We start from the raw sequence: 72,089 nt of genomic DNA on the forward strand, positions 1-72,089 counted from the left end.
AGAATCACTTTCTGAGTCGATTTACGCATGTCCGTCCATCTGTCCGTCCATGTATTTTTGTGAACAAAGTACAGGTCGCATTTATGATTCGATTTGGATGAAATTTGGCATAGGTCACTTATTTGGCCCAAGGACGAACCCTATTGAAATTGGGAAAATCCGTTCAGATTTAGATACAGCTCCCATATATATTTTCGTCCGATTTAATGAAAATGGTGCACCCTATATAACATTCGATTTGCACGAAATTTGGCACGGCGTAATGAATTAGGTCTAGAAGGATGTGTGCCAAGTTTCGTGAAAATCGGTCAAGATTTAGATATAGCCCCCATATATAGTTTTTTTTTTTGATTTTATGTAAATGATGTACCAAAGTCCCTATATATATTTCGATTTGCACGAAATTTGGCACGGCGTAATGAATTAGGTCTAGAATAATGTGTATAATGTTTTCGGTTCAGATTTAGATATAGCTCCCATATATATTTCCGTCCGATTTTATGTAAATGGCGCACCAAGGTCCGTATATATATTTCGATTTGCACAAAATTTGGCGCAGCGTAATGAATTAGGCCTAGAATGATGTGTGTTAAGTTTCCTGAAAATCGGTTCAGATTTAGATATAACTCCCATATATATTTTCGTCCTATTAAATGAAATTAGCACACCAAAGTCCCTATATATCTTTCGATTTGCACGAAATTTGGTACAGCGTAATGAAATAGGTCTAGAATGATGTGCGTTATGTTTCGTTAAAATCGGTTCACATTTAGATATAGCTCCCATATATATTTTCGTCCGATTTAAAGTAAATGGTGTACCAAAGTCCCTTAATATCTATCAGTTTGCACGAAATTTGGCACAGCGTTATAAATGAGGTCTAGAATGATGTGTGTTAAGTTTCCTGAAATCGGTTCAGATTTAGATATAGCTTCTATGTCTGACCAAATGAACAATTTAGTATCGGTTGCAGAATGACATGTTTATGGATCAAATTTCCTTTTACTGGTCCTTTAAAATTGCGACGTCTTTTGGGATTCATTTGTTGAATATACCCAAAGTGGTGAAGGGTACCATATAGTCGGCCCCGTCCGACTTTACTACTTTCCTTTTTTTTTAATTTTTGTGTGATGCCACAAATCTTAGTTCATACCAAAGCCATGTACTCTTTCGAATGCCGTGCCATTTGATATCGAGAATTGGGGTCCCCTTAAAGTGTTTAATTTTTGATCAGACCTAGCAGATATGTGTCATTCTGATATTTTATTTGTCATAGTGAGGTTATAGTCAGGTCCTCCATTATTTGGGCGTGCTTATTATCTCTTTTGATCTCAGTATTCCATGTGATATTTACAAACTTTTCCGATTTCAAATGTTAAACAAAAACAATTGTATGTTCTAGAATTAATAATACACATGTATTTGTGTGGTTTAACCACTGTCTAATAATTCATTGACTCCACCACCGTCATCAACGCCAATTAGTTAAAGCCCGCACTGCAATGAATGCATAAATCTGAAACGCTATTCTGAGAACAGGGAAGCAGCAGCAATGAGCAAAAAAAGAAAAACAATTGCCATGTAAAACATATGTTTTTCATTTTGTTTAATTGTTGGTTTTTTGCTGTTCTTTTGTCTGTTGTTTTTTTATTTTATTTTTTATTTTCTGCAAGACAATCTATTCAAATGAAAAAGGTAAACACTGTTTAAAAAAAAAAAACAACAACACAAGACCGCCCCAATTGGTTGTCTGTCGACTGGCTGACTACTGCTGCTGTCGCTGCTGTTGTTTTTAATTTGTTTAAATGGCGGATTTTGTAAATTTGTTGTTTGGTTCTTATTGTGGTTTTTATTCTGTTGTTGTTGCTGTTGTTACAAATTTGCTGTTTTCTTCGTGTTTTTCCATGCGACAGTGACTGGGACGGGACGACTGTGTGACTATGGCAGCGGAACAGAAAAATTGTGGGAGACAAAATGTTAAACAAAATGTTAACATGAGAGAAAATCTATGTATGGATGTTGTGTGTCGCTCGGTGTGTGTGTGTTTGTTCCTGTTCGGCGAACAGCGAGTAAAACAAGCATGTAATGCATGACTAGGAGTAAGTACTCGTTCATACATACATATGTATGTTTTGTAGCAGAGACAATAAATACAATAACACCCGCTGAACACCACGGACCGACAAAAACCGACAACGACACGTGTCTTTGTGTCAGCTTCAAATGCTGTTGCTGTTTGCTGTTGTCCCCTCCGAAAATTGCGTTACTTCAACAGATTTTGGGCCCCTACCTAGCGTTCAAGTAGTTCGCGAGAGAACTCCTACAAGACTCTTGACTCTATGACAGTGACGTCTGCGCAGAAAAAAAAATCATGTTTGAGCTACACCTCCGGCCGTCAGTTGCCTTAAATTAACAATTTTTGTTAACTGCATAATATCAGCTGGTGTGTGTGTGTTTTTGTTCACCCGACGACCATCATCATCCAGCCACTCAGTCAGCCAACCAACCATGCGACCGTGTCATGAATGATATGTAAGGATCACCAGATACAAACAAACATAGAAATTGCATGTTTGAATTTAGATTGCAACAAATATAAACACATGTTCTAACAGTTAGTTAGTCATTGAACTACCGGGGAAGTCAATAACATGGCAAGTAAATTATTATTGTTATTGTTGTTGTTGCAGTGATTTTCATGACATTTTAAAAGACATTAAAAAACATTTTTATAATTATACAAAAAAAAACCAGTGAGCGGAGCAGTATAGTCGGACGGGGCCGACCATACGATACCCTACACAACTACCACGGAGCTCAAATTTTCTGCGGATGTTTATTCCGAGCCTGGGCAATATTTCGTGATATTTGCACCCTCTTGCCCGATTAGAGGTCCTAGCTACCCTTCCTCACACTGACATATTTTCCGAATATTACGAGTATTCAGTACAGCTATTGTCCAGATTCCCTTCACCGTGGGTTGTGTTGTGATGTTCGGCTTTCATTTGTGGTATATAGATCGACTCGAAAATAACACAAAAAATTAAGTTTTCGGTCCACTTAATTCCAAAATGTATATCTGATCATCAGCGAAAATTATAGGCGTTGTCCTTGACCATAACTGGAACCTCATGGAACATTTCAAAGCGATCGGCGCTATAGTTCCGCTCTATAGAGTGATAATGGGTTACTAAATAATATATGAATACGGAGATACTTGTAAATATTTAGGTGCAACTCCCACATCCGAGCACATACAACAATATAATTGGTATCAATTTAAAGGTCAACCACTCCTCTTGGATATAATATCAACTTCTCGGGTCTATGTCCTTCAGGAGCAAGTATATACGCCCCAGAATAAAAATTTTGTAATTTTTCACACAAAAGTCAGGGTCCATTTGACCCGCTAAATATTGACCGATCTTTATCAAAACAGACATGCTTATTCTTTGGCCCGACCCCCTTCTCTATGCAAAATTTCACGATGTTCGGGCCATTATTGCGGCCTGTGGAGCGACCAGAAAAACCGACAAAAATTTAGTATTTGGTCCATTTCATCCCCTAAATATTAACCGATCTTTCCCAAAAACAATAGGGGTCTTCATTGGCCAGAACCCATCCTACATGCAAAATTTCGTGAAGATTGGTCCATAACTGTGGCCTGTATCGTGTTTACAAATTATAATGGACAGACGGACGGGGACGGACGGACGGACGGACACACATGTCTAGATCGACTCAGCTAGTCGAGATATGACGATCGGTATACTTAAAGGTGGGTCTAGGACCAATATTTCGCGGCGTTACAAACATTTGGGGCTGCACAAAGCTATAATACCCTGACAACATAGTTGTGTAGGGTATAAAAACCAACATTGAAATAGATGGAGAAGGAAAATTTGTAACACAGGGCAATATACCCTTTGATTTAATAAAAATTGTTTATTACATATTTAAATTCAAAAATTATGTATTTAAATATGTGTACACTAAATAAATATATTGACCCACAAAATAGAGTTTACCTATCACCACTTCTCCAATTGTAGAATCGATTTATGTATGTATAACCATGATCGTAATTATGAGCCGATCTGCAAAAAAAAAAATTATGCAGTTCCAGTACTGCCCAAAAACGATAACGGTCAGGATCAAATAATGGTTAGGTTACCAGAAGAACTAAAAAGGTTTTTTGTCTCTGAAGACCACAATTACGATTCGACCGCTAGGAAATTGATCTCTGGAAAATGGATATGCATCGGTCAACTTTTTGCCGGTTAAACGCATTTAGATTTTTGTATGGAAAATAAGTCCAAGAAATTGCCAGTCGGTATTACCCATAGATATATGCTCTCAGTCCATCACACTGGTGGTTTACAATTATCCAGACTTTTGTATGCTATGAAGTTGTCTTTAGACCCATCTTCGGATGTAATGTTAATGTTAATTTTTGCTACTTTTTGGGGGAAGGGGATACAGAATGAATAGAGTGGACTTTATCTAGATTTTTTTTCTTAAATACAACGATTTTGAATCAAATCGGACATTCCATTCGTTTGATATTTGATTAAAAAAAATCTAAATTAAAACCCTTAGTGGAATTAATAATAAAAGGAGTTAACCAATACTCGAGGATATCGATGAACTTATATCTTTTGAATGACAATCGTCCAAAACCGGCCCTTGTACCAACAGAACATTTCAGCCATTCGTGAACTGATAATGCAACATCGACAGGTGACATACCATGAGATATACGCATTCTTGGGTAAATTTCTCGTGTCGATTGGAGCAAAGAAATTAAAAATAAGATTTACAGGTGAAGAATAATGGATTTATGTGTATGAGCCCGAAATTATACGGAAATCTATAGTGTGGATCTTCGAAGACAAGCACAATAAAAATACATAATTGCTGCTGTGTGTGTGTGCGTTTTTGTTCACCCGACGACCATCATCATTGCATAATTGCATGCTCTGTGAAAATAATGTTCCAAATTACAGACACTCAGGTTGGGAAACTAGGATAAGAACATATTATATGGGGTTATGCCAAAACATGGACCCATATTTGCTACCAAAGCCTTCAAAATACCAAACACGAGTCGGTACCGTTAATTGGGCCTATACTACAACGTAATCCGATATTGATAATTTTTGGTGGGAAGACAACGCATGAGAACCTGAAAAATCAAATAAGAGCCAAGCCTCTCCAATATACCGAATACTGGCAGGACCATTAACCCGGAAATTTAGTTTGGGGAAAAAATCCAATATTTGTATATGACTACAGGACTTTATTTAACATGCTTCGGAATGTCCGATTTGGGCCAAATATGCACCGTTTTGTTGTATAATTTGTTGCCATTTTAAAGGTAACTTCATAATGCCTCTCTCATAGAAGATTGACTCTATTTACCAAATAAATTTAGTAGCCGATTTTCACAATACTCCCTACATACCATTTTTTTTAATCGCTTGGTGCTAAGTTCGCACTGTATGGCGGATGCATTAAAACTTCCCAACCAAGCTCCCGAAGTTTGGGCGAGTCACTGTAGATGTATGTGGCCTAGCGTTGTCCTGGTGGAACACGACACCTTAGCGTTTGGCCATATGGAAGCAACTCATAATAAATAATCCCCTTCCAGTCTCACAAAAAGCATAGCAGCACCTTCCTGGCCGTTCTGGTTGGCTACCGCTTGGTCTTCTCTTTCACACAGAAATGGGTCTATATCATTCCGTTTGGCCAAGGCTTCGCAAGGCTTTTTTTTTTTGTTAAATTGGTTTGACACCTAATCATCGTGCTTCTTTTTGAATCCAGCATTGTGTAAGTGGTTCATAACAGTTTTATGGTCGATTTTTAGCTCCTGGGCGATGTTACGACTGCTACACATGCCGGTCAACTTCGACCATTTCTCCGATTTTATCGATATTTTTCGACGACCGGGCTAATGGATTTATTTTTCCCTAACCTAATATTTAACATTTTTGCTAGAGAGATTTTTGTTCTACTGCACAGGGTCAAAATCTATGATCTAGCGGCGATAAATTGATAACTTCTAACCCATATAAGATACGTTGCTGAAATATATATGGGAATTAGTGGACAGAATATGCACCAGATGAATTCATGTGTTGTTAATGGTCCCAAATAACGGTACCCCCGATTTTCGGCTTTTTAAAGATTTTTGCACACGCATTTCAACCAGTATGTGTGAACTTTGATATTTTTAATACACACTGATTAAAATTATTAACATTGGTCAATTTTATCAAGGCAGCCCCCATTTATGAGTACCACCGAATTCCGGTATCTTAAGGATATTGAACACGTTTTTCGATCAAATTGGCTGTAATTGGGTATTTTGGGATTTAATTGGGCAGCGAATCGTCCTGACAAAAATTATAAATATTGGTCCAATTTTTTGAGTAGCCCCAATATGACGGTACCCCTCAATTTTCTATGTTTTCAGGATTTTGGGCACATTTTATAGACGCGTATCGGCCAGATTAGATGGAACATAGTCACTAATTTAAGTACTCCTCTTCAAGAAGTCACAACCTGGCGTCGTGTGAAGGAAACTTGTGTGTAAAAATTATAATGAACAGACGGACGGGCAGACATATTTAGATCGACTCAATTAATCGAGATATGACAATCGTCATACTGAAAGGTGGGTAGAGGACCAATATTTTGTTGCGTTCTTGGGGCCACACCAAAATATAATACCCTGATACAATATTGTTGTGTAAGTTAAAAATACTTTCGACTCCGTCTTTGTGTGTTTGGTTGAAGGTCCAACTAGGGATACTTTCGACTAATCGAATAATCGACTTTTTGTAGTGAAAAATCTAAAAGTCGAAGTCGACTTTTTATCTATTAGAAAATCGAAAATACTGGGTTTTTTATCAGAAAGCTCAAAATTGCACTTTTTGGAACTTTACATTATCTGTTCACTATAATACATATAAAAAAATTAAATTTTTAGTCTATATTGCAGAAGTCAGAAAAAGTCGAAAATCGATTTTGAACAGTTTTTACAAAATCGAAAAATGGAAAAGTCGGCTTTTCAGTCAAAGGAAAAAATCGAAAAGTCTAAAAATCGACTTTTTGGTCAGAGACAAAAATTGTAGCGCATTGTAGAAATTTGACTATAATCCATATAAAGGCAGATTTTTTTGCAACAAAGGTCAATTATGCTAAATCACGGTCGACAACATTTGGTAGAACATCTACATTTTGCTGTCATTCCCTTACTTTATAGAGTTTTTTGGCAATATTTTTTTTATTATTATTTTTTTTTTTTTTGCAAATTATGAGGAACATGAGTAGAAACTGTATTGATACGTCACTGTGATTTTTGTACACCTCTATAGATTTTGAATAAAATAAGTATGTATCCAAATTTGTCATTTTTCTATTTTTACAGGTTGTCATAACTAAATGCTACAAACTATTTTGCAAATCTCAACCACTAACATTCATAATGGATGATGCGTTGACCAACACCCCCACTAATAAAATAATATTCAAATATTTTGCAAGATTGTTTTTGTTTTCGTAAAATTTATTATGACATTCTAAAATTAATGTCGAACTTTCCGTTTCTTTCATCACCGAAATTACCGGAGATTGTGTTCTGCTGTTTGTTGAACATCATTTCGATGGTTGTTAAACATTCGCTGAGACATTGTCAAACATTCTTAATTTGTCATAAATTCAGAAAATGTCTATGTTGTTGTTGTTTTTTTTTCATTTCTTTTTGTGATTTGTTGTTGTTCGACGTTTTTTTTTTGTTTGTTTACAAAAATAATAAAAAAAAATGTTATTGTCCATAATGAGCTGGAGGGGATTTATGCATGTTCGTTTTTTTGTCGTCGTTTAATCATTAAGGAGGGAAAATTAAAAATAAAACAAAAATTAATCATGTCAAGGTGGATGCATCGTAGTTTTAGACACAACTCAACAAAGGGTTCTCGTCAATGAAATAATTTTCGGAAGTTGTTCGTGTTGTTCAATATTTATTGTGTCCTACTTATACGAAAAATTGACATAAATCTTTTAATTTGGATTAAGGGTCATTTATGTAGCGTAGGATAGATGTACCAGATGGTTTTTGAAAATTCGAACTATAAGTAACCGAAAAGTACTAAAATTTACTAAATTTGTTACAATTTCGTAGCAAGTGGAATGTGAATCAAGCTTGATAAGTAGGGTCGATATTATCGATTGATATTATCAATATCGCTGCGGTTTTGGAAGTGTGTAGTCATGCATACGAATAGTTCTAAACGGTACTAAATTTGGCACAATTTGATTTTAGAGGACCGTATGAAGATGTAATCCTGAAATATGAAATTAGCAATACCGTCGGAGTTTAAGATAGTTTTTCATATTTGTACTTATGAGTACGACGAGTACTAAATTGTACCATATTTGGCACAATTTGGATTTGGGTTAATCGATAGAGCTGGAACACTGAAATTTGGAAATAAGATTATTACTGCTTTGTAGAATTGAGGTATGCTTGTCGTCGTACTTATGTGTACTAAATTAGGTACAATTTGAACTTTCATTGAACCAATAGAGCAAGCATCCTGAAATTTTGGAGTTAGGATCACTGTTGGGGTGTAAGATTTGAATACGTAGGAAGTTTGGAAATTTATACTAATGTGTACTAAATGGTACTAAATATGGAACAATTTGGATTTAGGTGAACCGATAGAGCTAGAATACTGAAATTTGGAATTAAGATTGGGGTATGTGGGAAGTTTTGGAAATTCGTGCTTATGATTTTTTAGGGAGGTAGTTATTACAAGAGAACAAACGGTAAAAAATGGTACCAAATTTAGAATGGAGTTAGATTTCTGTTGCATTCAGAATTGGCGTGTAGTCTTGAGAATTGGAGGAGGTTTGAAAATACGTACTATAAGAGAACAAAGGTATTAAATGTAGCGGGTATATGCTAATGACAAATAAAACCAGTGAGCGGAGCAGTATAGTCGGACGGGGCCGACCATATGATAACCTACACAACTTTCACGAAAATCTGACTTTCTGTGGTTCTATATACTGAGCATGGGCAATATTTCGCCATATTTGCACCCTCGTGACCGACTAGAGGTCAACAAATATTATTAACATTTAATACAGCCCTTCTAATTACTCGTACTTGTCCAGATTCCCTTCAAAAAATTCAGTTTTCGGTTCACTTCATCGCAAAATTATTATTAGATCATCACCGAAAATTATAATCGTTGTCCTTGACCATTACTCGGACCTCACGGATCATTTCAAAGCGATCAGCGCAATATTTCCGCCCTCTACTGTGGTAATGGGTTACTAAACAATATCTGAATTCGTAAGCACCTTTAAATATTTAAGTGTAACTCCCACATCCGAGAGCCTACGATAATATAATTGGTATAAATTTAAAGATCAACCACTCCCCTTGGATACACTATAAACTTCTCGCGCCTATGTCCTTCAGGGGTAAATATATACGATATAGAATACAAATTTTGTCATTTTCACTACCCTGACAACAAAGTTGTGTCGGGTATAAAAAGAATTTTTCAACAAAAGTTGCTTTTATTTTTTATTATGTTTTCGGCAGATGGCTGTACTGATAGATTGCTCGTAAAGTATCGATCAAACAATTTCAGGTTTATGGTCGTTGAAAGGGTGACATTTCCCAGTAAAAAAATATTTTGCCATTTTTTTTTCTTTTTTGCATTTAGTTGTGAATTTCAGGGTGTTAAAAATGAAAGTGAACAAAGAGAAAATTCGGTACATTTTACAGTTTTTCTTTGACAAAGACGAAAATGCAAGCCAAGCTACTAAAATTGTGAATGGTGTTTATAGTTCCGATACTGTAACAGCCAATTATGGGCAATTTTGGTTTCGTAGATTCCGTTCAGGAAATTTTGATGTTAAAGATGCTCCTCGCACAGTTAGGCCGGAAGAAAATAATAAAAAAAAAATTCGGAGAAGTGATCGAAGTTGACAAGCATGTTAGCAGTCGTAACATCGCCCAGAAGCTAAAAATCGACCATACAATTAAACCATTTACACAAAGCTGTGGTCAAAAGGAAGCTCGATGTTCGAGTGCCACACAAATTAACAGAAAAAATAGGATGAATCGAATTTCCATTTGCGAAACCATGGAATGAGATAGACCCATTTTTTAAACGTATGATGACTTTAGACGAGAAGTGGATCACATACGGTAATCCTGTGCGAAAACCATCATGGTCAAAGAGCGGTGAAGCACATGAAACGGTGGCCAAACCAGAACTAAAGGCCATGAAGTTTCTGCTATGCATATAGTGAGACTGGAAGGGGATTATTTATAATGAATTACTTACATATTGCCAAATGCTATATTCGGATCTCTACTGTCAACAACTGGACCGTTTGAAGATAGCAATTGACCAGAAACGGTCATAATTGACCAAAAGGAGAGGTGTTGTGTTCCACCAAGACAACATCAACACACATCTACAATAACTCGCCAGAAACTTCGGGAGCTTGGTTGGGAAGTTTTAATGCATCCGCCATATAGTCCGGAATTGGCTCCAAGCGATTATCATAGTTTTCTTTCATTGCAAAATTTCTTTAATGATAAAAAATTGATATCTATGGATGATTCTGAAGATCGACTACTAGAGTTTTTCTGCAAATAGAGAGCAGGACTTCTATGAGAGAGGCATTATGAAGTTAACTTTAAAATGGCAAAAAAATCATAGAAAAAATGTGTATATTTAGTCCAAATCGCACATTCCGAAGCATGTTAAATAATGTCCTGTAGTTCATATAAAAATAATGGATTTCTTTTTCCCCAATCTAATATTTAGAGTATCATTGGGTAGAAAATTGACCTACCAATACCTAAGTTTTAGGATAGACCCTCAAACAACCCCATTATTGGACATTTTTATAATTATTGGCAGTTGGATTTAAATGAATTGGATTTTAAATGCAATTTTGTGTGGTCTGATTGAGTGTTAAATTTTCCTGACAAAAATAATCGATATCGGTGGTCCACTTTTAGGTATAGCCCACACTGAAAGGTAGCCCAAATTTTCGGCATTTCGAGAATTATTTTTAAGGTCATTGCATTATTAACCAACCGGGGTGTCTGTAATTTGTTATTTAGTTTTCTCCTGACTAAAATTTAAAATCCCCGTCGATTTTAGGTATTTTGCATTTCCACATCATGGTAGAGGGTATAAAAAGTTCGACCCAGCCGAACTCAGTCACATTTTACTTGTTACATATAAACGATTGAACATTCTGATTTCCACGAAACATGTTTATCAATCTGTTGAACATTTGCTTGACAAATAACAAATTTTAATAATAATCCAAAGCGTATTTCAATGTTGGAGGCCCACCAGCAGCAGCAGCAACCGCCGCATCATCATTGCCCATAATTTGACAGGAATTTATGATCTTAACTTTGGGGAATTAACAACGATCATCCGAAAATGGCATGACACACTTGTGATGCAGCAGCAGTAGTAGCCGAATAAGCAGAACGGCCTGGCATAATGTCCCGCGCACACATCGTGGAATCAAGTGTGATTTATTTGCATTTCCGTTTCGATGCAAATTCAAATGAAACGTTGAATTTGCAAGCGCCAAATAAGTGGGTGCATAATCCCTGCTATGCCACGACACCTACCAGTAAGTTGCCTGCCTGACTTCTTGGAGATTTTTTAAAATAACCAATCTCTTCTTTTTTGAAAATTAATATTAAAAAAAAAATAAATAGAGTGCTGGCGTACAAATTAATTACATTTACGTCACATATGCTCAGCGAATTAAGAATTTCTGTTGGAATACGAAATATTTCCGGGAACAAAACTGTAGCGATCAAGTAATATAAGATCCAATTAGTTTATATGATTAACTAATTTCCCACATAAAGTATGAGTGGATTGGTGGATGGTGTTGGAGGCAATCGAAAAAAATGCAAGCTGCCAGCAGCCACTGAGGACAACATTTCAAGCAGCCGTGGCTGGCAAGCATTGAATTCCTTAAAGACCTATAAATCATGGCGATCAACTGACACCATCACCAGCCCATTCAGTGGAAGTGGAACTGATTGGGAGGAGATCCATTGGAGATCAAGGCGTTCGTTCTATGCTTCATGCCATCGAAATTCCCTTTTTTTGTGTGGCAAAATATGGGAGGCATAAAAAATGAATTATGCCCTTGTTAAGGCAAAGGCAGGGTCCATATTTTTTCCCCTCCATACAGAATGGCAGGGTCTGCCCCCCATATCATGACTCTCCCCGTAATTTAATTGAGAGACAAACGTTTTTACGTTGTGGAACATTACAAAAAAAAAAAAAAAAAAAACGACACACACTTGATTTACTCAACGACTGCCACAACGACGAACATGACGATGAAGAAATTATCATTTCTTTTGTTTATTAACAATTTGTGGAAAATTTAAGAGGCGAGGTTAGGTTATTATGACACTTTATGACCGTGTAAAAAGATTTATGACAGTTTAAGATATTTAAAAGAGAACATCTTTCCCTTTTCAAAATATAAAAAACACACATAAAACTTTTTTATGCCACACGCACACATACATTTGTGCATGTGTGTATGCCAGTTGTTTTTTGTGGCATTTTATAAAGGTGCCCGGTTCTAGTTGGGGCTCTTCACTACACATCAATTTCCAATAGTCATCAAGACGAATTTATTATGAAAAGAAATACTATTGATCGGAGTGTTTTGGGGGGTGGGTTAGTTAGTTCCATGCGGCAAAGAAATTATGCATTTTTTAATTGTTAAATAAGAAAAAACCCAATTTGATTTATTTGATGTTTAGACGAATATAGGGTAGGAGGTCGATCAATAAATGTCATTTTAAGGTAAATGCCTTAAATTTTATTTAATTAAATTGTTCTTTTAATTAAAAAAGAAAGTTTTTGTTTTCTTTTGATTTCGACTGCTGCACACCGCCAGTGATCGCTGAATATTTTAGATAAAATTAAGTTTATACCATTTATTTATTGATTTAGTCGATCAAATAAAACAGTAATGAGTTCGGCTGGGTCTAATTTTTTATATTCTACAACATGAAAATCTCTATATTTGATACATAATATAGGAGTGTACCAAAACATGAAGCTCAAGCAAGTTTGTCGTTGAATATAAAACACAAAATTAAAATCTAACGGCATTGCTATAAAAATTATACTTAGTTAGGCTCAAATGGCGTATTTCGTAATATATGATCTGTAACGCAAAATTCACATATGATAAAGTCTGTGGAATCTGCACTGCGCGAAGTGGTAGGCTACATTGAGAGGAACATGGAAAATTTAAATTTTACGCTGGCCGCCTTCTTAGATATAGAAACTTGAATTCGTGTAAATCCAACGAAGACGAAACTGTTCACTAGGAAGCATAAGCTCGGCGTTTTTGCTCCACCAACACTGGATGGAGTGCAACTTCGTCTATCTCCCGAAGCAAAGTACCTCGGCACAATCCTGGACTGTCAACTACGATGGAAAAGGAACATTGAGGAGCGGGCTAAGAGAGGGATGATTGCACTCTATGCATGCAAGAACTCCATTGGGAAAAGCTGGGGGCTAAAACCATCGACTATAAACTGGCTGTATAACACTGTGGTGAGGCCCATCTTGTTATATGGCTTTCTTGTTTGGTGGAACTGTCTGAGCATCAAATCGACATCCAGTAAATTAGACAACGTACAAAGAGCCGCCGCGATTTTAGTTACAGGAGCCAGAAGGAGTACGCCACAAGCAGCTCTGAACGCAATGCTGTACTTCAAGCCTCTGGGCCTCAGCATTAAGTGCCAGGCCGCGCTTGTCGCCCTAAGGCTGCATGAAGAAAAACTCTGGCGGAACTGTACCATTGGGCATGGTAGTATTCTGAATGAACCAGGTATGGCTTTGGACCAAAGCGCTAAATTAAGCGACTATATATCTCAAATCCTGAGTTTTGACGATGCAGATGTCGTCATTCCTAGTAGATACGACTGGAAACGAAGTAACCCTCCTCTGGACAGTCTGGCCCTCTATACAGACGGATCCAAGATGGAAGAAGGTACTGGGGCAGGCGTCTACTGTGAAAGGTTAGGCCTTGAGTTAACCCACAAGCTGGATTGCAACTGTAGTGTTTTCCAAGCTGAAATCTTCGCGATCTGGAAGGCAGCGGAATTGATAAAAAGTCTGGATGCAGAGGCGTTGAACCGGTGACTATTTTTGTGCAACGGGTGCAACGTCTACCAAAAGAACGCACTCACTGTTGAACCTGAGCAAAGCAGAAATTAGAGTGATGACAGGAGTCATTACTGGTCACTGCAACATCAGGGCTTTTACTAGTAAATGGGATGCTGATGCAATCGATTACTACAGACTCTGCGTTGACGAGGAGGAAACGGAGACAATTGAGCATCTCCTGTGTCATTGCCCAGCCCTGGCTTACAGGCGGCATAGACTAATGGGTGCTCATTTTCTACCGAGTCTCAGTTTCTTCTCAACAACCGAACATGCTCTAATCTACGACATGATTAGAAACATTAGGAACATACAACCTTGACATGTAACACATCTTCTGTCTGACTCCTAGAATCATCGACCTTCAATCCTGCACATCCCCAAAACTAACCTAACCCTTCTATGATATCAATTCGATTCGATGTAATTTGCAAGAATACCGAGCGAATTTATTAAACCTTTCACTATGAGAATAAAAAAAAATCAAAATAAAACTATATTTTGGATAAATATAAAATTTTTTTCTCGCAAGGAGGTAGTTAATTCGCTGAGAACCCAAAAAGCTGAATAACAGTCACATGGCTTAATGATATTGCAAAAAAGAAAAAAACAATAAAATAAAAACCAGGACTAACGGCCAGGAAGGTTTTGCTATGCATTTGGTGGGACTGGACCAGAAACGGTCAGAATTTGCCAATAGGAGAGTAGTCGTGTAAAACTGGGCGGAATTCTGAATCTCAAAACAACGAAATGCCTATGAAACTGGATTGCTTAATTAGAGCCACTTCGGTTAGAAATAGGGTAGGATCTTGCAATACAAAAAAAGAGCTACATAAATTCGCCCAGGACTCTTATATGGGGGCTATGCACATAAGCTTATTTAACAACGGAACCAAAACGAGTCTCAGAGCAAGGATCGGGTACAAGTGGAAAAAATATATCAATATTAATTTTTTTGTAATAATAGTAATAAACCTACCTAAAAATTTTTGAGCGACATTTTTATAGTGTGTTTGGAAGTTAAAAAATGTTGTTCTGCGGCAATAAGGTTACGGTTGAAGAAAATGAAGGCCACGCAAGGAGTCGAACTAGGAGGACAAAATGTTCTACAAACTTTATTTTGTTGCACAATGAAAATAGACAAAACCTGTAAAAACATGTAAATTTTCCTGTCAGGAGGTTTGTATTTTTAGAGAACCCGATATACAGCAATACTGGTGGGAAAGTGCAAAGTGCGGACAGGGCCTTTAAACTTTATATGGGGACCAAAGAAATAAAAATCAAGTGAGAATCCGAAATACCAAAAAATGAATGCAGAAGATTTATATGGGGACAATGAAAAAAAACCACACACTCACACAAAATCAATCGAGAGACCTTTTATCCTCGGAACACCAACAAAATTTCAGTTTCAGCCAAAATGGTTGGGAAAATTTCTTACGCAACGAAAATGTTTATATGGGTTTCTGAGCCCAGGTGGTAAAATATTGCTTCTTGACGAGCCCACCTTGGAGGAAATGGACCTAATCAGTGAAGATTATTTTTCGATGGATTACTCTATCCCTAGCTAAAACTGTTGATGTTCTGGTTTAACTTAACGTTATAATCCTTAAGATGGCGGGCATGATTGCCGATCACTGGAACATCCAATCTGAAAACGCCAATACAATTAGAAAGACTGTATTTCTGGTTCTGGTATGAACTAGGATTATATAAATGGCGGACCTAGATTTTTTTTTAATCTTCATTTTCGAGCAAAGACCAAGCGGGAAAATGGGGATGATCCTTATCGATTCGATATATCACAGTTTAGGCCCGAAATAACGTGTTAAAATTTGGAATTGATTAGATTAATAGTATTTGAATTAATGTGACCGCCAATTTTAAAAGAACTGCTTCGGAAAAATGGGTTTAAAGTTTGAGAAGCTCTCTTGCCGTCGCTTGAAGCTGACATAATAAATTGACTATATAAAATTTAATGATGATATATATTTGTTTTTAAACCGAGAATGGGTGTGGGTTCCACTTAAGCGACGTGAAATGCTTTAAAATAGCGAACTATGGCTGCACGATTCTCATAATTTTTATGCCATCCATGTTGTCATCAACTCGAAATACTCACCGTAGACCCAATACAGTACTTATATTCTTGTCCAAGTCGATTAGAGCTAAAATCATGACAGATGTTCGGTATTTTGGTTGAATTGGATGTAAGGGTATATAACATTACCTCGAAAACCTTGATATTTTCGGGGGGTTGGACACAAAAATTGGGAATCTCATTGGGTAGAATTACCAAAACTTATAAACAAATATATCCCTAATATCTATAATAATATTTTTAGCATTTTTAACCGAACTTAATATCAAATCTCCCTACCAAAAATATTAATATCTTTCCTCGTTTTGGTATAGCCCCAAAATAATGTTACCCAACATTTTTTGGTATTTTGTGGATTGCAGTATATTCGGGATCCTATATTTCAGAATCGTTCCAAAACCAATTTATTTATTTTTTTTTTCTTAATTGTTTAAATAAATATTATGTTTGTTTTCCTACCTGTAATTTAACCAATTCCGGATTATCATTGGCTAGCTTAGCCAATTCCTGATAGTTGGCCTTAGCCATGGCAACAATCCACTCTTTGGCCTTGGGATGTGCCAAAGTGACTTCTGGCAGTTCCTTTTCTTCGATGAGTTGCTGAAATCAAATAAAAGAGAAATGAAAAAAATAAAATCAAAATTTGAAAAGAATATAATTTAAATAAATCATTAAAGTAAAAGAAAAATCCCGAATACATTTTTATGTCTACACAAATCATTACTTTGGAACATAAGAATTTTCCCCAAAGCATTTCCCTGTACTTAGTTACAGTTCACACACATCTTTTTAATGGTTTTTTATTTTAATAATTTTAATTTATTAGGCCACCAAAGGTAAGAACATAGAATAAAACATTTATTTCTATCATAAATAACACACACAGCCAGACATATTCATACTGAGCACATTAACATACAAACACACACATTACCGTATAATTAAGTGCATATGTGTATATGAAATATTTGGAAAATCTCAAACTCGCTAATGAGATAGGAAGAAGTTTCAACCCTTGCAACGAAATTAAAAACGAAATAAAAAGATTTTCCGTGTTTTACCCTCTAAGCTTACATGGAAATTTGAAAGAAGTCTTTGCCGAAACATCTTTGTCGGCGAAACACGAAAATTGTGAACAAGTATGAATATTTACATCTTACAGTAATATTGTGTACATTGGTTAAATGAAATATGCCAGGAACCACGAAAATGTCTTTATATAGGGTATATAGGTGGAATGTGTATTATTCGTGCCCAAGTTTTGATTATTAATAGCTCCAGGTTAGGTAACAAATAAAAATGTTCACATTTTGAACCAAAACGAACACTACTCGCTTCCCATCATATGTTAATTTTTATACCCTCCACCATAATATGGAGGGTATATTAATTTTGTCATTCCGTTTGTAACTCATCGAAATATTCATTTCCGACCCTATAAAGTATATATATTCTTGATCGGGGTAAAATTCTAAGACGATCTAGCCATGTCCGTCCGTCCGTCTGTTGTAATCACGCTCTTCTGAAGGAATTGAGATAGGGTGCTGAAATTTTGCATAGGGTTGTCTTTTGTCTGCAGGCAGGTCAAGTTCGAAGATGGGATATATCGGTCCACGTTTAGGCATAGCTTCCATATAAAGGTACCCGCCAAATTTCGGTATTTTGGCGTTCTTGAGCGCGTTTTTCAGCCGAAATCGCTGAAATTTGGTACATTGGGTTCTTATTGGATACTATATGTCTCCACAAAAAATTATAAGTATAGGTCCATATTTTCTGATAGCCCCCATATAACGGTACCTCCTAATTATCTGTATTTTGGGGGTTTTGGTCGTATTTTTCCACCGAATTGGCTGTAATTTATTTTTTTGATTTCTTAATAGGTACCAAATCTCTTTACAAAAAATTATGTAAATAGGCCCATTTTTCGGGTAGCCCCCATATAAGGGTACCCCCCAATTTTCGGTATTTTGGGGTTCTTGAGCGCGTTTTTCAGCCGAATTCGCTGAAATTTGCTACATTCGGTTCTTATTTGGTCCTAAATGTCTCCACAAAAAATTATAAATATAGGTCCACTTTTTCTGGTAGCCCCATATAACGGTACCTCCCAATTTTCAGTATTTTGGGGGTTTTGATCGTATTTTTCCGCCGAATTAGCTGTAATTTAGTATTTTGAGTACCAAATCTCTCCACAAAAAATTATGAATATAGGTCCATTTTTTCGGATAGCCCCCATATAAGGGTACCCCCACTTTTCGGTATTTTGGGGTTCTTGAGCGCGTTTTTCAACCGAATTTGCTGCAATTTGGTATTTTGTAGTCGTATATGTTAACAAATCTCTCTACCAAAAATTATTAATAATAACCCCCTTTTTATACCCTCCACCATAGTATGGAGGGTATATTATTTTTTTATATTAAAATAGTAATCTGATTTGTTCCGCGTTTTGAGTTTGGTTCTAAGACTCTTTTGTAATCATTTCACCTACGGAGGATAGCGAGATAAAAAATTAGAACGTAAGGTTCGATAATGAACTATAGCCGCATTTAGACCTAGCCCCTGTGTGGAGGTTTCAGAAAGTGTGGACCGATAATCCCTATCTTCGAATTTGAATTGTCAATTAAAAATTTCTGAAATTTGTATTATGTATTTGTATTATAGGTCCACTTTTTGGTATGTTCCCAATATTTTCATTTCTAGTACCTGTCAGTATATCTATGGTGGAGGGTATCCAAAGTTCGGCCCGGCCGAACTTAACGCTTTTTCACTTGTTTCTTTTCAAAATGTTGGTGGGAAATATGCCAAAAACAGTGCACCAATTGGACCCGTTCTCAGATAGAAGGTTTTCTTGCATTGAAATGATATGCATAAATGGTACAAAATCGGTTTTATTTTTTGAAAATTCGGTTCAAAATTATATTTATTTTCCAGTCTATGTTTTTATTAGTGTACGTAGATATACGTTTTCTGAGCAAGGGTCGCTTAAAAGTAGAAAACTAAAATCTTACGAGCGACTTATTTGTAGAATATTTGGATATCGAATTCGTTTGGTTGCGATGAAAATAAATATGAAAAACGTTTACTTCGTGAACCATAATTCAAAAACTTGACCTATGGCGATCCAAGGGAATTTTCCAACCCCCAAAATATTGTTACACAGTGTATGGTTCGGTACAACAATAACTAATGCTGATCGATAATCTCACGCTGATTTTCATCTAAATTGTGGCATCTGGGGCTTAGGAAATTTAGTAGTTGTTTTTAGAACCTTCTCAATTCTTACCGAAAACTAGTTTGAAAAACAAATAGCATTGAAATGATTGCCCTATCGAGAGATTATTAATGGCTTCTAATGACCGAAGTAAAATTATCTTGAAGTGGAATTCTGAAAATTGGAATTAAGATTACTGTTGATGCATAGGATGTGAAGGAAGTTTTGGAAACTCGTACTTATGTGTACTAAATGGTACAAAATTTGAAATCAAGTGAAGTGGTAATTTGGAACTATGTTTTTTATTGGATTGTTGAGATAGGTAGGTAGGTGTATATGGAAATTTATATTAATGTATACTAAATTTGGTATAATTTGGATTTGAGTAAACCTACCGAGCTCGAATCATAAAATGTGAAATTGAGTTTGGAAATAAGTACTACAAAGTAAGTAGTATAGAGCTAGATCTCTGTTTCGTCTAAAATTGATGTGAGATATGAAGGTATTTTTTGAAATACGTACAATAGGAAAACAAAGGTACTAAATGGTCGATGTAAATTGATTAGTTACGCCACATTCACTAACGAATTTCTATAAATGTGTAAATTTAATTTCAAGCAAATTGAATAACTGATTTGATCTACATTAAAATACAATTGGATAACCCTGTAATATATATTTTTGCTTGCAGTGCTGAGAACATTATAATTTGTAAACACGATACAGGCCACATTTATGGGCCAATCTCCAAGAAATTTTGCATTTTGGACGGGTTCTGGCCAAAGAAGAACCCTAATGTCTTTGGGGGATGAAATTGACCAAAAACTCTATTTTTTCTTGTTTTTCTGGTCGCTTTAAGATGCCACAATTATAGTCTGGACATTACGAAATTTTACAAGAGAAATGGTATTTGACCAATTAGCAATCATTGTTTTTTCATCAGAATCGGCCAATATTTGTTTGTGAAAAAAAATAATGGCGTAAATGTTTACTCCGGAAAAAAGATTTGGAAAATATGCCAGGCTTAGAAAGTGGAGCTGCTGACCTACAAAGGGTGTAAATACCGCGAAATATTGACAGGCTCAGAAAATTGGGTATCATAGGGTCGGCCCCGTCAGACTATTCTGCTCCACTCACTGGGTTTTGTTTTTTCTGGACGCACGAGGCACTATTATCATTTCAAAAAGTATATACCCTCATTATACCCTACACAACTATGTTGTCAGGGTATTATAGCTTTGTGCAGCCCCAAGAGTTTGTAACGCCGCGAAATATTGGTCCTAGACCCACCTTTAAGTATACCGATCGTCATATCTCGACTAGCTGAGTCGATCTAGACATGTGTGTCCGTCCGTCCGTCTGTCCATTATAATTTGTAAACACGATACAGGCCACAGTTATGGACCAATCTTCACAAAATTTTGCATGTAGGATGTGCTCTGCAAAATGAAGACCCCAATTGTTTTTGGTAAAAATCCTTTAATATCTTGGGGATGAAATGGACCAAATACTTATTTTTTATCGTTTTTTCTGGTCGCTCTAGTGGCCGCAATTATGACCCAAAGGGGATTGGGCCAAAGAATAAGCATGCCTGTTTTGATAAGGATCGGTCAATATTTAGCGGTTCAAATAGACCTTGTTTGTGAAAAATTGCAAAATTTTTATTCTGGGGCGTATATACTTGCTCCTGAAGGACATATACCTGAGAAGTTGATAGTATATCCAAGATGAGTTGTTGACCTTCAAATTGATACCAATTATGTGGCTGTATGTACTCTGATGTGGGAGTTATACGTAATTAGGTAAATGTGACTATGTGCTATTACTCCATTAGAGGACGGAAATGTTGCGCTGATCGCTCTGAAATTGTACATGAAGTTCCGATCATGGTCAAGGACGGCGCCTATAGTTTTTGGTGAAGTTGAGATTTCATTCAATGAACCGAAAACTTTAATATTGTCAGATTTTCTAGACGCTCTAGAGGCAATTATTATATGCAGAACATCACATATTTTACAAGGTGAAGGGGATCTGACCAAATACTTAGAGGGGCTTTTTAGATGGTGATCGGTCAATATTCCAAGGGTCAAATCAACCAAAATAAAATAAAACGGCAACCAAGATAAAGTAAAACGACAGAAAGTTTGCTTTTCGTGGTAGTTGTGTAGGGTATCATATGGTCGGCCCGTCCGACTATACTGATTACTCACTGGTTAGCCTTATGGATGTGGTCTCAGGTTTTGAATTTTTGTCGTTACAATTTCAAATTATTAATTATGTACATTTGTTCACATATTGTCAACCACTGTGTTAAAAAAAAACAAACCACTTCCTTCCTTTCTACCTTCTAATGAAAATGTATTTCCCCCGAAAAAAAAATAGGTGGTAATGGCAGCATCTCTCAAACGTGTGTATATCCGTAGAATCTTCCGCTTTTCCGTGAATTTTGTGTTCGAGTTTTTTTGTATTTTTTATAATTTCATGTTGTTGTAAGCTTATTTTGTTGTTTGCTGTTTTTTATGCCTCCCCAAGACAAAACATGTGTGTCGAGTGTGCTGTTATTTATTATGAAGATAACATTCTTCTTATTAGCGTTTTTTTTCGTTGGTATTTTTGGCAACTAATTATCTGCTCTTTATGGAGTTGTGAATCCGGGTTGTTGTGATTGTTGTTGGCGAACTCATGAAATAAAAGATACAACACAAGTACACGGAAAGCCCTTTTTATGGATTCTCAGGAAAGTGGTAGAAAAAAAACCGGGAATAGCCTCCACTCCCCTCTCTTAATAGCCGGCCACGTGTTTGTTGGTGTATCAGTGCGTATTTGGGTTGTTAGATACACGTGCTCATTATGACTTTATGAGAAGCAATAGCAGAAGGTATACCGCCGCCAGTAGTTTACGGCTGCTTGAACAACACCTTTTCGCGATTGTGTCTTCCTTCCACTGTTGTTGGTGTGGAGCGCTTGTTTTTTATGAACAATTAGTTGGCTAATAAATAATATTAATAAGCGTATATACATGTGATACGAATGTTTGAATGTATGTATGGACGGAAATATGTTCACTCTCAAAAAAGAAAAAAAAAAAATCAGAAACAATAGTTAAGATGGCACACGTGCTATTGTTTGTTGTTTTACTATTATTTTGGGTTTCTTGCAAGTAGTTTTGAAGTACTCAACGTTGTTGGATACTGTGTTCAACCGGAATCTCAGTAATTAGCCCATAAACTTTTGGTAATTGTTAAATGTTAGATTATAACACTCAAAGTTGTAAATTAACAGTATATCATTACTTTTTATGGAGCTGTGTATAGAGCACGTGCTTTCCACTTTTAGCCACTTGACTTTTGGGTTAACATTTATGGGAAGATTATAACCTTAAAAGTTTGTCCAGGGTTGTAATATTAAACATAACGAAAGTTTTTTTTTTTTTGGACTGTGGGAATTTTTATACCCTACACAACTGCAGTCGACTCCGCTTTACAGAAACGGAAAAAAGACGGATGTTTGTTTCAGTTATCCGATGTTTTCACTTAAGGTAACCCTCCCATTCTCGATTTGAATTTTTCAAGATTTTCAATGGGCTGGTAAAACAATACCAATGCTTGTTAAGGTTTGTAACTTCGCACATATATATTTGAAGATTTAAAAGAGAGAAAAATGTATTTACAAAAAATTTGTGTTGTTGTTTTGTTGTTGTTTTTTGTGATTAAAGAAAAGTCCTTAGTTTTGATGGCGGGCATGATAATTCCTCACTGGAACATCGGAATCCGAAAATTCCAACGGTGTCAGAAAGAGTACATGCCTGGCTCTCGTATGAACTAGGATTATTGACTTCGCTCTAAAATTAACAAAATGGCGGACCTTTGCAAAAATATTTTTGGAAAATCGCAGATTTTTGACCAAAACCAAGTTAAAATATAACGAAGATTTTCATCGATTGACTTTATTCTAGTTCATACGATAGCTATACACTCACAGAAAAACGTGTAAAAATTTGAAATCGATTGGGTTATTAGTTTTTGAGTTATCGTGCCCGCCATTCACAAACGAGAAAAACGCGTTTAAAGTTTGGAAAGCCCTTTAGCCGTCTCTTGATGCTGACACAATAAATCGGCTATATCTTCAAGAGTTCTTGAGATTTTCACTTTAAATTTTTTAGGGACATTCTTGAATTAGTGTGGATTCGAATTAAATCAAAAAAATTTCACCCCGAGAATGGGGGGGTCCCCTTAAGCGGGGTTTGGTTTGGTTTTGCCTGTAATATGTATATATATAATATGTATATATATATATATATATGGTGGGCTTTGAAGATGTGTATTCCTCAATCCAATATATTCTGTCATCCTTCCTCCTCACGATTTTCAGTAATACGGATTGATTTGAAAGGAAATTGCAATATTGGACTCCAAAATCTCTTTCAGTTATCCAATATTTTCTGTTATGCGAAGTTTCACTTATGCGGAGTATATTGTGGGAGATTCAGCTAAAATGTATTGGTGCAGGACAATTTCATTTATCCGAAATTTTTTAGCGACATACAGAAAATCGGAGTCGATTGTATGTTGTAAGGGTATTATAATTTTGTGTGGCCCACAAGTTTGCAACGCCGCAAAATATTGGTCCTATTATACCGGTCATATTTATTTTTGTCTGTTTTTCTGGTAGCTCTAGAGGCCATAATTACCACCCGAACATCGCGAATTTTTACTCAGAGAATGGTGCCTGACCATGGAATAAGCATGATTGTTTTTATGAAGATCGGTCAATATTTAGCGTGTCAAATGCCCCCGACTTTTGTGTGAAAAATAACAAAAACTGGCATAACCCCGCGAAGTTGATAGTATATCGAAGAGGAGTGGTTGAACTTTAAATTTATTCCAATTTTATGGCTCTATCTAGTGGTACTTATCTACATATTCGTATGTTGTCTACATATTCTGACGTTGTTTAGTATTAATATTAGCACATTGGAGGGCATAAAGCCATCAGCTCGAAGGCTAGGCAATTTTGCATGAAGTTCCGGTTATGGTCAAGTACCAAGCCCCTAATTATCGATTATGGTAAGATAATATTTTTTTGTCTGGTTATCTAGTCGCTTTGTAAGTTAAATGGGGAAGGCGTTAATGCGGAAGGTGTTCTGACTAACTATTTTGAATGGCTGTAATGGTAATGAACGGATACTATTTTTACTCCTGGAAAACATAAGGAAAATATGCCGGAGAGGAGTTGTTAATCTGTAATCGGTCAAGAAAGTGCAAATATCGTGAAATATTGCCCAGGCTCGACAAAATTTTTTCATTACACTTGTGAGAGTTTGTGTGTGAGTTTTTTGGAGAGGCACAAGAAAACCTAATTTTCGGTTGTAATGTAGGTTTGGTAATATTATCAATCCATGGATCAAATCGGATACTCCATTCACTTCATATGAAATTTAAAAGATTTTAACATTTTGAGAATGGACGATGGTCCTTATTTTCGGACTTAATCGGGGGTTTGGTAAAAATAGTGCCTTGTGGATTGTTTAGACCACATCGCAAATATTGGCACATTGAAAGGGATGTACCTGAAGTCATTGAGCGATGGAGCCTATCTTAGGACTAAAATGAAAAGTTAGGGTTAAATCGACCACTCCATTCCTTTGACATTGAATTTAAATATTTTCAAAATTTTGACTGATTGTGGGAAAAGCGCCAGATGGCGTTTACCGGGAGGCATTACCAGGCGATACAATTCTTTAGGCAAGATATAAGCTTGGTAAACATATTAGGTTGGTCAAGTCTGATATTTCATGTGCACGATATTAAAAAAAAAATCAGTAAAATCTTGACCATTTTGTGTAGGAGGTTCCAGAAGGAGTTAAACGATAATCCCTATCTTCGAACTTTATTTAAGTTTGGTAGACTATTGTTGTTTTGAACTATTGTTGTACTTATTTTCAAAACTAATTCCAAGTTTCATAATTCGGTTCAAATTAATATAAATTTCCATTAGCACCAACCTCAACAATCCAATAGAAATTCCAATTTCAGAATTCCAGCCCAATCGGTACCCCAAATGCAAATTGTGCTAAATTCGAACACATAAGTTCGAATTTCCAAAACTTCCAGCCTACCCAGCATCATGCACTCCAACAGTAATCTTAATTCCAAATTTCCGGATTCCAACCCCATCGGTTTATTTAAACCCAAATGTTATAAAATTTATTACCATTTAGAACAAATTAATATAAATTAATCTAATTACTATCTGGCCATATCGGATCACCTAAAGCCAAATTGTACCAAATTTAGTACCATTCAATATAACCATTAGTAAAAATTTCCAGCAACAATAATCTTAATTCCAACACAATTTCAATATTCCACCTCTATCAATTAACCTAAATCCAAATTGTAACAAATTTAGTACCATTTAGTACTCATAAGTACAATTTTCAAAAACTTTATCTATGCCCCAATCCTACAATCCATCAGTAATCAAATCTCCAAATTGTACCAAATTTAGTGTCATTTAGTACACATTGAGAGAAATTTCCAAAACTTCCAACACATCAAATTTTGCACCATTTACTACATATAAGTACGGATTCCCAAAAACTACCTATTCCAAATTTCAGTGTTGCAGCTCTATAGGTTTATTCAAAACTCAAATTGTACCAAATTTAGTACCATTTAGTACTTTTCGTGCAGTAAGTACAAATTTCCAAAAGTAACTGCATATTCGAATCCTACACTCAGGCAGTAATGTTAATTTCAGGTTTCCAGAATTCAAAATGCAAATTGTACTGTTTAGTACTTTCCGTATCAATGAGTACATACTTCCAAAACCACCTCTTTGTATCAATCCTACTTCTCAACCTCAATTCGCTTTCCAAATTTCAAGTTTTTAGCTGTATACGTTCACATGCTGCGAAATTGTACCATATTTTAGTATTTTTCGGATACTAATAAATTGAATTTCCATAAAAAACCCCGGTACATCAATTTTTCACTCGATCAGTGACCCTCAATACAAATTTAAGAGTTCTAGAGCTCCACCGATTCGCCAATACAATTGGTACCATATTTAGTACTTTTTAGCAATATTCGTGCCACTACGAATTTCCGATCACAGGATAAGCGAGAATATCTAATACTTCTTGAATAGTTAGGCCTAGCTTTTGGAGATCAGATCTTTACATAGAGCCTTTTGTTTTGGAGATTTAATGACAGGATAAAAGGGCCATAAACTGCCTTCAAACTAGTGCTGCCAATGGCCAGATTTAGAGAGTATGAGAGGTATGAGTAACCAATTCGAATTCAAGTCACTGATTTTTAGGCCACTCAAAATAAATATTTACAGTAAGATTATTTTTGCAACAACAAAAAAAATTCCAGGGGCCAACCTTGACCCTTGTATTTATATACACAACATAAATCCCCCCAGCATACACACACAAATACACATTTCAACAAAAAGTTATGGTTATAACTTTGGTTTTCATTATTATTGTTATTTTCATTATGACTATTATTAGCCTTTTTGTGGTGAACCATGTTGTTATTGTTGTTGTACCGACTCCCTTTAATCGCTTCGGGACAAACTTGAAATATGTTTCGACCATAATAGCAACAACACAAACTAACAGACTTCATGCAAAAGGTTTGTGACAACTTGGTGTGCCATTTTGTTGGATTTTCATATCCGGAGTGTGGGTAGGATAGAGGTTGGTGTGGGTCGGTCGAACGTTTGGTTGGTTGTTTGGTATGTTTTTTCCCTTGGACATATCTAATTGGGTCCTTTGTGGTTGTTAAACATAGAATAGTAAAAAAGAACGAAAAACAACATAAAAAGGACCTTTTGTTACCACTACAACTGTTACATAGAATTGTGACACAATTGTGCCCCCCTTTCCGAAAAAAATGATGGTTGCCATTACAAGTGTTTGGGGAATAGTTTGTTTTTGTTTGAATGTTGTGAAACAAGGTTTTTTTTTTGGGAGGGGACTTTTGGTTAATATGAATTATGACTATTGTAACTAGTTATTTCTATGCAAAAAGGTTATTCAAAGGACCGCACATCACTGAGAGAGAATTTTTTCTATCGAAAAATCCTCGTTAAGAGCGTGGTTTTCTGTTTAGGAAAATGTTCTTATCCACGAAAAATCGCCACAAAAAAGTCATCATACAATGAATCTATATAGAAAATAAATATCCTCAATCCAAAATAATTTTTTCCATAAGAAAAAAGTTTATAAAAAACTCATCCTTATGGCTACATCAAAAATGTAGGGCATTGAAATATTGGTTTTAGATCCCAAGTCGATTTACAAATGTCCCTCTGTCCGATTCAAACATAAATAAAGTTAGAAGATAAATAAATGAGGTTGGGAATCGGTCTTCTTCTGGCACCTCCTCGATAAAATAGTCAAAAAATTGCTGAAATATAATTTTACCCTACACAAGTATGTTGTTATGTTATGGACCAATCGTTACGAAGTTTGCATATAGGTTAGGTTCTGAAATAAGAATACTTCTATAGTTTTTGGTAATGATAATTTAAAAGTTAGAGAATGAAATGAAACGACTTGAAGTTTTCTCATAGAAGAGCTTGAGGTCTTCTCATAAAAAAATATAGCCTTTCGGTTGAAACACGTGTCCAAACTCCACAAAATGTCGAAATTTGTGATGTAGGGTTATATGGGGGCTCTTCGTAAAAAAGTGTACCAATATTGATTATTTTTATCAGACCGATTTTCTACCCATGTTTTGTGAGAACACAAAATATCAAATTACAGCTAATTAGGTTGAAGAATGTGCCAAAAAGCTCCAAAATACCGAAACTTTTGCGAGGTACCATTATATGGGGCTACGCCGAAACATGGACCGATATTATTAATTATACCCTACACAACTATGTTGTCAGGGTATTATAGCTTTGTGCAGCCCCAAAAGTTTGTAACGCCGCGAAATATTGGTCCTAGATCCACCTTTAAGTATACCGATCGTCATATCTCGACTAGCTGAGTTGATCTAGACATGTGTGTCCGTCCATTATAATTTGTAAACACGATACAGGCCACAGTTATGGACAAATCTTCACGAAATTTTGCATGTAGGATGGGTTCTGGCCAATGAACACCCCTATTGTTTTTGGAAAAGATCGATTAATATTTACGGGGTTGAAATGGACCAAAAACTTTATTTTTGTCGGTTTTTCTGGTCGCTCCAGAGGCAGCAATTATGGCCCAAACACCGCGAATTTTTGGAAAAGGAAGTTGGGCCAAAGAATAATAATGCCAGTTTTGATAAAGATCGGTCAATATTTAGCGGGTCAAATGGACCCTGACTTTTGTGTGAAAAATTACAAAATTTGTATTCTATAGCGTATATATTTACCCCTGAAGAAAAAAGGCCCGAGAAGTTGATAGCATATACAAGAGGAGTGGTTGACCTTTAAATTAATACCAATTATATATATACTAGCATATACCCGCTACTTCGTCAGCGAATGTGGGAACACAAATTCTGACCACAAAATAAATCAAGCACTATACATAATTTGGTGTCATTTAGTTAAATTTCCAAATTTCAAATATAGCTTCACCCAAATCCAAATTAAGTACCAGTTAGTAAACATAAATATATAAATTGTCATAACTTCCTACATTAACATACGAATTTCCAACACTTCCCACATACCCCAAATATTAATTTCAAATTTCAGGATTCTATCGGTTCACCTAAATCCAATTTGTTTCAAATTTAGTGTCATTTAATACACATAGGTACAAATTTGCATTACTACCTACATCATGCAATCCAATGAAAATCTTATTATTCAATTTCAAGATTTCAGCTCTATCGGTTAACTTTTAATCCAAACTGTGCCAAATCTAGTGCCATTTAGTACACATTAGTAGACATTTCCAAAACTTCCTACATACCCCATTCGAACCCCCCAACAGTGATCCTAACACCATTTGGTACCATTTAGTAAACATTATTACGAATGTCCAAAACTTTCTACATAGCCCAATACTACACCCCGACAGTGATCCTAACTTCCAATCCTAAACCCCCACAATGATCCTAAATCCAAGTTTCAAGATACCAATTCTATCGGTTCGCCCACTATTCAAACTGTACAAAATTAATACAAAGTAATACAAAATTTCAACACTTCCTACATACACCGGTCCTACACCCCCACAGTGATGCTAAATCCATGTTTTAGGATTCAAACTCTATCTGTTCACTCACAATTCAAATTGTACCAAATTTAGTACACAGTAGTACTAATTCCCAAACTTCTTGCAAACCCCAATCCTACCCCCCACACTGATCCAAAAACAAATTTCAGGATTCCAACTCTATCGGTTCACCCACTATTTAAATTGTACCAATTTAGTACACATTAGTACAAATTTTTAAAGTTCCCTACATATCTCAATCTTAAACCTCAACAATGATCCTGACTCCAAATTTCATGATTCTAGCTCAATTGGTTCACCTAAAATTCAAATTGTATTAAATTAATACCATTTAGTACGAATTTCAAAAACTTCCAACTTAAAAACCAACACCCCCACAGTGCTCCAAAATCTAAATTTCAGGATTCCAACTCTATCGGTTCACCCAGAATTTAAATTGTACCAAATTTAGTACACAGTGGTACGAATTTCCAAAACTTCACCCACAACACCCTGATCCTGACTCCAAATTTTATTGTTCCCGCTCTATCGGTTCACACAAATCCAAATTGTACCAATTATAGTACGATTTAGTACTTTTCGTACACATAAGTAACAAATTTCCAAAACTACGTAAATATCACAATCCTATACTCCGACGGTAATGTTACTTTCAATTTTAAGGATTCTACCTCCATTTGTACCTCCAAATCAAATTTGTACCAAATATAGTACCATATAGTACTTTTCGTACACATGAGTACACGGTTTCAAAACCATCTCCATATATCGACCCTACTTCCCAACCCTAATTCGCATTCCAAATTTCAAGTTTTTAGCTCTATCCGTTCTCATGCTACAGAATTGTACCAAATTTAGTACATTTTCGTACCTTTCGGATAGTTGTAGTTCGAATTTCCAAAAACCCTTTGGTACATCTATCCTACACTCCATCAGTGACCCTCAATCCTCAATCAATTCAGAGTTCTAGCTCTACTGGTTCGCCAAATACAAATGATATCATATATAGTACTTTTGGTACGGTTCTAGTACGAATTTCCAAAAACCCAGCCTTATCTGTCACATTTGGACCAAGAGTGACCCTCACCCAAAATTTCAAGATTCTAGCTTCAGCCGTTTCGTCCGGGCGTTGATGAATCGTTAAATCAGTCAGTCAGTCAATCACTTTATTCTTTTATTAGTATAGATTTACAGGTGCATATATATATATATATATATATATTATTTAGTAAACCATTACCACACTAGAGGGCGGAAATATAGCTCTGATCGCTTTGAAATTTTCCATGAGATTTCAGTTATGGTCAATGACAGCGCCTATAATTTTCGGCCATGATTAGATGAAGTGGACCGAAAACTTAATTTGTTGTGTTTTTTCGATTCGATGTATAGGCCAATTGAAAGTCAAACATCACAACACCACCCACTGTGAAGGGAACTGGACAAGTGATTAGAAGGACTGTACAGAATATTAGTAATACTGGAAAAATATGTCAGTGTAAGGAAGAGGTGCTGTTGACCTCTAATCGGCAACAGGGTGTAGATATCACGAAATATTGTCAAGGCTTGGAATAATCATCCACAGAAAGTTACAGTTCCGTGGTAGTTATGTAGGGTATCGTATGGTCGGCCCCGTCCGACTATACTGCTCCGCTCACTGGTTTTTAATATTTATCATTTTTCTTAGGAAGAATTATCAGCCAATTCGCTTGAAAAACGTGTCAAAATCCTTAACACACTGAAAATCATACCGGTATTAGGGGGGCTATACCTAAATATGAACCGATATTGATAATTTTTGGTAGAAAGATTTGAAAATAACAAATTATTCTGTTGAAAATCCGCAAAATACCGCAAATTTGTGGGGCAACGTCTTAAGGGGGCTATCCCAAAACTGTGAACTTATTTCAGAACCCTATCCGAATTCTTTTGAAAAAATGTGTGATTGCAACAGACTGACATACAGAATATATATAGGGTCGCAAGTTATTATTCCGATGTGTTACAAACGGAATGACAAAATTAATATACCCTCCTATATTATGGAGGAGGGTATAAAAACTCCCTCAACATGGTAGGGATTAAAAAAGGTTTTTTTTACAAAACAGAAAATAATATACACGAATGCCATTTCGAAAAATCGTCTATATGGCTTCATTTAATTTCCATTTTCCTCTCATTCTGTTACTTTCAGCAATGGTGGACCCTATAATGTCATAGTAAACAAGGTTGGCTTTTGTTTTTGGTTTGTCATTCTCAACCCCCAACAATTTGGTTACAAATAATGAAATGAAATTACTTGGTTTAGCTAAAAACGTGGCCAAAACAAAATCCAAACAAACCTCGCCACCGACCACCAATCGGCCATGTTTGCCGTTGTGGAAAATTTGTTATTTGTCAGTCGGTTCGGTTCGTCATTTTTACAACAAAAGCATAGCTTTTGTTTGCCATTAACATGGCCATTTTGCCAAAAGGGTTGGTTGGTTCGCTGGTTGTTTCATTCATTCGCTCCTTTGTTTGCTGTGTTGTTACAACATTTATTCATTCATTAAGCCAGTCAGCGAGGTGGTTGTTACTACTGTACACCATTAGCAAGCAAATAAGGTATCTCATACGCGGTGGTAATGGCCGAAAGGCTAAAACTTCAATCAGCTACACAAGCAAAACACCAAAAAATACTGACTGATAAAACATTGTTGTCGTCGTTCAATAGAAAGCGGAAAGTCGAACATTGAAGCTTGTGATTGGTGGCGGTGTTGGTAGTGTGGGCGTGGGAGACATTGAAAATTGAAACGAAAATTGAAGATGTATACAACGTGTATGTAGGTTTGATGAAATATTGATTACTTGTTGTATTAATGTAGAAAAGTCTGTAGCGGATGATTTGAAATTATTTAAAAACAAGGTGCAGATATATTGACATTTTGTGCGGAATTCTTTTTTGGTCAACATACGAGGGCAACAAAGGGTATATCAAAAGCCTACGTAATTTCCATTAGGTTAGACATTTTTATAATAAACGTGCTCAGTACGATTTAACGTACCACAATGTGTTGTGTTGTTTACAGTGGCTTAATAAATAATTTGACAAAAATTCGAAATAATTCGTGAGCATTATTGTGCGACTAATTTTCAGAAATTTCGATGCGAATTACCAAAAATTGCATCGTTGAGCTTTATTATTTTTTATAGCCGAGTGGGTCCAATACAGTACCTGTGCCACAGAACTTTAATGACGTCTTTAAAGTGATAAAGCAAGATCGTGATGTGAAATAGGAAAGTCAATGAGTTTTGGGACAAAGTTTTTTTTTTTTTTTTGAACAGGTAAAAAGTCTGTTGCCGACAGATAAATACCCCCTATTGGCTGTAGTTTGTAGTCTTCGGAGGTTTTCGAAATTACATACATTTTATTACATTTTATAAGGTATATGATTTTAACAAAGGGTTTTCAGATTTAAAAATTAAATTTACAAGTTTATAAAATAATGACCCTTTCTGGAGTACAAGGTGTTGTCCGACCGGTCCCACCTTTGGACTTAATCTAGGCTTTGTAAAGGTAATAGGTGGTGCAAAGTTTGGTTCAAATCGGACATTCTATTCACCAGATATTAGATTTATAAATATTGAAAATTTGGACAATCTGTGGGGGAGGTACCAGAAGGAGGTCCACTCCTCCAATCGGACTCATCTTCGGACTTGATATAGGCATGGTAAAGATAATAGGTTGAGCAAAGTTTGGTTCAAATTGGTATTCCATTCGCCTGATATTGGATATGGAAAATGTTGACCATTTGTAGGGGAGGCACCAGAAGGAGTGGACCAATGGGTCCTATCTTCGAACTTGTTCTAGGCTTGGTAAAGACAATAGGTTGTGCAAAGTTTGGATCTAATCGGATAGTCCGTTTGCATAATAATATAAAATAAATTTTTAATGCAATTTTTATCATTTTGTGGGGGAGGAACCTGAATGAGTGGACCAATATACCCCATTTTCAAACTTGAACTAAGTTTGGATGAAATCGGTTACTCTCTTTGAGAGTTATCGTCTGCACCAGCCGGCCAGACAGACGGATATTTGAAATACTGAAATATATTCCAAATTGTCTAAAACGGATTTGGTCCAAAGAAACATGGTTTCTAAAATCAATATTTTTATGAGGCATATTTTTGCCGTATCAAAGTTGCCATAAGGCTATGAGTATATAAATCGCGTATGAGCCCGAAATAAATAAGCGACGTCCTCGAAGACGAGCCAAATCCAACGAAAGTTATTAGTGGAAGAAGCACTTCGATCGAATGATTCATCGACAAAAGTGGGGACTCCTGTTTATGTCGCACCTTTTAAGTTAGTTCTATATACCATGATAAGTTTTGGAGTATTCCCTCTTAGCTCCCAAGCAAGTACCGCAACCAAAGTTTATTACTAAGCTGCCGTAAAAGAAGGCTTTTCGTAGTCCACCGGTGTCATGAGGATGTTAAAGTTGTCAGTACGGGAATCTAGAAGGTCTAAAACTGACCCGTATACCTGGGAACAGTCAGGTCTATCGTTTTTTGAGAGGTCCACAATATTTCCTCATTTGCGACCCAAGGAAATATCTGTGGTTAATGTGAATGATTTCAACATGATGTCGTATGTGACCCCGAGAATTTTGGGATAGTTAGTATTCGGAAGGTTATGCATCCTTCAATGTAGATGTTGTTGATGAAATATGAAAACAAAAAATATAGAAGAATTTTGACAAGTTATCATAACAAATTTGTTATATTCACCTTCCCATAAGTTATCAAGGTTTTTCATAAAGTTAATATTTTGCTTTCTATTTTTTTTTAATCATTTATAACCTACATATTTTTTATTTCAGTTCATCAATCAATCATTGTTCTCTCCCTCCCTCACTCACTACATATTTCATTATTTCTCATTGTCAAATTGTAAATTAGAAAACAATGATTTTAAAAACGAAATGAGGATGAACAAAAAAAAAGAAAAAACAAAACAACAATAACAGTAGTGGTCAAAACGTAAGGGGGGGTTCCACATGATGGGAAACAAACAAAACAACAACAACAAAAATAAGAAATGAAAAAACAAAATCAAAATCGCAAATCATCGGATTAATTACAAACGATCGTAACGAATTTAATTGATCGAATACCGTTTTCGAGGGGTATTGGCGCCAGCAGCAATACAGGGATATGTCTGCTAGCTGCATGAATTGATCGTCGGATAGACAGAATGAATGGAGTTGGTGTGTCTGTAACTAACAGACAGAAGCATTGAACAATTTTACCTTGCTTGTTGGCAGGAATGTTTGTTTTCCCTCCCGACTAAAACAAAAAGTAGCAAATGAAGTCGGTCAGTCAAGCAGTTATCCATTTTATTATTGTTATGACCACGGCGGAATGATTTTGCAGTTTTCCGTTAACTAAAAATTAAAAAAATAAAAAATAGTTTAAAAAACAAAATAGAGTGGGATTTATGAAATTAGAGAAATTTGTTAGCGAGTTCAGCTGGCGGCGGGGGAGGAGTTAACAAAATCCGATCAAATCGAAGACGGAGTTTTTTGTTGTTTTATGGAAAACGCGTTTTTTGACAACAAAAAGTTGAAGAATAACCTTTTCAAGGAATTAATTTTAATATTACAAATAGATTGTAAATATAGGAATATCGACGTGCACATCTTAGAAGTTGTACTCTACACCACTATATTCTGCCGATTGTCAGCTACAGCATCTTTGGTGGATTGATATGAACTCAGATGAAATTAAATATGAAATCCACATCTTTATATGAGACGATTTCAAACATATAAATTCATTTTGATGGAATTTTTATACCGCCATCCTTATGGCTTATTAGGGAATATACACATATATACACAGGAATATACAATGTGCCTCATCGGAATATTGCTTTTAGACCCCATGTTTCTTTGAGCCATATCCTTTTCAGACAATTTACAAATGTCCGTTTGACTGCCTGGCTGGTGCGCACGATTGCTCTCGATGGGAGTAACCGATTTTATCCCAAATTTGCACATCGTAATATTTCTTCCAAACTTTTTTAGGTTAAAGATGGGGAATAACGGTCTACTCCTTGGGTCACGGTCCTGCTTAAGCGATTTTCGAAATATGCGGTCGAATGATAGCAACCCCTTTTGTCGGGCCAGATGTTTATTCAATATTGAATGTATGCTGTTGAATAAAAGGCTTAATTATGTTTCTATCCCACATGGTTGAATGCTCTGTGGCACAACGGCCGGTTTTGCCGACCGTGGTAATAGGGGAGACTGGGGCACCTTCGGCACTTTTTTTAGAGCTCTATATCTCAGTACTTATTCAACATATATAACAACTTTATGGCTGATTATTGTCATCTGACTCTTAATTATAAAAAATAGTACCAAAAAGATATAAAAAATAGTATTAGTTAAAAAATTTTACAGTTTTGTAAAAAAAGTCAAATTCGTCGAATGTGCCCCCCATAGCTTCGGCATTTGATGGGGCACATTCGGCACCATAGTCATAGCCGGGTAATTGTCATCGCTATCAGTCTGGTTGAAGTTCTGATCCTCTAAAGGCTCTATTTGGTTTTAATACGCCACATAATGTTTGAATTATAGGTCTTTATTTTCTAGCGGCGGACGTTTACATCTCAAGGTCGCACACACTATCAGACATAGGGGTTTTCTATCGCATTTTCGTCAATACAAGCACGTTTGATCTTATATGTGCAATTTCGAGCCATATTAAAGGATTAGTTTTAAAGACAAACTCAAAAACATTTTAAGGAAATAATATTGCACAATCTGTATATGGCCGAATGTGCCCCACTTTAAAATGCCGAATGTACCCCGAATGTACTTTTTATAGTTTTTTTCATTTTTTCGATCAGATTTGTAAAAACATTATATTTTTAAATATTTTTATAATAATACACATCGTTGTTAACCACTCTTTAATAATATTGTCTTAAAAATTTTAAAAGTTTTATACACGAAATACTTACGAAATGGAATTGAAATATTACAGAAACATCTACAAAAATACAAAAACCTATGTATCTAAATATGCTTATTTGCTAGACATTTCAAACTTTGTGTCACGTATTTATTGCGATACCTATGTATCGAAACTAGTGATGTACGGCGAGAGCTTCATATCGAAAACGCGATTGCCGAAGGTGCCCCAGTCTCCCCTACACATTGAATATTCTGAAATATTATCGCCCGAAAATTGCGAGCTTTAAATATTCAAAACCCTTATTCATTTATATAGCTGCTACAGGTACCGAAAACCTCTTTATCGGTAATCTAAAAATGTAGATTTTGTAATGACCTCAACTTGAATATTTAAATAAGCTGTCGCATCGAATTATTTCATATCACTGATTTGATTTTCATATCAAAATGTTTGTCAGAATTGTTAATAACTGTGTTAGCAGCGTGTATGCCATGTTGTACAGCAGCCTGTCAATCGCAAATAATCCAGGTACAAATTAAAAAACGAACAGAAAGAAAAAAAACTTATGACAATTATCAAATGTGTAGTAGTAGCTAAAAATTACAAATTATTATCAACAGCAGCAACAACTATGGTGGCAATATAATTGACAGTAAATAGGTAACAAAGTTAGTAACAACAACAACAATAACAAGATATGCATACACAATTTTATCTGTCTTTGGTATTAATCGCAATCGCTTATTTACAACTATTACCAGAAGTTGTTGTTGTTGTTGTCGTCGTCGTTAATGTTGACATTGTTACCCTGCCAATATTCTGATATTTCTGCCATAGCTTCGGTCGGTCATTCGGTCTGCCGTTATAGCTGTTGTTGTTTGTTTGAGAATTGACAACAGCAAATTAATGTCAGACAAATTGGTTACATGACGCGCGGTTGTGAAGCGGTTAGCTTTGGTCAAATATGCTCGTCGCTCGTCTATCCAGTTAGTCCGTTAACCAGTGAGTTAGTCAGTCAGTTAGTCTGTTGGTGTGGTTTGCTTAGTTTGACATATTGGTCAATAATGTTACATTATATGGTAAATGTGTATATGTGTGTGTGTGTTTGAGAGTGCAGATAATAGGCTAAATGAGATAGTAGAACAACCTTAACAAACAAGTGTCGTATTTGAATATATTAGTCAAAAAAAGGTAACCGATCGATTTTTGCATTTTTTTCAACCTGCCACAATTGTTAGTAGTTGGTAGGTATTGTTAAAGGGATATAATAATAAGGGATTTTGCTGTAGCCCCATATAACATGGGGCTATTCCATATTTTGGGGATGTTGGGCACGTTTTTCAACTGCATTGGATACAATATAGTTTTTAGACTCTTATTGTTTAGAAAATCTCCCTCCAACCTAGTAAAAAAGTGTAAATCGGTGTTGTACCCGCAGTTTATGGGTAAATATGAGTATGTGAAAGGTTGTACTACTAAATTCTGTAGGTATTCGTCGGAAGATCTTCTAAAGACATTGTTACCTTTTAATATATATACAATTAAAACACATTATATCACGCATCCAATAAAACCGTTAAATGTTTGAGCATGCCTCTGCCCATCAATAACAAATGAGAACATGTCACAACACCACTCCCGATGATGTATTCCCGGGTAATTTTCTCCAAATGTCATTTCCATGTTAAATGTTATCAATGGTAAATAAATAAATGATGTCAGCATGACATGTAAAACGTGAGAATCTTCAGATTTCATCAAACGTCACTTCTTATCATCATTTTAAGTGTGTGGACATATCAACAAAGTGTTGGCAGTTGGCGGATGTGTACGCTTGAGTGTCGAATAATACAGAGATACAGAGTCATCTGACATTGCGAATGCTGCTCTTCATTGGACACAAACTATTTTATAATCATTCAAAATCCTTAACGGGCGGTGAGTTTTTTGGTTCTAAAATACAAATTAGAGCGGACAACAAATTAGCAGATAGTTTCCTTTTATAGGTTTTAGGATTTAACAACCAATTGACATATTTAAGGAGTTTGGTCAAAATATTAAACAGTGTGTATTAAAGAGATATATGTGGGAAGAAAGAGACATATAACAGTGGTTTCAGTATCATTTCGTGTATATACCTAACATCTTTAAGGGAACCAAACGTGATTCGATTAATTGCACGTCTGGCTCTGGTATGAGCTCATCCAACAAAAATCAACAAAATGGCGGACCTATGAAATTTGTTTTTTCTCTTTTTTATACCACAAACCATGTTAAACAAGTGAAAAAGCGTTAAGTTCGGCCGGGCCGAACTTTGGATACCCTCCACCATAGATATACTGACTGGTACTAGGAATGAAAATATAGGGAACATACCAAAAAGTGGACCTATACCGACATTTCTAAAAACGGATTATGTTAACTATAATACAAATTTCAGAAATTTTTAATGGATAATTATACCCTCAGCCATTTGGTAATGATGGTGTATACACTTTAACACCGTGAAAATGTGTCTCATCGAAATATAGGTTCTAGACCCCATGAAATTTAGATTTCATTCAAACATTGCCCATCTTATTATTTCTTCCAAACTTAGTTGGGGAAGAAATAAGAAGATGGGAAATATCGGTCCACTTCTTCTGGAAACTTCACACGGGGGATAGGCCTAAATGCGGCTTTAGTTCATTATCGAACGTTATGTTCTAATTTTTTATCTCCTCCGCATGATGAAATGATTACAACAGAGTCTTAGAACCAAACTCAAAACGCGGAATAAATCAGTTAACTATTTTAATATAAAAAAGGGGGTTATATGGGGACTACCCCAAAAAGGGAGCGAATATTAATAATTTTTGGTAAGGAGATTTGTTACCATATACGACTACAAAATACCATATTACAGCGAATTCGGTTGAAAACCGTGCTCAAGAACCGCAAAATACCGAAAATTGGAGGGTACCCTTATATGGGGGCTACCCGAAAAAATTGACCTATATTTACAATTTTTAGTGGAGAGATTTGCTTCGCAATAAGAGCTCAAAGTACCAAATTTCAGTGAATTCGGTTAAAAAACGAGCTCAAGAACCCCCAATAAGAACTCAAAGTACTAAACTACAGCCAATTCGGTGAAAAAATGCGGTCAAAACCCCCCAAGAACTGAAAATTGGGAGGTACCGTTATATGGGGGCTACCAGAAAAAGTGGACCTATATTTATAATTTTTGGTGGAGAAATATGGTATCCTAAAAGAACCCATTTTACCAAATTTCAGCGAATTCGGTTGAAAAACGCGCTCAAGAACCCCAAAATACTGAAATTTTGGGGGTACCCTTAAGATTATTTCGATGCGTTACAAACGGAAAAACAAATCTAATATACCCTCCATACTATGGTGGAGGGTATAAAAATAAGGAAGATCTTGACCGATTTTATTTGTCCTAGTTCATACGATAGTTATGTATGTACAGAGTAACGTATTAACATTTGTAACCAATTGAATTATTGGTTTTAAAGCTATTATAACCTCCATTCGTAAAATTACTGTTTCGAGAAAAACGCGTTTAATGTTTGAAAGGCACACTTCCAGTCACATTATCCTAACTCAATAAATCGACAACATCTTGGAGAGTTTTTACAAATTTCACTTGAAAATTTAACAAGACATTCTTAAGTAGCTATAGGTTCAAACAAAATATAATTTAAAAAAAAGATTTTTTTGAAATCGAGAATGCAAGGTTTTCCAATCATTCTCGATTTAAAAATACAATATCAAATCAAATATTCAAAATCAAAGCTAAAACTCTTCAAAAATACCTCTTTATGGTGGAAGCAACAAAAGAAAACAAAACTTTAAGTATGTATTCTCGAAGCGATTTCTCGATAGATCCTCTGATATAAAATAGGATAATCTATTCGGTGAAGAGCCTAATGTTTAACCCACCACCATATGGTTGATGTTGTCACAGTTGTATATGTAGTTTTTCCTTTTATACCCTCAGCCTTATGGCTAATGAGGGTATATACACTTTGATACGGCAAAAATGTGCCTAATCGAAATATTGATTTTAGACACCATGTTTCTTTGGACCAAATCCGTTTCAGACAATGTGGAGTCGATTTACATATGTCTGTCTGCCTGGCCGACTGGTGCGCACGACAAATCTCGAATGGAGTAACCGATTTCATCCAAACATTGCACATCGTAATATTTCTTGCAAACTTATATGAAGTTCCATGATAGGGAATATCCGTCCGCTTGACCTCAAAAAATTTCCAGAAAATTAGTTATATATTTGTATCAGGCGAACGGACTATTCGATTTCAACCAAACTCTGCACAACCAATTATCTTTATCAAGTCCGAAGATGGGACCTTTGATACCTCCCCCACAAAGTGTCAACATTTCCAATATTTATAAATGTAATATTAGGCGAATAAAATTTCCGATTTGATCCAAACTGTGCACATCATTAGATTTCTTTCAAACACAAATTGTGTCCAAAATGCTGAAAAATGCTGAACGACTGAAGCCAATGGACAATGCGGTTTTAGGCTTGGCTAATCCACCATTGATCAGATTTTCACTCTGCTCCAGATCCAGGAAAAAACCCACGAAAAACACTTCGACACATTCCACCTATTCGTCGACTATAACCGACAGTTCGACAGTCCTATCCGTTCAGAGGTGTTTAAAGCCATGTCTGCGTTTGCCATTACTGCAAAATTAATACGGATATGCAGGATAACTTTAACTGGTACAATGTCAACAGTTATAGTAGGAAAGGACCTCTCGGAGCCCTTCAATACCGAACGAGGATTCAGGCAAGGTGAGTATGCCAAAGGGGGACTGGCAGTAAATGGTGAAAAGACCAAGTTGATGCTATCAACGCGCAAGACGTTCAGTAGACTCGGGCCAACTGTGGAACTTGAAAACTAGGTTCGAGGTAGTGAACGAATTTATATACCGTCATAAACAAAACTAATAACATCAGCTTTGAAATCCGGAGGAGAATAGTGTTGCCCAACAGATGCTAATATGGTTTAAGTAAGCAACTCAAAAGCATGGCCACCTCTCGCCAGACCAAACTCACACTCTACAAGACGCTGATATTACCCGTGCTGTTGTATGGATCTGAATCATGGATACTTGCGCAAGCAAATGAGGCAGCACTTGGAGTGTTTGAGAGAAAAATTCTCCGGAAGATCTATGGGCCGATCTGCGTCGATGAACCATGAGCTATACCATCTATTCTCGCACATCGACATCGTCAGACGGATTGAGCTGCAGCGACTACTTTGGCTAGGTCATCTTGTGAGAATGGATGAAAATGTCCCAGCTCAAAAGGAATATACAAGCGAGCCAAGTGATGGTTCACGCAGAAGAGGAAGGCCACGAATCCGATAGAAAAATCAAGTAGAAGGCAACATCACGGAAACTGGTCTTTCAAATTGGATGAAATGCACACAAGACCGACACGCTTGAAAATCTTTTTTATGCTCGGCTTATGGAACAACCGTTCTGTCATAAGTCAGCTAAGTAACGAACGAAATATCCCCTTTCATCGAAACTTTGCTCATTTATTTAAATAACATATGGTACTTTCCTCAACATTTTGAAAATTTGTTAATCCAATATCAAAATATTTAAATTAAATATATCAAGCTTCGATATGGGACCCCACTCCTTATCGTACCTTCCCCACAAACAGTCGACATATAAAAAAAATTGTTAATCCAATATCAAGATAATGGAATGTCTGGTTTAATACAAAGTTTGTAAATCCAAATTTTTTTCCAATCCCGCATTAAATGCAATAGTGGGGTCTATAGCGAACTTGGAACATCAACAAAGATGGTCAACTCTTTGAAAGAAACATATACCTTATATAAAGCGTATTACAAATCGTGTGTTGTTTCGTAGACATCGACAAACCATAACCGGAGGGTATATATCTGTGTCGGCCACATAACGACTGAGATTTTTTTTACTTGTATCTGTCAGATTTATCCAGGTTCTGGATTAGTCTCCAACTGTCTGCTGCCACAGAACTTCTGAAGCAAGAACTGTATCCTTGACAGGCATTTTGGGATTCCGAAGGATAAAATACCAGTTTTGTTAACTGTAGATTATTTTGAAATCTCCCTAATTAAGGTCCCGGTCATATTCGGTGTACTGAATATCTGAGCGTAGTTTTCTGACTAGATAGTATGAATTTGTGTATTTTGTTATCTTAGAGCATAGAAAAATTCCATAAAGAATATTTTCAATGGAATATCTGATTTAAAGAGGACAATACACATATTGATAAATAAATAATAGGTTCATTTTTTTAGACCTTAAAACTGAAGACTCCTATGAAAGGAAAGCGTTTTGCTACGATAAAAGGAAATAAAAGAAAAAACGGAACAGGAGCAGTTTTCTGTACCAAAGATGCGTTCCAAATGTACTTCGAATATTTAAAAAACTCAGGCATAAGTGTATTATAACTGATGGGGATTACTTTGAAGGCAACATTATTTTTATTGATTATTAAATAAACGGCTCATTTTTTAACGGTTGTTTTTTGATCAGATCATAGGTCTTTTTGATCAGATCATTTGCATTAGTTTCCACAGCTTAGCTAGTATCTCCTTATTACAAATTAAACGATAATCACTGTGCGGAAAATAAATGAAAAACGGATCGAAAGCCTTTTAGAACTATGTTCAGCAGAAAAGAAAAAAGCAACTCGAAAAACATATTAAAATAGACACCACGATTATATTATTAAATATCTATAAATGTGAGAACAACTGTCAAAGTGGCCATTGTTTCGATTTGTTGGCAAAGTATGTGATTTATTTCTCATTTAATATACCCAGAAATACCTCTGGATGTGTGATGTGTTTCCTGATGTCGATGCTGATTCTGATATAGCCGACAGTGTTCAGATGTGTGTGTCTCTGTCGGTGTCGGTCGGTGTCGATGTGATGTATTTGTTACTGTGTCTCATGTAACATTTGATTGACAGCTCTGAGTGGTTGACAATTGTTTGACAATTCAGACAACATTCGAAGTGGCTAAATGGGTAAACATTCACACACACACACAGACGTACGCACACATACCTCTATAGAGAGAAGCACATGCAGCAATCTTTCAAAAATAGGCATTATCAGACTTCTGGTTTTTGGTTGGGGGGTTTTAATGCAATCTGTTCCTGTTCCACCGACACCACCGTCACTGCCACTACTCTTCTGTTCTGTTTTGTTTTGATCTGAAACGATTTTCTCGTAACGCTTGACAAATTTCTGTAACATGTTCTACTTTAAATGCATTAAGCAGGGCAGGCAGGCTGGCAGCAGTGGGGGTAGCTGGCGAGCGGCACGGTTTTGTTTCACAGAAAAATGTAACTCAACATACGTGACGGAATGATTGCCTGTCATTATCATCAGCAAACCAACATCATGGTATCGGCCATTGGTATCGTAGTTCTAATAGAACCAATTCTCCAAAAGACAAACAATAATCCATCCATCCCACTTGTGGAGGAGAAAAAAACAATTTTATTGCCTAATGAAATCCATCAAATGTATCCATTTTTGTTTCGAATTGCATTTGCTGCTGTTGCATTCGCTTACTCTCAATCACTTGCAACATGTGGCAATTTGTTGTTCATTCATTTTAACTTTTTAACTTGTTTTGTTTTCTTTTCGCATTTTCTTTGCAACATGTTACTGACTTTTAATTCAGTTTCTAGTTTAGAGGGTCAATAGTTAAAGCCATAAATTGTCGGTGTTGTCTTCTTTTCAGACGTATTTTTTTTTTTTTAATTTCTGCAGGCCCAGTTCTATGGGAATCAAATCAACGTCTCTTCAACAAAAATGAAACGGGCACTTTACTGCGAGAGGTAATTAAATAAATTAAAACCAGCATGTACGAGTATGTTTTATTTCCCTATTCGCTTTACAGCCTGCAGAAAAAAACAGACCTTTTGATATGTATGATGGTAGCAAAGAAAATAAATTTCCATTTTGACCATTAGCATATTTAGGCCACAATGGGAAAAGTTGTGTTAACTTTTTTGAATATCAGAGGCGTAGTAGGTATGTAGGAGTGCTAAATTAACTAAATAAGTACTCAGGTGGTGTACTTAAAGCGATCTATACATCATGGGGTATTAACAGATATACCGCCTTCCCAACCTTTCAATGTAATTTTACATGGTTATCCATTTCGTGGTTTCAAAACTATGGGACTGGAATTCGACATCTGTCAATCTAAGTTGTTAAACCAAATATTTGTCTTTTCAGTTGAAAGTCTGACATTGACGAAAATAGATCACATAACTATCTCCCAATGCATAAATATTATCAAAACCAACTACAAAAATTTTAATTCTGCACACAGTCACATATAGTGATTTAAGAGGATTGATTTAATCGTCGAAATACGGATATGCCAATAAACAAAAATGTCGTATCTTGGGTTCTGAGAATCCCCAAGTAATTGAAAAGAGGTCAATACATCTCGAAAAAGTATTTGGTGCCCTCTTTAAACGAATATGGCTTTATTACAAAATATTAGATTGGAGAAAAAGAAATGCATTATTTTTTCGGCACATGGCTGTACTGATAAATTTCTCGTAAAGTATCGATCAAGCAATTTCAGATTTATGCTTGTTGGAAGGGTGATATTTCGCAGTAAAAAAAAATATTTTTGCTGTTTTTTATTTGGTGCATTCTGTTGTGAGTTACAGAGTGTTAAAAATTGACTTTTTCAGATAAAGGCGAAAATGCAAGCCAAGCGCCTAAAATTGTGAATGGTGTTTATGGTTCCGATACTGTAACAGCCAATTATGGGCAATTTTGGTTTCGTAGATTGCGTTCAGAAATATATGATGTTAAAGATGCACCTCGTACAGATAGGCGGGTCGTCGAAAATGTCAATAAAATCGAAAAGATGAGCGAAGTTGACCGGCATGTTAGCAGTCGTAAAATCGTCCAGGAGCAAAAATCGACCATCAAATTGTTTTAAGCCATTTACAATTGATCAGAAACGGCCAGAATTGGCCAACAGGAGAGGTGTCGTGTTTCACCAACGCTAGGCCACATACATCTACAGTGACTCGCCAGAAACTTCGGGAGCATGGTTGAGAAATTTTAATGCATCCGCCATATAATCCAGACTTGGCACCAAGCGATTATCATATTTTTCTTGCATTGCAAAATTTCTTTAATGATAAAAAATGTGTATCTAGGGAGGAAAATCGACTACTAGAGTTTTTTGCAAATAGAGAGCAGGACTTCTATGAGAGAGGCTTGATGAAGTTACCTTAAAATGGCAACAAATCATTCAACAAAATGCTGCATATCAAATCGGACATTTCGAAGCATGGTAATAAAGTCCTATAGTTCATATAAAAATAATAGATTTATTTTTCCCCAACCTAATACCACGAAAATCATGCGATTTTACACCATTAGACTTTGTTATGGGGCTATGGGAAGATCATTTTTATGCTTATAATTTGAAAAAAAAAAAGTATTCTCTTGTGGGTTTTTCATCCTTATTTTATTGAACCGTAAACAAAAAATGTCGCTCATCACGCGGATATCACGGATGGATGATCACACTAACATATTACCCTTATTGTGGAAGGTGTTCCCCTAAAAAAACATAGAACGAAAAGCAAGAAGATAGATAAAGTTAAGGTGCAGAGCCAAAATAACTCAGTACCGGCAGGTGTCGTTGATCTGCCCGCGAGTAACGCCCGTCGTCATCCTACGATGGTGAGCAAACATTTCTTACAGATGGGGGCGCTTTAAAGTCTTTTAAAAGTGAACTCGTTCAGTGGCTTATATCGTTCAAATGGTTAATTGAAATGACAACGTATTCCAATTAAGTTCTGGCAGTTCAAGCAACCGTAAAGAATAAGATTATTATTAACAATCATTCGAAGGACTTTTCTATTATCTCCACTTGTTAATGGGTGGTGGTCGATGGAATAACTCCGTTATATTCGGCTGCATACTTGTTTGCGCTTCAGTTGTTGCTCCGACGCCTTTGTCTCCATTCCGGCAGGTTTATCAGAAGGATTAACCTGACGCTCCCTCCGCTTGCTCGGAAGAGACGAAGAGGATTAGGTCTCCGGAAGAATGACGAAGGCCAAACCCCCCAAAAAGGAAAAAGAGCTTCTCGTTGTCTGATAGCAGAAGGAGTCATAGACTACTCGAATTCAAAGGACATTGCCAAAAACCATTGGTTAAGGTGACAATCCCGGCTCTAATATCAATAACATGAGCGCTGCTGTCAAATCCGGCTACTCCAAAGTGACTAACCAGAAATCAGGAAAGATGAAAACAGCGATAACGAATGGTAAGGAGCCGCCATAATAGGCAAATGTTACCAGGAGGCACAACAGAGACGAGCTCTGCTATGCTGTGATCAACGAAAACAGTGTGTCTGAAAAACTGAAAAAGGAAATCCATAAGTAGGTGGAAAAAATGGCGGATTTTGGCCCAATAAATGAGACAATAAAACTTAAGCTAGTGAGGAAACGGGACCTTCCATAATACAAAAGGCAACGGCTTTCGTTAGAGGTTGAGGCAGCGAGTTCACAACGGAACGCCCACTCGAAGTCTTTGGTCTATAAAACAGGAGATTTCTGGTAAATAAATGGCAAGTTTTTCACAGGGAGGGGAAAGAAGATGGAACTCTACTTGTGATGGGCTTAGACAGATCTTCAAGACTATGGGCAATGCGCATTGCGCGTCCAACGCAGTCTTCTTCGTGATTGGAAAATCGAGGATTGTAGAAGAGGTTGGCGTTAAGATTTAAACAATTTTATTAAGGTATATAGTTCCAAAGGTAATTTTCTTTGGACCAACTTTGTTTCAAACTATTTGGAGTCGATTTACCAATGTCCGTCCTTTTGGCTGATGTGGACGATCATTTTTGTGTATGGAGAATATTGGAATGGAGTATACGATATGGTATGAGATTATGTATCTGTCGGTAACACCCACTAACAATTTTTATACCCTCCACTATAGTATGGAGGTTATATTAATTTTGTCATTCCGTTTGTAACTCGTCGAAATATTCATTTACGACCCTATAAAGTATATATATTCTTGATCAGGGTAAAATTCTAAGACGATCTAGCCAAGTCCGTCCGTCTGTCCGTCCGTCCGTCTGTTGTAATCACGCTGTCTTCCGAAGGAATTGAGATAGGGTGCTGAAATTTTGCACAAGTTTGTCTTTTGTCTGCAGGCAGGTCAAGTTCGAAGATGGGATATATCGGTCCACGTTTAGGCATAGCTCCCATATAACAGTAACTCCCAATTTTCGGTATATTGGGGTTCTTGAGCGCGTTTTTCGTCCGAATACGCTGAAATTTTGTGCATTTTCTTCTTATTGGATACTTAATGTCTCCACTAAAAATTATAAATATAGGTCAACTTTTTTGATAGCCCCCATATAACGGTACCTCCTAATTTTCAGTATTTTGACGGTTTTGATCGTACTTTTCCACCGCATTGGCTCTAATTAAGTATTTTGAGTTCTTAATAGGTACCAAATCTCTCCACAAAAAATTATAAATATAGGTCATTTTTTTCGGATAGCCCCTATATATGGGTACCCCCGATTTTCGGTATTTTTGGGTTCTTGAGCGCGTTTTTCAATCGAATTCACTGAAATTTGGTACATTGGGTTCCTACTGGGTACTAACTGTCCCCACAAAAAATTATAAATATAGGTCCACTTTTTCTGGTAGCCCCCATATAATGGTACCTCCTAATTTTATGAGCGCATAGAATTTGCAATTTGTTTTGTAGTCGTATATAGTAACAAATCTCTCCACCAAAAATTATTGGTATTCGCCCACTTTTTGGGGTAAGTAAGATGGATGAAAATATAATTTTCTGAAACGGATTTTGTCCAAAGAAAGATGGGGTCTAAAACAAATATATTTCGACGATCCATTAAAAATTTTTGAAATTTATATTATGGTTTACATAATCGGTTTGTAGAAATGTCGGTACAGGTCCACTTTTTGGTATTTTCCCTATATTTTCATTTCAAGTACCTGTTAGTATATCTATGGTGGAGGGTATCAAAAGTTCGGCCCGGCCGAACTTAACGCCTTTTCACTTGTTTCTTTGTTAAAAATGTTTGTTCGAGCTCTGTCGAGAGACATGCGGAAATTGCTAAATCAATTTAGAATTTTACAAAGATTTTTGGATAGAAACCATACTGATAGTGATCGATTTATTTAAAATATTTTTCAAGGTATCATACATGTAGAGTACTATTATGTCTCCTCTTTATTAATAGACATTGTGTAATTATAATACACCTCTGCCATAGGAAAACTCAAAGAATAAACCAGCGTCAATGTTGACTGTTAAGAATCGACCACAATGAAATTGTCAGCAATAATATTGCGGGTGTCTATTGTCTTCTTGGCATCAGTTTCCTCAATTCTACCGGTAGAGCATATCATTAAGAGAAAACAAAAGACAGACGGTGAAAATGAAACTCAACGTCAAAGTTGCAACCACCAGTGACAGTCTCGTCATTATTCGACAGTCATAATGATGACACGTCGAGGAAATTGAAGTGAAGTTCTTCTTTTTCTTATGGAAATGTAAAATAAAAAAATGAATATTACGGTCTATTGTCTGAGAGAGTTGTTAGCCGAACAAATAATCCACACAAGAAATGCAAATCAAGAAGACAATATACAAAAGAGGTTATTCTTCACTTTTTTGCCATGCCACAATGTAAATCATCACAAAATATCCAAACAAACAGCCAGTGGTGCATCTAATGTCATCAACAACCGTCGTACAAGACAAACCGAACCAACGACAAATGGCAAGAATTACCGGTACACCAAATGCAAATGACGGGAATGAGAGAAGTCAAAGAAAAATAAACATTTTGATTAATTAGTGAAAATGTCTAGGATTTATTTGTGAAATAGTTTATAGTAAGAGTTCTTTTCACTTTTGTAATGATAATATAGACGGCGCTCGTAATTTTTTTTGCATAGCGTATGTAGTATACACAAATCCTGGCTTTTGTGGGGGAGGTACCAGAGATGATGGAACTATATATCCGATAGTTTTACTAGTTGACCTCATCTTAAGGTAAACATATTACAATGTGCCAACTTTGGAAAAAATTGTCATTCCCTTCGATTTATGCGAGATTTACATATTTTCGAAATGTTAATTTTTGTGGGGAAGGTATTAAAAAGGAGGGAGCTGATGTAAAGCTTGGTTAGAGTATTTGTACAAAGTTCGGTTAAAATCTGACGCCCCGTTCACCAACACATTACAATGTGCAAAGTTTGTATGAAAATGATTACTGCCTTCGCAAAATTGTATGAAATTTATTTGGTTCTAAGCCCGACATTTCGGTGAGGCACATTTTACGAATATCCAAGAGGCTAAGAGTATAAAAAGGGGCTTGGTGCTTTTATCTGAGGGCTATGTCAAAACATGAATCTATATTTAGATATTCTGCATGTGTTTTTTGCAGAATATCTAAATAAATATATATAAAATATGTCCATGGCCGACATTTTCATGTGGGGAGTTTCAAATTACATACACTTCAGATGAAAAATGGGCAACGAAGCATTAAAATACCCAATTTTAATTCTTCGGGGCATTTTCGTGGGGACTATGTCAAAACACGGATCTATATTGAATAATATAATATCGGTTAAAAACTCCTCCATAATCCCGAAAATACAGGATTATGGGGGTACCATTATATATCCTTAAATGTGGACTTATGTTAATAAATTCTGGTCCGCACTCATTGAGTAGACCTCATAATCCCCATAATACCGAATAGTGGGGATATCGTTATATGGGGGCAAACTTAAAAAGGTGACCAATGTTCGATTTGCCGATTTCATACCTATATAAATTATAACCAATTTGTAGAGCTCTATGTAGCAAACAAAACGTGCTCAAACTCCCCAAAATACCGTACCGTTTAGGAGTCTGTCCTAAAAAGTGGACCGATATAACTTTTGGTAGAGATTTACTGCCAATGAGGGTATCGTTTTATTGGCCCATATTGATAATTTGAAATATTTCTAAACACTTCTTTACGACCTAAGGCCTTGAATTATTCCTAAAAAATTCTTTAAAAAATGCAGCCCTAAGGCCTTGAATTATTCCTAAAAACTTCTTTAAAAAATTCAGCCCTAAGGCCTTGAATTATTCCTAAAAATTTCATTAAAAAATGCACGCCCTAAGGCCTTGAATTATTCCTAAAAATTTCTTTAAAAAATGCACGCCCTAAGGCCTTGAATTATTCCTAAAAACTTCTTTAAAAAATTCAGCCCTAAGGCCTTGAATTATTCCTAAAAATTTCATTAAAAAATGCACGCCCTAAGGCCTTGAATTATTCCTAAAAATTTCTTTAAAAAATTCAGCCCTAAGGCCTTGAATTATTCCTAAAAATTTCATTAAAAAATCCACGCCCTAAGGCCTTGAATTATTCCTAAAAATTTCTTTAAAAAATTTAGCCCTAAAGCCTTGAATTATTCCTAAAAATTTGTTTAAAAAATCCACGCCCTAAGGCCTTGAATTATTCCTAAAAATTTCTTTAAAAAATCCACGCCCTAAAACCTTGAATTATTCCTAAAAATTTCTTTAAAAAATGCACGCCCTAAGGCCTTGAATTATTCCTAAAAACTTCTTTAAAAAATTCAGCCCTAAGGCCTTGAATTATTCCTAAAAATTTCATTAAAAAATGCACGCCCTAAGGCCTTGAATTATTCCTAAAAATTTCTTTAAAAAATTCAGCCCTAAGGCTTTGAATTATTCCTAAAAATTTCATTAAAAAATCCACGCCCTAAGGCCTTGAATTATTCCTAAAAATTTCTTTAAAAAATTTAGCCCTAAAGCCTTGAATTATTCCTAAAAATTTGTTTAAAAAATCCACGCCCTAAGGCTTTGAATTATTCCTAAAAATTTCTTTAAAAAATGCACGCCCTAAGGCCTTGAATTATTCCTAAAAATTTCTTTAAAAAATTTAGCCCTAAAGCCTTGAATTATTCCTAAAAATTTGTTTAAAAAATCCACGCCCTAAGGCTTTGAATTATTCCTAAAAATTTCTTTAAAAAATCCACGCCCTAAGGCCTTGAATTATTCCTAAAAATTTCTTTAAAAAATCCACGCCCTAAGAAGGCCTTGAATTATTCCTAAAAAATCTTAAACAAATCCACGCCCTAAGACCTTTAAGAGCTCCAAAAAAGTCTTTAAAAAAATCCAAGCCTTAAGGTCTGTGTGTTCTTCAAATAATTTTAAGAAGTAAACCAGTTCTAAATATTTTGTTTTTGTTAATTATCCATTGCTTTTTTGCCAGCAGCTCAGCATAAAATGGAGTTGATATCCCATTTTTTATAACAGATTCAATGGTTGGCTGATAAACATACTCCATTTAGGATTTGTTGTTTGTGCCAATGTTGTATGGTAGTTGTTGTTCGTTGTTGCTGCTGCTGTCATTGGATAGTGTTGTTTCAGATTGTCAACCAAGCGTTGACAATTACAGACAACGACAACAACTGCAAATACAACTTATAACACCATTTTTTGTTGTTGTTACCAATCCAGAGCTGTTGTTCAAGAAAACCAAAAAAAGTGGAACGACAACAAAATAGAGAAAAATACAAAAATAAAAAAAATGCATTTGTTGTAAAGTACATTATTTTCGCACTTTTACCATGTAAAAATAGTAAATTTGTTTATTGGCTTAGCGGTACTTTTCCGCGCTTCCCTGCTTTGGTAGTTTTGTGCATCCAATAATATTGGGGCGATACTTTAGTGACGGGAGTCGACATCAAGGTAAATTGTTAATTTGTGTTTTTAGCTGTTTAACATGATGTACCACCGATGTACCTACCGATGTCTACCTAGGCCACTTAGTTGGTTTGTCGTAGAATAATTTGGTTTGTTTTTGCTAATGCTAATGTTTGTTGTTGAAGTTGTTTTTAGTTGTTCACATCCATGCTGCTGCTGTTGTTTTTGTCAAGTTTCTTAATATTCTTAATTTGTATTTAATGTGCCATAATTACAGCGGATGTTGTTTGACGACAATGTTTACATTGAATTTCAATGAACATAATTTGTTGTTTTTGTTTTTCTGAAAAGGTTGGTTCTTTCTGAAAGATTTGGGTAAGGTGTATTTTTTAGATTATTCTCTTTGAAAAAATGTTCTTTAAAAAATCCACGCCTTAGATGGGCTTTGAAAAAATGTTCTTTAAAAAATCCACGCCTTAGATGGGCTTTGAAAAAATGTTCTTTAAAAAATCCACGCCTTAGATGGGCTTTGAAAAACAATCTTTGGAAACTTCACGCCTTAGATGGGCTTTGAAAAAATATTCTTTAAAAAAATCACGCCTTAGATGGGCTTTGAAAAAATATTCTTTAAAAAAATCACGCCTTAGATGGGCTTTGAAAAAATGTTCTTTAAAAAATCCACGCCTTAGATGGACTTTGAAAAACAATCTTTGAAAACTCCACGCCTTAGATGGGCTTTGAAAAAATATTCTTTAAAAAATCACGCCTTAGATGGGCTTTGAAAAAATATTCTTTAAAAAAATCACGCCTTAGATGGGCTTTGAAAAAATATTCTTTAAAAAAATCACACCTTAGATGGGCTTTGAAAAAATATTCTTTAAAAAAATCACGCCTTAGATGGGCTTTGAAAAAATATTCTTCACAAAATCCACGCCTTAGATGGGCTTTGAAAAAATATTCTTTAAAAAATCCACGCCTTAGATGGGCTTTGAAAAAATATTCTTTAAAAAATCCCACGCCTGTGTTGGTCTTTACAAAAAAATTATTAAAAAATCCACGACTGTGTTGGTCTTGAAAAAAATATTTTTAATAAATCCACGCGTGTGTTGGTCTTTGAAAAGAAAATGTTTTTTAAAAATCCACGAATGGTCTTAAAAATAATAAATCTACGCCTGGTCTTTGAAGAAAATAGCAAACTAAAAAAACTTGACCTATGGTGAATTTTCAGTGTACCCGCCAAAGGCTTGGGTCTCCATAATCGATTTTTCACTCCCTCAAAATCATGTTACACATTGTTATAAACCATTTGAAGAAAACCATGGGCCAGAATATGGACAGATATATGCATATATAGTCCTCGTATTTAGAAACTGCACTGCACATTTGACAATCGTCTTTGATGTGCAATAAAAATAGTTTGTTTTTCAAAATCGCAGAAAATTTTAAGCACAACACTAACAGCATTGACAACAACATTACAAGCAACGGCATCAAACACTGTGACGAACGACGTCTCCGCAAGCTTATGAATTGGGCCAAACGCCCAAAAAGAAAATGTTTCCAGGAGAATTAAAACAACCACAAAAAAATAACTCAAAAACAACTTCCTATCTCAAGCAAAACGAACGAAGAAGCAGCTAAACAACCAACCGTCCAACCAGACAACATCACATCACAATTTCCATTAGAAGCAATAGAACAACAACATTAACAGCCGTAACAACGACAACAACTATAACGACAACATGAAAAACAAGAACAACTACGGCAACATCAGCATTAACATTAACAACATGTAAATATTTTATGGTCTATGAATTTATCTACACGATGACGTTTGTGTCTTGTGCATCATCAACGAAATTTCTTCAAGAAGATCAACCACCCTGCAATAGAAAATAAACATCCCCTTATCCCCCTCCGACCATACTATTTCCATGTTTCAAAGGAAAATTAGTCTGTCCGCTATAAAAAATAGACCATCATTACTACTACATATGGAGACAGGCTGCAAAGCGACATCGAAAATGCACTTGTAAATTAGTATTGCCAATGAGTGTACATATGTAATAGTGTTGCGATACATATGTACAATTTGTTCATTATACTAGCAAAAATATGTAGTATACATCTATAGTAGGGATGTCGAGAGTGACTGAATTTTTGGTAAAGACAAATGGTGGAATTTAACCCAAAACATTATTCATATAACGTTTACAAAGGTTAGTCTAAAATCGGACAAAATTATATGGGAACTATATACATATAAATATTTAACAATTTAAATACTACTTTACAAAAATTAAATTGGGTTTAATTAGGTAACCTCTGAAATGTTTTCTATCTATCGAACAATCAAAGGGACCTGGTGCACTATTGGCATGCAATCAGATGACCTATATCTAAATCTGAACATCAAACTTGACTCAATGCGGAAAGCTGTACAAAATTTCGTGTGAATCGGTAAGACGTAGGGTCTTTGGTGTACCAATTACGAAACCGGACGAAATATATCTAGATTATCATCGATTGCAATCATTTTGGCAACTAACTCGGGGTTTACACATGCAACTTTTTAAGCAACTACGCTGCTGCTATTTAAGATGCTCTTTTTAATTTCTTCCCCCTTGTCACTTTTCTTACCTCTCTCACCTAAGAGCTCGCCAGAGTTACTTACAAAAGTTGCACTTGTAAACCCCGTATAAATGAACGCTCAAAAGTAAGTGAAAGTAAAAAAGTGTCAGTCGGTGTTGCCGACAGATATTCACCCTCAACCTATTGGTTTGCTGAGGTCATCGGAATTACACACTCAGGTTTTAATATTGGCTTTATATAAGATATATGTTTTTATCATAGTGGATTCGGATTTAATGTTAATCAAATCGACTATACAATTGGCTTCAAATGAAATTTACAAGTTTATAAAATATTGACCATTTGTGGGGGAGATATCAGAAGGGGAGGGTCGATGGCTCCCATCTTCGGATTTGATCTAGGCTTGGTAATGATAAGTTGTGGAATGTTTGGTTCGAATCGGACATTCCATTTGCCTAATATTGAATTTATAAATATTGAAAAATTTGATCCTTTGTGGTGGAGGTACCAGAAGAAGAGGACCAATGGGTCTCATGTTCGGAATTCATCTAGGCTTGGTAAAGATAATTCACCTTTCATTAAAAGCAAAATGTCAACCATTTGAGTCCCATTTTCGGACTTGATGTAGCCTTGGTAAAGATAATAGGTTGTGCAAAGTTTGGTTGAAAACGGACATACCAGTCGCCTAATATTGAAACTGTTGACCCTTTGTGGGGGAGGTATCAGAAGGAAAGGACCAATGGGTCCTATTTTCGGACTTGATCTAGGCATAGTAAATATAATAGGTTGTAAAAAATTTGGTTCAAATCGGAATGTCCTTTCGCATGATATAATAAAATAAATTCGTTGCATGATTTTAACAATTATGTGGGGGACGTACCAGAAGGAGTGGACCCATATACCCTATGCTCGAACTTGATTTAAGTTTGAAAGAAATATTACTATGAGCAAAGTTTGGATGAAATCTGTTTCTCCCTTTAAGAGTTATCGTGTGCTCCAACGGACATTTGTAAATCGACTCCAAATTATCTGAAACGGATTTGGTCCAAACTAATATGGGGTCTAAAAACTATATTTCGATGAGGCTAGCAACGTACACAGGATTTCATTTCGGGGGGCCCGGTAGTGCAAAATGAAAAAATACGCTGTTGCAAACATAAATTTACTGTGAAAAAATTCATTTTACGTCCCTGGATGAGGCACATCTTTACCGAATCAAAATATATAGCCATAAGGCAGAGGGTATAAAAGTACGACATTGATTTTTTCGATTTTGTATTCACCACAATATCTTCGAAATGAAAAATTTTCACTAAATACATTTTACCATCTAAATCTGCATCTCTATAAAGCTCCAAAATGTTAATAAAACACCACAACAACATCATAATGTCATTACTTGTAATTCACATGCACTAGTAGGTAGTTTATTATTTTCCAAAAAAACACGTCAAGTTCTGGGCTGTTTATTTTATTGTCTGCTAATAAAATAAATGGATTTATTTAATACTAACACACAATATTATTTTGTATCAACTTCATGGTTGGCTCCATATCAGATTCAAGAAAATACAACAACAACAATAGTGTTACCACAATATAATGACAATGTCATTCCAAACCAGTAACCAAAAAAGAAAAACTGCTGGTCTATTTGTTGCCTTAAAGATTTGTTCATCGTCAGACAGTCTAATCTACCGTTTGCCATATTAACCTCAGTTTTGGAAGGTTTGCTGCTCATTTGAAAAATGAAGAAAATGTGCGGTAATAATAGCACAAACCACTTGAAATTGTTACGTGACATCTTTTTGACAATTTACACGAACTGATGTATAAAACCCCAGACTATATAAATATATATGTGTATATACATGGTCAAAATGTCTTGAAAAACAAAATGTTGTTCATTATTTTGTGTGAAATGAACTTTAATGTAATGAAAATTGGAAATTAACTTGCTATTTAATTTAAACATAAATAATGGTACAATATTTTGGGGGTGAAAAATTCCTATTGGGGATGAAAGACATTGATGAGTATGTGAAAACCCAATCTCCAATTATAACAAGATCTGATTTGTCATCCTCGCAATGTTCAAAAAATGTTGCCCATACTATTTAGGTGGGGTCTTCAAAGACGATAAATCGATATTTTAATACTTTCAGTAAAAAATCTTTATTTTGAAGAAATATAGCTATAGTCCGAATTATTTACTAAAACATAATTTTTTTAAGAGGTAAAAAAGTATAGTCGGACGGTCCCGACCATATGGTACCCTACACAACTACCACGAAAAATCTATCTTTTTGCGGTTTTATATTCTGAGCCTGGGAAATATTTTGCGATATTAGCACCCTCTTGGTCAACAGATCCAATTTCTACCCTGACATATTTTCCAAATCTTTTTATCCCGAGGTGAATATTTACTCCATGAAATACAAATTTAATCAGTTTAGGTTTTGGTTGATTTGACCGTCGGAGTATTGACCGATCATCATCTAAACAGTCGTTCTAAGTATTTGGTCAGATAGTAACCAATATCATATTACATAGACACCTTTAAAAATTTATACAAGTACATAAAACAGTATAATTGGCATCAATTTAAAGGTCAATCAGTCTTCCTGGATATATCAGGTCTATGTCCATCAGGATACAAATTTTGTCATTTTTCACACAAAAGTCTGATTTTATTTGAACCGCTAAATATTGGCCGATTTTCATGAAAATGGTTATGTGTTTTTTTTTTGCCATATTCCCTTCTGGTTTAAAATTTCATAAAATAAAACCGGTTTTAATACTCTATATGCATACCATTAGAAAGTTTTATTAACGGTTTTAGTAGGTAAATATCCGATTCAAAAATTAAGAGTACCGGTACTTTCTTCATCGAAATTAGTTTCCGCAAGAAAAAAAACAGTACGTAAAGTAAAAAACTTCGAACCGAGCCGACTATATGATACCCTTCACCACTGTGGGTATATACAATAGATGTTAGACCTAGAGAATTATATGAATATACATGTTTCAAAGCTAAGCACAAATAAGTAATACCCAGCACCCTAGCATGACGAAGGGCATAAAAACATATTGAAGCTCATAGAATATAGTCTAGCACAGAATTCATTTTGTATGTCGAATTTACTGCAACTTTTCCTATTTCATATTCTACTGTATTACATCGAGAAAATCATATGAACCAATCAATAAAGAACATTAATATCAGGTCATACTTACCATGAAAAATGTCTAGTAAGATTCAAATACATTCTAACCCATATTATTGTAGAAACAAAAAACACGTCTCAAATAATCAAATTAATTTTCCTTTCAATTCACTTACCTTTTCGGGTTTCTTTTTAGATGGTGGTGAAATAATTTTTGCCTCCTCCTCGGAGGCCATACGATTAAATTTACGTGTTGCCTCCTTAACACTAATTGGATTTTCGGTTTCAACGTCGGGACCAGAAGATTTATCGCCAGGTCCAGCATCAGTAGAATCAGTACCGGATGAACCGGAAGAAAATGAGAAACGTGGTATGTTTTCTTTATTGCCCGTTTCATCCACTGAATTGGAACGTGATACACTTTTATCTACAATTTCATTCGATTTGGATTTATCATCAATACAACCGTTCTTCTCTTGAGTTGGAGTTTCATCATTGTCCTCCTTAGCACCTTCTACATTATCATCACCACCATCGGCGGTACTAGGTGGTATTGGTGCCATTGGCGCCAATGGTGTACCTTCATACATTGCAATGGGAGAATTTACTTCTGGTGGTGGTATATATGGTGGAGGTTTTCTAAATGGTGATGCAGTAGCATCGTCAGTGTTTACAGATATACCACCAGGACTGCTGGGCACCGAATCACTACCACTCGCTTGTGAAATTGCCCTTTGGGCAACATCCTCCGATGGACATTCGTTAAGATACTTCTTGCGTAGTATCAAATATTTCTGATTGTTTTCATTTTTAATGGTGGCCAAAATATTCACATAGGTTTTGAATTCCTTGCGGGCCTCAACTGGAAATGAATGGAAACAAAAGAAACATAGATTGGGTCAGATGTAATTTCCTTCCAAAGGCGGTATGGAATGCAACAAGTATATCAGCATATGACGACATTTGTTGTTGTTATTGTTTTGATAAACAAACAATCAGCCAACAAATGCCATCTTTCTACGCATGACGCATACTTTGGGTGTCCGGATGTGTTAGGAAACGTTTGAAATGTTTGACCAAGGCATGATTGGTAACTTTGCAGCCATTCTCCAGCATATAATTGCGTATTTCACTTAATGACAATTCTTTGGGACCCTCCATTTTTCACGTTTTCACTTTTACTTTTCTTTAAAAATACACAAAATATACACAAAAACACAAATTCTACGAAATTGGTAAAAAAAACTCGAAGCAACAACACGAAAAACTAAACAAACTGAACAGCTGAGCTGAAATGTCAAAATCTATGAGAGTGAGAGCATAAATTTTGTTTATATTGTGAGAGAGAGCGCCAAAGAGAGTTGAATTGCGTGTTGATATGAGAGTCAAAACAAACCAAGCAGTAAATTTCATATTGCCAGGCAAGTGCAAACGTTTGTGTGGATGGGCAACCAAAGCTGTTTGTATTCAACGAGCGACTACAAAGTACTCGTTGCTGGTTTTGATGGAAATGTTTTGGAAGGCTTTGTTGTAAATTCATATAAATTAAATAAATTAAAGCGATTTTTTATTAAAAAATAAGAAGGTATTAACAAATATCCGTTTATTATATAATTCATGACCGCTTTTATTTCACAAAAAATGGGGGAAGATGATTGAGAATTCGAGTGATTTTTTCCTGCAGATTTAACTGCAAATTTACTAATAAACTTTTCGCCACTATTTCCCGATTTTTTCAATAATTTTTTTACTTTTTTGTAACATAAATATGCTTTTTATACCCTTCACCACACTGTGGTACAGGGTATTATGTCTTTGTGCATATGTTTGTAACAGGCAAAAATAATCGAGATAGACCCATGGTTCCTTTTGAGAATATGCATAGAATCACTTTCTGAGTCGATTTATGCATGTCCGTCCGTCCGTCCGTCTGTCCGTCTGTCCATGTTAAATTGTAAACAAAGTACAGGTCGCATTTATGATCCGAATTGGATGAAATTTGGTACAGCTCATTTGTTTGGCCCAAGGACGAACCCTATTGAAATTGGGAAAAATCGGTTCAGATTTAGATATAGCTCCCATATATATTTTACCGATTTAATGTAAACGGTCCCTATATATCTTTCGATTTACACGAAATTTGGTACAGCCTTATCATTTAGGTCTAGAATGATGTCTGCCAAGTTTCATGAAAATCGGTCCAGATTTAGATATAGCTCCCATATATAGTTTCGTCCGATTTCATGTAAATGGTGCCCCAAAGTCCCTATATATATTTCGATTTGCACGAAATTTGGCACAACGTACTGAATTGAGCCTAGATGATGTCCGCCAAGTTTCGAGAAAATCGGTCCAGATTTAGATATAGCTCCCATATATAGTTTCGTCCGATTTCATGTAAATGGTGTGCCAAAGTCCCTATATATCCTTCGATTTGCACTAAATTAGGCATAACGTACTGAATTGAGCCTAGAATGATGTCTGCCAAGTTTCGAGAAAATCGGTCCAGATTTAGATATAGCTCCCTTATATATCTTTCCCTATATATCTTTCGATTTGCACAAAATTTGGTACTGCCTAATCATTTAGGTCTAGAATGATGTCTGCCAAGTTTCATGAAAATTGGTACAGATTTAGATGTAGCTCCCATATATAGTTTCGTCCGATTTCATGTAACTGGTGCCCCAAAGTCCCTATATATCTTTCGATTTGCACGAAATTTGGCATAACGTACTGAATTGAGCCTGGAATGATGTCTGCCAAGTTTCATGAAAATCGGTCCAGATTTAGATATAGCTCCCATATATAGTTTCGTCCGATTTCATGTAAATGGTGCCCCAAAGTCCCTATATATATTTCGATTTGCACGAAATTTGGCACAACGTACTGAATTGAGCCTAGAATGATGTCCGCCAAGTTTCGAGAAAATCGGTCCAGATTTAGATATAGCTCCCTTATATAGTTTCGTCCGATTTCATGTAAATGGTGTGCCAAAGTCCCTATATATCCTTCAATTTGCACTAAATTAGGCATAACGTACTGAATTGAGCCTAGAATGATGTCTGCCAAGTTTCGAGAAAATCGGTCCAGATTTAGATATAGCTCCCATATATAGTTTCGTCCGATTTCATGTAAATGGTGCCCCAATGTCCCTATATATCTTTCGATTTCCACGAAATTTGGTACAGCCTAATCATTTAGGTCTAGAATGATGTCTGCCAAGTTTCGAGAAAATCGGCCCAGATTTAGATATAGCTCCCATATATAGTTTCGTCCGATTTCATGTAAATGCTGACCCAAAAGTCCCTATATATCTTTCGATTTGCACGAAATTTGCCATAGAGTACTGAATTAGGTACAGGATGATGTGTGCCAAGTTTCCCAAAAATTGGTTCAGATTTAGATATAGCTCACATTTATAATTTCGTCCGATTTAAGGTAAATGGTGCACCAAAGTCCCTATATATCATTCGATTTGGATATAGCTCCCATATATAGTTTTGTCCGATTTAATGTAAATGGTGCACCAAAGTCCCTATATACCTTTCGATTTGGATGAAATTTGGGACAGCGTACTGGATTAAGTCTAGAATGATGTGTGCTAAGTTTCGTGAAAATCGGTCTAGATTGAGATATAGCCCCCATATATATTTTCGTCCGATTGAAGGTAAATGGGGCACCAAAGCCCCTATGCATGCTTCGATTTGCACGAAATTTGGCATAAAGTACTGAATTAGGTCAAGAATGACGTGTGTTAAGTTTCGAGGAAATCGGTCCAGATTTAGATATAGCTCCCATATATAGTTTTGTCCGACTTCATGTAAATGGTGCACCAAAGTCCCTATATATCCTTCGATTTGCACGAAATATGGCATAATATTCTGAATTAAGCCTAGAACGACGTGTGTAAAATTTCCTGAAAATCGGTACAGATTTATATATATATATATATATATATATTCGTCCGATTTTATGTAAATGGTGCACCAGAGTCCCTATATATCCTTAGATTTTCACGAAATTTGGATTTATAAGTAAATGAAGATATCGGTTTAGATTTCGATATTTTGCTTTAAATTTATTTACATAATTTCCCATTGTAAGAAGCAACTCTATATCTGACCAAAATTTAGTATAGGTTGCGGAATGAAATGTTTAATTTAATGTTAATGATCATTCAAAAATGCGACGTCCGTTAGGATCCCATCTGTTGAATATACCCATAGTGGTGAAGGGTATCATATAGTCGGCCCCGTCCGACTTTACTACTTTCCTTACTGGTTATTACTGAATTCAGTTTTCATGCTTTAAAAAAGTGGAGAAAAATATTATTAAATCCATCTGTAAGACCAGGTCCACACTTAAATAATTCAATTAAATAAATTATACGAAATTAGACGTTCTTAGATCGAGTTTTCCATTACAGTAATTGTATAAAATTTCTTAAGGGCGAACTCGATCTAAGAATTTACAAATGCATTTAAAATGTTTTGTTTTCATGAAATTACTGTAGATTGAACCAGAACTAATTAAAATTTGAATTAAAACATTTTTGGGGAAGAACTTTAACAAGGGTTTAGACAGGTTTTTTTTCAACAGAATCAGCTATAAATCTATATTTAGATTCTGCCTACGAAAATTTAACGGTACTCCTAATATTCTGTATTTTCATGGTTTAAGGCACGTGTTTCTATCATATAAAAATTATCCCCCTATATAAAACTGCACCCTAAAGATTGTTATTTTGGGAAGCATGAGTACGTGTTTCAACTAATTTGGGAGCAATTTAATATATGGGATTCTCATAGATTAGGAAATATCCCTAACAAAAATTATAAATACTGGCCCATGTTTCCGGGTAGCACCCATATACTGATAACCTACATTATTCGGTATTTTGGCGCTTTTGGACACCTTTTTTAACCGAATTGGCTCTAATTTTATTTGTCAGGTTCTCATGGGGTGTCAAATCTTCCTACTGAAAATTATCAACATTGAATCATTTTTTAGGAAATCCCCGAATTGTCCGGAATATTGTTTATGCAGGTTTAAGTTTCGATATAATTCCCACAACATTTATCAGCATTTTTAAGAGAGGTGGAAAATATCTTTGCAGACAATTTTAAATATTGGTAGATATCTGTGACAAATCCCCTTCCCACCGAAGGGGTCGTAAATTGTTACTTAAGGTTTTTGATGTGTTATAGTACGTTTACATTGAATTATCAATTCCATTGTATTTACATCAACTAAATCCTCATGAAGTCGGTTAACTGCGAAAAAATTTCTAATGTAAATCCCGTTTTAAAAACTTCGTCGCAAAACATTTTCACTATATGTATATTTTTTGAACTAGACTCCATATATAGGTTCCACTTCATTTTCGCTATTCGGAATATCTCGACAGATAGATTGCAGCGGCATACTTCATATAAGTGACACGACCGATTTTCATTAGTGAGAAAATCTCCCTACATTATCTCCCTTTCAAAAATGATCAATATTAGCTGATATTTCCGGTTAGCCCCCATTCTTAAGGACTTTGGGCACAGATTTCAACTGCATCGCCTATAACTTGGTATTAGTGGTCCTTATTCCTACCAAAAATTCCAATAAAGGCTTCGCCACATTTTTCGTATTTCATAACGAATGACCCTGACAATATATCATTATGTGTTATACCGGGCGTTAACTGTACTTATTTCTGTGTTTAAGCTCCATCGGTACAGAATTTTCCCCATCAAATTTATTTACTAAATTTCTGGCACATGAAAACTGTACAATTAAACGATATTTGCAGAACAGGCAATTGGAAATATTCATTCAAATAGCAGCAACAAAATCAGGCCAAAATAGAAACATTTTCAAACATGTCATGGAATGGGATATTAAAATGCATTTCAACTTAAGTATGTTTGAGTGAGTGAGCGAGTGTGTGTGTGTTGTGTGAGGCCATAATTCATTTGCATACTTGGACATTGGCTACCAATTCAGCATGTCTTGACAGTGCAACAAGGATACAAGAAGATTTGTTGTTGTCTTATTTAAGTTTGTATTTGAGTGGCTGAACTGAATGGCTGGTTGTCCGGTCAGTAGACTGGCCAAAGCAAATTGGGTTGTGGGGAATTGCAGTTGAAGATGATGATTGTTTGTTGCACCATCGACAATTGTGGAGTGGATGAGTTCGAATGCAGCCGTTTATTATGTATGTGCATAGAAAATTGTTCAGCATAAAGGAAGTCGATGTTGATGACAACAGTTTTGCATAGATGTTGCAATGACAACCATACCACAAGTTGAAATTGCAACTGAAGGATACAATTGTAATCATGGTATGATAAATGGAAACACAGAGATTTAGGGATGATTCATTTGTTGAGACATGCTGTATATTATATACAAATACAATAATTTATTTATACAAAATGCGAATTATTGGATTCCTAAGAGAATTTGAGAGAATTTGGATTCCTAAGAGAATTTGTTCTAATCTCTATAAGGTTAATCCGTTAGTGGTGTTTGTTAAAATCCACAATTTTGACATTGATGTGAGAAAAAAATTAAATTAATATATTACTAACATAACTATGTAGGGCGACTAGTCCTTAAGCATAAACATTACACGTGACATCAAATGCATTTGCATATTTAAAACTTCTTAAATTTGAATTTGCATTTCATTTGCCTTTTGGTTTAGTTCAGAATATTGTTGTGCAAATGATAAATTGCTACATTTTTAACAATGCAGACACTATGGTCTCGCACTTAAACGAATGTTTTTGACTGTATGTATCTTGGAGTATTTTTGTCATAGAATATAAGAAAATATATACATACATATATGTCTATAACATCTCCCTGTCGGTAACAATCTAAACATTTTAAGTTTTCAATTTCGATGCATACAACATCTCTGGGTAAACCACGAAAGAACAACACATCAAGTCTGATGATGACAGTAGACATATTTTGAATAAATCTTCTCGATGCACATTTACCAAGTTATGGATATATGAAGAGGAAGAAATAGAATCGTATAGACAATTTCCATTAGGGATTATTATTTCAATGAAATAACTAATACGCATATTAGGGAAGCTATTCTAGCAGTAATCGTAAAAATTGGAATTGTTTTAAAATTACGAATAAAACTTGAAAATGATTTCTTTAAATATAATATTTTTGGAGGTTTCGAAACAGACCTAGAATATATGTTTCGTTAATTTCAATGTTCTCCTCGTTGTAAATATTTAAAACTAGTTAGCGCACTATGGGCCAGGAATGGCAAAAAGTCCTCTTCAGACAGAGCCGATGAAACGTAATATATGTCAAATCTGGAGACTTTGAACTTTACAACAGTAAATTTTTTAACATTGTGGGTCACGGCTTGCGAATGACATGAGGTCAAAGTCAAAATTTCATATTTTTGTGAATATAATTTATATTTGAAAAATGTTATATGACATTGAAATGCGTCAAAATATTAACATGGAATGACGGTAAATTAAACAGGAGGGACTGGTGATTACGATGGAAATGAAAATTATTAGAAATTATAAGATAAAAATCAAAAATGTCGTATTTAAAAACCAGTGAGCGGAGCAGTATAGTTGCACCGACCATACGATACCCTACACAACTTCCATGAAAAACTAACTTTTTGTGGTTCTATATTCTGATTGGGCAATATTACGCGATCTTTGCACACTTTTGGCTGGCTTTGGCTGTTACTAATAATCAGTACAGCCCCTCTAATTGCTTGTCCAGATTAACTTCACCGTGGGTTGTGTTGTGATGTTCGGCTTTCGACTCGAAATGTACAAATAATTAAATTTTCGGTCCACTTCATCCGAAAAGTTTTTATCTGATCATCACCTAACATTTTAGACGTTGTCCTTGACCATAATTGGAACAGTGGAACATGGAACATTTCAAAGCGATCAGAGCTATATTTCCGCCCTCCAGTGTGGTAATAGGTTACTAAATAATAAATTAATACGTAAGCACCTGCCCTGCCCTGCCCGGTAGTAAAAAAATGAAAAAATTCGCTGTTGCAAACTTGAATTTACTGTGAAAAAAATTCATTTCGGGGGGGTCCGGGCCCCCCGGGCCGCCCCCCTTCGTACATCCCTGGTGTAGCGTATAATCATAATTATAATTCTTCACGAAAATTTGAGTTGAATAACCTAGTGACAGGGGATATTTTAATGTTTGTAGCACCAATCGATGACTTGGCATGTTAACCATCCAGAATTTTTGCGACCGTCTGCGACCCTTCATAAACCTAAGATTGTCATGGCGTAATTACAGAAGGTAGTCTCGTTTGATAAAATAATAATGGCAACCCATTTTAATTTTTAACTCATCTATCAATTTCAACATTTTTGAAAAATAAATTCACTAAAATGTTATGCATGTCTGTTGGCATATTTTTTTTTAAATAAAATTTATATTTTCTAAAGATTTTAAGTATTTTATGCTGGAGAATTCTATGTATAATTGCATATAAATATACAAGCTATGTACAGACATACTTATTTTTTAATCCGGACTTCCGGTCAATATAATAAATATATACAATTTTTGACCAACATGGTTCTGAAGCTATATCTACAGAAGCTACAACTTATTTTTATAGATGCTGGGAACTTCAAAATATTAAATATTTTGTAATTATTGCCACTAAACAAGATGTGTGCGTACATTTCGAAAGAGGAAATTTTCATTAAAATTTTGAATGCTGAATGTTGTCAACGTGTAAATTATGAATAAAATTGTACTTGTATACCTGCATGAAACTACCTTGTGTAATTATGCCATGGAAAATTGCCTTTAAAAGTAATAAAAAAATAAAATTGAATTTTACTAGCATAGCATAAAATTGGAAGATATTAGCCTCAGCTTCAACCAAAAATTATTGTTTTTTCTCCAATACTTGGAGTAGTCTCCATATAACAGTTGCCCCTAATGTTTGGAGATTTTATCCGCGTTTTCAACCAAATTTGCTGTAATTTAGTTTTTAAAATTTTCATTGGGTGTGAAATCTTCGTACAAAAAAACTATCAATATTGGCTTAGGTTTCGGGGTAGGCCCCTCATAAACGAACCCCCCATTATTTGGTTGTTGAATTTGGATTTTGAGTACGTTTTTCAACTAAATTAGCTATAATTCAAATATAGTTAAGGTACGATTTCATGCTATTTGTATGCCAAGAAATTAATTATTTAGTTTTTTCTTATATTTGATGCGACATTTTGGATTCATTTTATTTGATTTTCAAAATCTGATTTCACATTTGTAATTAATGGTCATAGCTCTGGTCAAAACCTGGTTGAAAGTAATTTGATTAATTCAACTTAAAAAAATTAAGCGCCGTTTTCGATCCACCCTATTACATTTTTACGTTTGTCTCGCAGATTTGTAATCAACGTCCCCGAAACAGTTATATTTGATATTTACTTATCTCATAAACCAACAGCTCTAATTATGGCCAAAAAATTGATCTCTGGTCCATAGTAGAGCGGAACAGTATAGATATTGTTGTGCAAACTATACTATATGATGGCCTACACAACTACCACTGAACTCTAACATTCTACGAAGCTAGATTCAACAGCTCCACCTTCTTACCCTTGTATCTTTTCCGAATCATGTTTTTACGGATTCCATTTTGTTATTTTACACACGAAAGTCGTTCTACATTGACTCGCTAAATATTGAGCGATCATTAGCAAAACCGCCATTATTATTAGTTGTCCATATCCCTTTCCTTATATAACATTTGTGATACTCTGCTTATTATAGTGCACTCTAAGCGACTAGAAAACTAGACAAAAATAAAGTTTTCAGTCTATTCATCCCATAAATATCATCTGATCATCATCATATGTGTCGTCCTTGACCTTATCTTCATGTACAATTTCAAGGCGATCAGCGATCCGTTTCCGCTCTCTTGTGTGGCAAATGTAAATATTTGTGTATAACACTAGGCTTACATTACACCGGATTTATAAAATGGAATTTGTTAATTCCATTACATATATCTCAAATAAATCCTCATACAGGAGGTTAATCCGTCAAAAAGTTATAATGTAAATTCCGTATAACTCCCACAATCGAATAAATCAATAAATGCGGTATCAATTTAAAGGTCAATGTTTTTCGCGAGTAAATATACATGCCATAGAATGTAAATTTTGAGCGATTATCATGAAAAGGGACATGTTTATTCTATGGTCAGATCCTATCCGTTTAAATTTTCCGTTTAAAATTTCGTAATGTTCGGGCCATAATTGAGGCCTCTAGAGCGACCAGAAAAAATGACAAATATAATGCTTTGATCCATATCATCTCCCAATTATTAACCGATCCTACTTTAAACGGCATATACATTAGAACTTTTTTACCGGGTTAACCTGCTTTATGAGGATTTATTTGACAAATATGCAAAGGAAATGACAATTGAAACCCACTGGGTTAACGAAATAAGTGTAAACGTATCCTTACTCATAAATTTAACTTAGTTTATAATATATTTGTATATAAACAAGCACTTCGTTCGGCTTTATTGTACACATTTCTGATGTGGTTTTCTTTTCTTATTTTTAGAAACGTTTAGCAATACATTTTTTGTTATTATTGATTGCATTGTATTATTTTGTAATTTTATTTAAAATTAATTTATTTGTTGCATGTTAACTGTCCGTTGGATTTGTCACAATGACATTGCCAATAGCCTCCAGATTGGCCAACAGAATTCATTTCGGTTTTGTATTCAGGCAATTTGTAAATGTATTTGTTTTTCTTCATGTGGTTGTTGTTTGTTTTCGTTAGAAATACCACAAACTATTAGAAAAGAATATCTATTGAATATCATCTTAGCAATGCGAAGAACATTTTGCGGGATTGTATTTTAAATTGAAATGACTAGTGGTTGTCGTTAAACAATATTTGTTTGTCAACTGGGTTTGTAAGTGTCAAAGAAGCGTTTCAAACTAATACATATAAAATAGGGAAATATGAGGAAATAACAAAAATTTGGAAAAGTAATTTTCTATAAAACCAGTGAGCGGAACTATGTAGTCGAATGACCATATAATGCTCTGCACAGTTAACAATGCACATAAATTTTCAGTGGATCTAAATCTCAAGTATGTGAAAAATTTGTCCGATATTCTTCATCTCTAATAACAATGTACGGCAAAGATTTAGGGGGAGGTGAAAAATTTCTTATGTGTATGAAAGCCCTTGGCGAGGAATATCCTAAGAAACGTCGCCTTTTCGAAGGAACATTGACATGAAATTGAACGAATTTTAATATGTGATCTTTATCTAAAGTGAACCGACTAACATCAATCCGTACACATGCCTTTCTGCAACCTATTCTAAACATCATTCGGTCAGATTTAGAGTCGTCTGCGTACAATGTGACATATTTGTGTAAATCGATTTAAAGTAAAATTGATACACAATCTTCGGTATACCGCACTGTTCAAACTTTAATCTCAATCAGACAACCGTTTGAAATATCTACGGAGCTATGCCTGTGTCTACACCAACAAAAAACAACATTCATTCTAGTCCCAACTGATATGTTGTGCAAAATTTCTTATCAATCGGACAGGAGTTCAGTGCACCATTTACCTAAAATCAAAAGAAAATATTAATGGGAACTATATCTAAAACTCAACCTATTTCAACGAAACTCGCCAGAGATTAATTTTATTAAATTTCGTACGTTGTACACTATTATGTGCCAATCGAACAAACTTTGAGTCTTAGTGCACAATTTATATAAAATCGGAAGAATATATATCTAAATCCGAATACATCATTCTAGACTTAATTCACCACGTTATGTAAAATTTAGTGCAAATCGAAAGAAATATAGGCGCTTTGGTACACTATTTACATAAAATCGGACGAAAATATATATGGGAGCTATATTTAAATCTGAATCGATTTTCAGGAAACTTAGCACACGTCATTCATGACTCAATTCAGTACGCTGTGACAAATCTTGTGCAAATCGAAACATATATAAGGACGAAAATTTAAAGATATATGGGCAATATTGCCAATTTTTTAACATAGCTGAAGCGGAGGTTCACCCCTTTATAACTCAGGAACTACTTAAGTAAATGAAAAAAAGTGAATAGTTTTGAGTTAATTGATCTGTCGTTGCAAACTGTTTATGATATTGACCTCCAAACTTTATTTTGGTGGAAGCTGTGTCTACTTTAATGTAAAAAAATTTGTAAAAACAGGTTGAGGCGAACCAGTTTTTTATGTTCTCTATCGATTTGTGACTAAGCCACTCATTGCACGGTCTTCGTGTCAAAATAAAACTAGAAGCCAACAAAATGGGGACTACGCCTCTTATGTATCATTTTTCAAAATATTAACTGCATCTACCTTTAAATGATGCTGACATTTTGAAGCTCGATTTTGAGTGTTTTTTTAATTTTACTTCTAGCCTTAATACGCAAACAGGAATTTCTAAAAATCGATTATAAGATTATTGTAGTCGCGAATCTGTGTAATTTGATATGTATTTTGTGTATGTAGTATGCACAGCTTCAGAGTAATACTCATCCGAAGTTGCGAATTTTGTGCGATCAAATTTCTAAAAAACCTATTTTTCGGGTCAAATTTTTAGATCTGTCAACTGAATGATATGGGTACCCGCGATCAATAAGGTTTTTTACGTTTCGGATGATATAAAATCTTCTTCGTGAAAATCCATCTACTAGAACGGCGGGAACTGGCCTTCCAAAAACACGAAATTTGGCAAAAATTGTTTTTGAAAATATCGCGGATTTATTTGCGTTTTCAGTGTATCATTTCCGCTTCAATAAATGACCTCATACGGATTTTGATCTTTTTCGAAAAGATAACTTTAAAAACTTCAGCCGAAAGATTGTGCTGGCACATCCATGGTTCTTAATGGACCACATTGAAATGGTATAGATCGATGTATTTTTTTAGGGTGCACACCGAAATCGGATGCGCGTTAATGGCGTATGGGGTTTTCGGAAATTATTCGCTTTTTACGATTTTTTGGGTACTTCAATGCAACGTGTGGCACATCTTAGCCGTCAAATGAAATTTCCCAAAATATATATGGATTGGAAGATAAACTTCAGTACTTCCTGGAAACCGCATGCGCATCAAATGATTTTGAGAATTACGCGATTTACACGCAATTTAAAATGTATATTTCATAATATTATTTTATTTTAAGATTTATTCCTATTTATAGAATTCTAAGATTTATCGGAAGGGTCTTGATATAATCCGCAAGGCGTATACTTATACACAAAAAGTGATTATTATATATGTAAATTTTTCGGCGAAATTCGGGTAAAATAGCAGAATAACCCCAACATTTTTTTCTGAAATTTCTTGTATACAATTAAAAAGTAAATATGATGACATTATTTTTTCGAACCAAAAACAAATATTTTTCCTCAATATCTTGTTTTGTTGTCGCTTTGATTTAGAAACCGCTACACGGACCTATATATATATATATATATATATATATATATATATCTGAACCCATCAATAGGGTTCGTCCTTGGGCCAAGTAAATGCCAAAATGTAATGCAAATTGGATCATAAATGTATTTGGTTTACAATTTATCATCGAAAGAAAGACGGACGGACATGCATAAATCGACTCAAAAAGTGATTCTATGCTTATTCTCAAAAGGAAACATGTGTGTACGCGTGTTCCTTTTGCCTGTTACAAACATATGCACAAAGGCATAATA

General features: G+C 35.4%; 1 protein-coding gene across 1 annotated transcript; it reads right to left on the bottom strand.

Moving 5' to 3' along the window:
* Positions 1 to 16,830: 16,830 nt before the first annotated feature.
* LOC133329274 (uncharacterized) lies at positions 16,831 to 59,501 on the bottom strand (the record flags this gene model as incomplete). Its single annotated transcript, XM_061537764.1, has 3 exons — positions 59,349 to 59,501; positions 58,491 to 59,176; positions 16,831 to 16,971 (listed from the first exon to the last, which is right to left on the bottom strand). Coding segments are annotated over exons 1-3 (954 nt in total), but the record flags the coding sequence as incomplete, so codon positions are not given.
* Positions 59,502 to 72,089: the final 12,588 nt, after the last annotated feature.

Source organism: Musca vetustissima, unplaced genomic scaffold, assembly GCF_032173495.1.
Source record: "Musca vetustissima isolate MV318-11 ecotype Yass unplaced genomic scaffold, APGP_CSIRO_Mvet_v1 utg11182, whole genome shotgun sequence".
Taxonomy (NCBI): Eukaryota; Metazoa; Arthropoda; class Insecta; order Diptera; family Muscidae; genus Musca; species Musca vetustissima.